The following is a 71,810-nucleotide window of genomic DNA, read 5'->3' as shown; positions in this document are numbered from 1 at the left end:
TTACAAACAAAACCTAAATCACTAAAGGTTACTATTTGCTTTTATGAATTAATTATTTAATTCAAAATTATGAAATAAATCAACTTATTCTAATTGAGCTCAAAATTTTAGTACATGTTCATTACATGTTAACTAAGTGACAAAACAAATTTCATAATTTTTGGATAAATAAATAAGCCTGGAAAAATCATGGAAATCCATTTATTAATAAATTGAGTAATTTTTATCACATTCAAAAAGTACTGAAAAACATTATTTCATATTTTTCTTAAATACTATACATCACTGAGAGGTCACACAAAAATTTTGATAATTTTTGGAGCTCTAAATAAATCTACACAAAAATAACAAAAATAGACACTATTCATTCAAACCTGAAAATAGAAAAATCCATTTTTGAACTACACAGTCACTGACATGGTGACCCCACCTGTCATCTTCTACCTCGCGCTTTGACTACTGCGACGATGGCGCTGACCGGCGATATCTCGCCGCCGGTGAGTCCAACAACGACGGCCAAGGTACCTACTCCCTCCTCGAGACTAGGCGCATCCATTTTGAGCACAAACCTGACTTACTACGGACTGGACCGAGCACTACGTCGGCCATGGCGGCCACGACGGCGCGGCTACGCTACGCCGGTGAAATGGAGCCAAAAACGGTGAAACAGAGGGCATGGGAAGGTCCAGTAGCTCACCACGAACACGTTGGAGCAAAGAACGGGACCGGACAAGCTTCGATGACACGGGTCGACGTTGACAGCGGTCACGGCGGAGCGATCTTCGACGACAGCGATGCTCCGGTAGCTGTGGTGGTCAAAATGAGAATTCAAAGGTTCACAGAGCACTACATCATTGAGGCGAAGCCGAAGCAAGACTCAGTAAGGGCAGAGGCTCACCGTAGCGCGCTAGCCATGGAGACGTGCACTCTACGGTGGTGCTGCCGGCCGTGAGGAAGAAAAGCGCCGAACGGCGTTTCCCGATGATGGCAAGCAACCAGGGCTAGTTATTTAGGTGCGCAAGGATGATACGAAGCTGGGACAAGCTTATCAGCGACGGTGAAGCACTACGGCATCAACACGGGCTCGCCGGAGTTTTGGCCGTGGCGTCGGAAAAACAGAGCAAGAGAGCGGAGGCAAACAGCGACGACCAAGGCTAAGTAGAGCGACTCAGAAGCTCAAGGAAGCCACGCAGGAGACGTCTCCGCGCCAGCGCGAAGCCGAGGATGTCCACGCGCGCGCCTGGAACGCCGAAGAAGGTCGCCGGCGGTGTAGCCTCGGCGGTGGACACTGTTCACAGTAATTACAAGTTTGCCATTTGCCAAAATTCTCAAATTACTCTCAAATTTTCATAACAACTCAAAAATCTCCAAAAATAAAAGCTGTTCAAAATCAAAAGTTCTACAACTTTGCTTTTATAACCATCTCCTAATTCGGTCTAGATTTTGAAATGGACTTTTGAATTTGATTCGGGAAATTTAACGAATTACGCCTTTTTGATTTACTCAAAAATTTTCTAAATAACTTGAAAAACTCCAAAGATAAACTTTGTATAACTTATTAAGCTCTACACTTTTTCTTTTGGGCCCAACCCCAAAATATGTTTAGATTTTGAAATGGATTTTCAGGGTAGGGTTTAAATGTCGAAAAGCGGGGTTTTCTCGAAAAATTCAAAACCCAGACAAACTTTGAACTTGAGTCAAACAATAAAATTCAACACTCATTACACAAATGTAAACTTGTTTTAATAAATGTACATCAAAGTTTTTACCAAATGCCAAATGCTTTGCAATGCATATGATGACATGTTAGATTTTAATATTTAAACACCCGAGGTGTTACAATCCTTCCTCCTAAAAGAAATCTCGCCCCGAGATTCAAAGCCATAGGGTAAGTAATGGAAAAGGAAATGTGTCCCGAGAACACATACAAACTCTGTCCATAAAACAGCTGAGGTCCCTTTATAAAACACAACTTGTACTACCGAACTCAACTAACATTACTCTATTCTATATTGACGCTAGAAATTCTGGAAACTTTTCTAACAAGTAATCTTCTGATTCCCAAGTAGCTTTCTCTTCTGAATGTTGATTCCATTGTATTTTATAAAACTTGATTGTCCGTCTTCGAGTAACACGATCTTTCTGATCTAACACTCGGATAGGATATTCGGAATAAGTTAAATTCGGTTCTAGTTTCACTCCTTCAACTTCAACATTTTGTTCAGGCACTCGGAGACACTTCTTCAATTGAGAAACATGAAATACATCATGCACAGCTGCGAGATGTTCAGGTAATTGCAAGCGATATGCCACTTTTCCATACCTCTCCAAAATTTGATATGGTCTAATATATCGAGGCGCCAACTTTCCTTTAACACCAAAACGGTTAACTCCCTTCATTAGTGATACTTTCAGATATACAAAATCTCCTTTGTTAAATACCAATGGTCTCCGTCTTCTATCCGCATTACTCTTTTGTCGGGATTGAGCTATCTTCAAATTACTCTGTATTTGCCTAACCTTGTCTTTTGTTTCTTTCACAAGGTCAACTCCAAAGAATCTTCTTTCTCCAGGTTCAGACCAACTCAATGATGTTCTGCACCTACGACCATAGAGTGCTTCAAATGGAGCCATTCTAATGCTTTCCTGATAACTATTGTTGTATGAGAACTCGACCAAAGGTAAGCATTCATCCCACTTATTGGAATAGTTAAGGACACAACACCTTAACATATCTTCAAGCACTTGATTAACTCTTTCAGTTTGTCCATCAGTCTGCGGATGATAAGTTGTACTATACAGAAGTTTAGTACCCAATGAAGAATGCAATTGTTTCCAAAAGTTGGAGACAAACTGTGTACCCCTATCTGACACAATAGTCTTGGGTATTCCATGGAGACTCATGATTCTTGCTAAATACATCTTGGCATATTGAATCGTAGGATATATTGTCTTGACTGGAAGGAAATGTGCTGACTTAGTGAGTCGATCTACAATAACCCATACTGAGTCAAATCCCTTTGATGTCTTGGGTAGACCAACAATAAAGTCCATACTTATGTCCTCCCACTTCCAAGATGGAATAGGTAATGGTTGCAATTCACCAGCAGACCTCAAATGTATAGCTTTCACCTTTTGACAAGTATCACACTTTGCTATGTATCTAGCAATCTCTATTTTCATTTTAGTCCACCAGAATCTTCGCTTCAAATCATGGTACATCTTGTTGCTTCCTGGATGGATAGATAACCTAGTAGCATGTGCCTCATCTAGAATTGACTGCCGCAACTCAGGAACTTTTGGTACCACTAGGCGATCCTTGAACCACAACACATCTTCATTGTCAATACTAAAGCATTCGACTTTTCCATTCTTGACTCTTTTCTTAATATGGGCTATACCCTTGTTTTCCTTCTGAGAAGCAATAACTTGATCTCGAATAGTGGCTTCAACAATTATGTTGGTCAAACTTCCTTGTTGAATTACTTCTACATTCAACTTTTCCATTTCTTGACATAAATTCAAATCCATTGTCCTCACTGTCAGACAATTACAATAACCTTTGTGACTGAGGGCATTTGCAACTACATTTGCTTTACCGGGGTGATAATGTACTTCCAAGTCATAATCCTTAATCAGTTCTAACCATCTTCTTTGTCGCATGTTCAACTCTGACTGAGTAAAGATATACTTTAGGCTTTTGTGGTCTGTATACATATGACATGTATTACCAAGCAGGTAATGTCGCCAAATCTTCAGAGCATAAACCACAGCTGCTAACTCCAAGTCATGGGTCAGATAGTGTTCTTCATGTTGCTTAAGTTGCCGGGATGCATAAGCAATGACTCGGCCTTCTTGCATCAACACACATCCAATACCAATACCTGAAGCATCACAAAAAACATCAAACGGTTTCTCGATGTCAGGTTGGGCTAATACTGGTGCAGTGGTTAACAGTCTCTTCAAAGTCTAGAAAGCCTCCTCACACTCTGATGATCAGACAAACTTAACTTGGTTCTTCAACAATTTAGTTATGGACTTTGATATCTTTGAGAAATCTAGAATAAACCGACGGTAATACCCTGCCAGACCCAGAAAACTCCGAACTTGATGAACTGTGGCTGGCGGTTTCCAATCAAGCACATCTTTCACTTTGCTGGGATCAACTGCAACTCCTTCGGCTGACAAGACATGTCCAAGAAATTGCACTTCCTTAAGCCAAAAATCACACTTGCTGAACTTGGCATATAGTTGATGTTCTCTCAAGCGGGTCAGAACAATTCTGAGATGTTCCGCATGTTCTTTCTTATTCTTGGAATATACTAAAATGTCATCAATAAACACCACTACAAATTTGTCTAGCTCAGGCATGAATACTGAGTTCATTAGATACATGAAATGAGCTGGAGCATTTATCAAACCAAAAGACATTACTAAGTATTCATATAATCCATATCTTGTAGTAAATGCCGTTTTGGGAATATCTTCAGGCTTTATCTTGATTTGGTGATATCCTGATCTCAAATCTATCTTGAAGAAAACTTTGGCTTCGGCCAATTGATCAAAAAGCAGATCTATCCGAGGTAATGGATACTTATTCTTGATGGTCACTTCATTCAATGGATGATAGTCGACACATAACCTCAAAGTCTTATCTTTCTTTTTCACAAAAATTGCCGGACATCCCCAAGGTGAAGAACTAGGTTGGATAAACCCTTTCTCAATCAATTCTTGTAACTGAGTTTTCAGCTCGGCCAATTTCTTAGGTGGCATCCTATAAGCTCTCCTAGAAATCGGAGCTATTCCAGGTTGTAACTCTATATTGAACTGTACATCCCTATCAGGTGGTAGACCGGGTAAATCTTTAGGAAACACATCCGAAAATTCACACACTACCGGAATATCTCTAATCTCTTTGACAGCAGTTGCACAAATTTTGCCCACTGATCTTCTTAGGGTTGGAAGTTGGATAAGAAGTTGAGAATTACTATCAGGCAAACTCACTCTTAAGGTCCTATTCAAAGCATCTATAACAGCCTTATGCTGATACATCCAATTCATTCCCAAGATTACATCTATATCCTGATCCTTAAGGATAATCATGGTAGTGGGAAAAATATGTCCACCCAGGTTTACGGGTACCTGGTATACCATTTCCTTAGTACATAGACGTCCCCCGGGCGACTGTATAAAGAAACTTTCCTTTGTTACCCCAATTGAAATTTCATGCTTCATGACAAATGTTCTATTGATGAATGAATGCGATGCGTCGGAATCAAAAAGTATAACTACAGGGTGATTGGCAACAGGAAACATACCCATCATCACTGGCTCCCCTTTCGGAATTTCTCCAGCTTGAATATAGAACACCCGTCCTATCTTCCTCTCATCTTTGCCCTTCTGAGCATTCTGACTAGGGTTCTTGTTTGGTGCCTGACCCTGTTGTTGATTGGCAGGAGCCTTCTGATAATTTTGATTAGCCTGCCTAGGATATGGACATTCCTTGGAGAAATGACCAGTCCTTCCACAATTGTAGCATGGATAGTTATGACCCTGGGATGTTGGAGCATTGCCACCAGAAGCATTGGTTGATTGTGAACTCGGATAGGTTATAGCAGGACGAACATTTGACCGTTGCCCAGCTTGGAACTGCGGCAGACGATAAGGAGGACGATTATGATGTACTGGATGATAAATCACCCTCTGCCTCTTCTGGTTTCCCCCAAAAGATCCAGACGACACACTCTTTTTCTTTTTGAGCTCCTTATGCTGCCGATACTTTGATTCTGAAGCAATTGCAATATTTACTGCCTCATGGTAAGTGACATTGGTGCAAGTGGTCATCATAGTCTGTAACTTGGTATTCAGGCCTCTCATAAACCACCTCTTCTTCTTGGCATCAGTATTGACATGTTCAGATGCATATTGGGACAGATGATTAAATCTTCCCATATACTGCATCATGCTTTGATCTCCTTGTTTCAAAGCAAGGAATTCCTCTAGCTTCATAGCCATCACTCCTTTAGGGATATAGTGGGCTCTGAAGGCTATACGGAACTCAGTCCAAGTTATTGGAATGCCAGCTGGTTGCATAGCCACTAAGTTTGCCCACCAAGCACTTGCTGCTCCTCTAAGTTGTTGGGCGGCAAATGTAGGTTTCTGATACTCCGTGCATGGGATAAGATCAAATTTCTGTTCCATGGTTCGAAGCCAGTCATCAGCCTCCAATGGTTCATCTGCCTTGGTGAACACCGGGGGTCTTGTGTCTATAAAATCAACATATGTAGCCTCCTGTCGGTTATGGTGGCGTCCATGGTTTCTGTACATCTGATTCTGATTACTCTGAGCCATCTCATGAAGTAAACGAGAATTTTCAGCCGTCACATTGACAAGTGCAGTTATAGCATCAGCTAAATTGGTTGGAACTGGTGGCGGATCTGGAATACCGTCCTCATCTTGTGAAGTTCCCGGAACAAACGAACCCCGTGTACGACGCATCTGCTCATAACAAACCAAGCTTTATTCACATGCCTTTATTGAATTGTACCAAAGCTTACTCTAGACACCTTACATAGAGTTTACTAATGTACAAACAACCCATGAGTACTAAAATAGAACTACATAACTTAAACTAGAGCTACTATTATACAACTCTACTCTTTTCCTCAATTTCTTCAAACTTCAGGTTCAGTATCCATTCCGGAATTATTACCGCCTTCATCATCACTTTCATCGATCATCACTAATTCTTCAGGATCTTCTTCTTCTTCCTCTCCCGATTCATCATCATCGGCAAGGATGACACCGGGGTCCATGGCATTAGCTTGAGGCTCATGATTTGGATTTAGTAGATTGCTAAGCCTATGAACTTTCTCATGTAGATAAGTATTATGTTCTTCTAAATCTTCCACATAGAATTCTAGCTCATGAGTTCTAGCTCTAGCTACATTTTCCCTATGCCAAGCTTCATTTCTTCCTTCCACCGTATGAACTAACATACTTTCGTAGTTCCTATGCGCGGTGGTGAGCTGCCTCAATTGACCCTGTAATTCTCCTATTTGTATAACATCCAAAGCCCTATCTCTAGTAGATTGTGCTAACTCCATAGAAACCCTCAGAATCTCTGACTGGGGATCAGGCCTAGAGCTGCTACTGCTAGCACCATCATTTCTAGGGGCAAGTTGGTGACGAGGAACTCCTTTGGGTCCGGTGGACTTACGGGGCGTCATCTTGGCATGAGCCATACTGTAGGAAGCCAATATAATCCAAGTAAGACCATTTGATCAAAATCCAAAAAGTAGCTAAGATGGATTACATTCCTCCAACCAGACTCACTACTTAATTCCAAACTAAGAGGTGAAGGAAGTAACGAGTGAATTATTCATGATGCATGCATCGTTCTTACGAACAAAAACATCAAAGTTTATAAAGCACATAAACAATATTTATTTTTATATAGGGCATAGTATGATTACTACTCCACCACACAAAAACCTTTTAATCAAATAGGAAATGGTGAGAAAGAAATAAGATAAGTCAGAAGCAATTTGGACCAAATTATCAAGTTAAATTTAGTCATCCAAATCATTTTGAAGTTTTTATAAAACAACACAACAAAAACCTTGTAACGATGGCTCTGATACCATTCTGTGGCAGAACCTCCTAAGTTATAGGGCCCACATGTATTTGTCTCTGTCCGACGACCTTCGACAACTATGCATATGTTTCCATTAACTTAAAAAGACTGTCGGGTGTCCTCGGGGAACCCCGAATCATTCACGATTTCCGAGCAGGATCACGTTACAGAGTTATTGCAGTATTACAACATTTATTCGAATATATATACATCAGAGTAAAATAGCGGAAGTCTTACGATAACTTAGTTTACAAATCAGTTGTTTCAAACCTTACAACTAAGTTCGATAATTATTACAAACCTTAGTAGTAGTGGAGTGGCATAATTAACATATACTTAACACACAAAATAAACATCCTACCCAAGGATCACACATTTACTTCTCGTCATCAGAACGAATGATAGTCATGCAGCACGATCCAAAATAGATCTGCTCATGAGGCTCACCTGCAACAAGGGGTCAACTAACCCTGAGTACAAAAGTACTCAACAAGACTTATCCGAAATAATAACTGATAAACTCAGTAATGCAGTCTCAGGGATCCAAGGTATAGCTTTAACAATGATCAAAATTCTTTTGCGTAAAAGCTCTTTTAACAACATTCTTTATATAGAAAACTTCTCAAGAATTATATACAAAGCTGACACGATCCGCACTGAGATCATGAAACTTCATACCCAACACCTTCACAAGCCTTATTCAAGTTCTGGTTATTAATTCTACGATGATGAACAGTGAGTTGAGTCTCCATAACCGAGGAGCAACGACGATTCGAACCAATTATAAACCCAGCTGGGAATTCCAGACCACACGACATATGCAGGTCCCTAACCTCCATATACCAACCTACCCTCGGATCCTCTAAAACAAGAACGGGTCCGCGCCACCCGAGAACACAGTACTCCACCATTCCAGCCTATGGCCACGTGGGTACACGCTATTCCCGCCATCTCTCCACTCCCAGTGCGCGAGTAGCTATTCTCGGAATAGAATTGCCAAGTTCAGGCTTACCGAAGTATGTGGTTAGTACTACAAATTCTTACCTCATACAATTCAACAACGGACGTGCCTTAATCGACACGGGCGGAAAGAACCCGCTCACAAGACCTCCATGTCTTATGGCTCACACTCACCGAGTCCGCCCGGTCTAGATTTATTACTCCAAATTCCCATATCACATGATAACATAAGTAACTAAAGTTCCATTTAAAACTCGCAGGTGACAGGTAATCACCCGACCTTTATTTATCTAAGCATGACTAAGCATAACTAGCCATATACGAATTAAAACGGTTAACAAGGTAGATAAGGAAAACAAGGTTGGTCATGCATCAATTAGGTTTTCACTTAACTCCTAATCACTTAATGCAGTATATGAAAGCAAAAGCGAAATCAATTGGTAAAACACAAGGTAGGGTTGTATGCATCCGGGGCTTGCCTTCGTTGACGGAAAAGTCCGGTTCCTGCGACGTTACACAAGTATTCGATCCGACTTCAACAGACGGATTAACCTCCTCAACAGCTTGATTAACTACCACGTTTACACCTTCGTTCACTACACGTAATAACAATGCCATGTTTAACGTGATGTGGAATATGAAACATGATGCTCGATGATGGATACAAAATTAACAATTTGAATACAACTTTCCTTCGCGGTACAGTTGCCAGTCAAACAACTAAATCTTTTTCATAACACATACATCAATTGTCAAGGATCATTATCAACTAATGACCCGAGGTCATCACTCAATCCAAAATTACAAACAAAACCTAAATCACTAAAGGTTACTATTTGCTTTTATGAATTAATTATTTAATTCAAAATTATGAAATAAATCAACTTATTCTAATTGAGCTCAAAATTTTAGTACATGTTCATTACATGTTAACTAAGTGACAAAACAAATTTCATAATTTTTGGATAAATAAATAAGCCTGGAAAAATCATGGAAATCCATTTATTAATAAATTGAGCAATTTTTATCACATTCAAAAAGTACTGAAAAACATTATTTCATATTTTTCTTAAATACTATACATCATTGAGAGGTCACACAAAAATTTTGATAATTTTTGGAGCTCTAAATAAATCTACACAAAAATAACAAAAATAGACACTATTCATTCAAACCTGAAAATAGAAAAATCCATTTTTGAACTACACAGTCACTGACATGGTGACCCCACCTGTCATCTTCTACCTCGCGCTTTGACTACTGCGACGATGGCGCTGACCGACGATATCTCGCCGCCGGTGAGTCCAACGACGACGGCCAAGGTACCTACTCCCTCCCCGAGACTAGGCGCATCCATTTTGAGCACAAACCTGACTTACTACGGACTGGACCGAGCACTACGTCGGCCATGGCGGCCATGACGGTGCGGCTACGCTACGCCGGCGAAATGGAGCCAAAAATGGTGAAACAGAGGGCATGGGAAGGTCCAGTAGCTCACCACGAACACGTTGGAGCAAAGAACGGGACCGGACAAGCTTCGGCGACACGGGTCGACATTGACAGCGGTCACGGCGGAGCGATCTTCGACGACGGCGATGCTCCGGTAGCTGTGGTGGTCAAAATGAGAATTCAAAGGTTCACAGAGCACTACATCATTGAGGCAAAGCCGAAGCAAGACTCAGTAAGGGCAGAGGCTCACCGTAGCGCGCTAGCCACGGAGACGCGCACTCCACGATGGTGCTGCCGGCCGTGAGGAAGAAAAGCGTCGAACGGCGTTTCCCGATGATGGCAAGCAACCAGGGCTAGTTATTTAGGTGCGCAAGGATGATACGAAGCTGGGACAAGCTTATCAGCGACGGTGAAGCACTACGGCATCAACACGGGCTCGCCGGAGTTTTGGCCGTGGCGTCGGAAAAACAGAGCAAGAGAGCGGAGGCAAATGGCGACGACCAAGGCTAAGTAGAGCGGCTCAGAAGCTCAAGGAAGCCACGCAGGAGACGTCTCCGCGCCAGCGCGAAGCCGAGGATGTCCACGCGCGCGCCTGGAACGCCGAAGAAGGTCGCCGGCGGTGTAGCCTCGGCGGTGGACACTGTTCACAGTAATTACAAGTTTGCCATTTGCCAAAATTCTCAAATTACTCTCAAATTTTCATAACAACTCAAAAATCTCCAAAAATAAAAGTTGTTCAAAATTAAAAGTTCTACAACTTTGCTTTTATAACCATCTCCTAATTCGGTGTAGATTTTGAAATGGACTTTTGAATTTGATTTGGGAAATTTAACGAATTACGCCTTTTTGATTTACTCAAAATTTTTCTAAATAACTTGAAAAACTCCAAAGATAAACTTTGTATAACTTATTAAGCTCTACACTTTTGCTTTTGGGCCCAACCCTAAAATATGTTTAGATTTTGAAATGGATTTTCAGGGTAGGGTTTAAATGTCGAAAAGCGGGGTTTTCTCGAAAAATGCAAAACCCAGACAAACTTTGAACTTGAGTCAAACAATAAAATTCAACACTCATTACACAAATGTAAACTTGTTTTAATAAATGTACATCAAAGTTTTCACCAAATGCCAAATGCTTTGCAATGCATATGATGACATGTCAGATTTTAATATTTAAACACCCGAGGTGTTACACATTTGAGTAAGTCCAAGCCTATTAACTTCCTCTACAAAAACATTTAAACATGAATACATCTCATTAGTATATTCTTTGGGAAGCATCTCAAATGAATTTAGCTTTTTAATCACAAGATGATAGTGTTCCTCACGCTCACTCTTGGTTCCCTCATAGAGCGCATAAACGTCCGACCATAGTGCATGGGCGTCTTTGTGGTTCTTTCTGCGGTTGAACACATCTTTGTAAAGGCCTCTAAAGATGGTGTTTCGAGCCTTTGTATTCCACTTTTCATAATTAACCTCATCGCCTTGTAAGTTAGTAGCATCCTGAGGTTTTGGGAAGCCTTGTGAGGCGGCTCTAAGAATACCAACGTCTAGAGCTTCTAAGTACGCCTCCATGCGGATTTTTCAATATGGAAAGTCATCTCCCTCAAAGATAGGAGGAGGTCCATCCCCGTGAGACATCTTGCTCTAAGCGATTAAGCTTACAAACGTGAGCACGAGGCTTTGATACCAATTGAAAGGATCAAGATACCCAAGGAGGATGAATTGGGCTAATTCTAAAATTTCTTGCAATAATTAAATCCTACGGTTAGTCCAATTAACCCCTTGTGCCTAGAAAAGTGTTTTTATCAATCTAACGCATAACGGACTTGCAACCTATGTACCAAACTTACTCTAGCATGGCAATTCTATGAATGTAAAGACAAGTATTGAATTGCTCAAAGTAAATGCTCAAAGTAAATAGAGAGCGAGGAACATGGTGATGTTTTGCCAAGGTATCGGAGAGTCGCCACTCCCCACTAGTCCTCGTTGGAGCACCCGCACAAGGGTGTAGCTCTCCCTTGATCCGCGCAAGGATCAAGTGCTCTCTACGGGTTGATTCTTCGACACTCCGTCGCGGTGAATCACCCAAAACCGCTCACAACTTGAGTTGGGTCACCCACAAGCTCCGCCGGGTGATCACCAAGCTCCCAATCACCACCAAGCCGTCTAGGTGATGGCGATCACCAAGAGTAACAAACACGAACTCTCACTTGACCACTCGAAGCCTAATGAGAACGGTGGATGCATACTTTGCTACTCTTGATTCACTAATAAGGCTACTCTCTTGGATTCTCAAATCTCAATCACCTCACTAGTACCTTGTTCTTCTTGGCACTCATAAATGTGTTTCTCAGCTGTTGAAATGAGCAAAAGTGACTCCACACATGAGTGGAGCTTCTATTTATAAGGCAGCCTGAAAAACGAACCGTTATGTGCCTCTGCGGGGTGACCGGACGCTCCGATCATGTTGACCGGATGCTCCGGTCAGTTCAACCCGCACACCAGTGTTTAAGTGTTGACCGGACGCTGGCAGGGTCCGATCACCACTAACCGGACGCGTCTGGTCGCATTAAACCCTCACTGGATGCTTACTGTACTCGATCGGACGCTGGATCCTCAGGGTCCGGTCAGTACTGACCGGTCCCGTCCGGTCGTAGAATTCTTTCTTTGGAACCTTACTGGAGTCGACCGGACGCTGTCTCTCAGCGTCCGGTCACTTGACCACTCCAGCGTCCGATCGCACCGAACGCAACTCTTTGATCAAATGTACTGACCGGACCCTGCGGCCAGCGTCCGATCGCACCGGAGCCAGCGTCCGGTCAGCATTTGACCCTCTATTCACTTTCAACTCTCGAACATATGTGAATGAAGTTTGCTCCATAGGATCATAGGGTTGTTGTGGAGCTACCTAGTGCTAGTTTTAATAAGTGTGCACCACACCTAACTCATTAGACTCATCTAGGTCAAGCTACCCGTTCATACCCCCTTAATAGTACGACCAAAGGAAAACAAAGTCCTAAACTACTCTAAGTGTCACTACAACTCCAATCGACACTTAGAACTAGTCATCCTTAACCTTGTCGTCCATCCTTTGAAAACCGAAACGATTTTCATCGTAGGGGCATGACCACCTTGATTGCCCAATTGATCTCCATTACCATGACCTAACTTAATTGCCTCTGCAAAACACACGTTAGTCATAGTAATCTTGTATTGTCATTAATCACCGAAACCCAATAAGACGGCTAGATGCTTTCACTAACATAAATCCAGGAAATAACCCGACCCAGCTTCATCCGATAGTGCATCGGATCAGGCTCAAACTAAAATTTTTGATCTAATAGTGTTTAAGCCTAACCCAAACCTAGCTGACCTGATTCGGCGTTTGATCAGATCTAATCAGTAAGAAGTATGCCATGATCCATATATGAGCTCAGAGCTGACAGCTTGGGCCAATGTGTCGGAGACTAGTTTACGAAAATAGTCTATATCTATATCTAATACAGGCAAAATTTCTGTCACAAATAATTTTTTGTCCAACTTAATACTAAAATGACTCGGTCTCTGTCATCAGACCCGGAAAATCGTGTCCGTTTTTTCTACGTTTACCACTGTTGTATCCGACGTTCCCATCCACGTGTCCTTCTCCTGTTTCTTTTCTTTCTTTTTTCGTTTCCTCCGTTCTATACGTGAGTTCTTTTTTTCAATTTTTCTCCCCTATTTTTCCAAGAGGAAATCGGATGGAATAAATTGAGAAAACATAGTGTAGAAGGAAACGACATAGGGGTTCCAATCCAAACGTAGAGTAGAAGGAATAAATATATAAAATCAATGGTAAACAAACATGGATTTAGCATTCCAATAAAAAAAGCAACACGGATCATGTCTTGCAAATCTTTTTCAAATCAAGTCTAACACGGACCTACCAGAGCGAGGTAAACAAGGAGACGACTACAAATAAAATCGGATGACATAAACCTGTCGTCGTCTTGGTGCTATGTTCTGACATCGCGGTCGCCAGGGCTGGGTCCGCCGCAGCATTTGCCCGAGCTGTTAGCCGGCCACATCACCCGCATGGCTGAGCCGCTACGGCCAAGCCACCGGCCTGTCGCACCGCTCGTCCACCGCGCTATGCGCCGCGGACCTCATGGTGGCCATGGTAGGTGGACGCTTGAAACAGCCTGGCACATAGCACACAAGGTCGTCGTCGCCTCAAGCCTATCGCGCCATAGTCAACACCTTGACGCCAGGACCCACCATCCTTGCACTCCGGGCGGCCGGAGATCCCTTTAACCCATAATGTCGGGACCCGCTCATGTTGAAAGGGGCTCCACCATGACCCGCTTCGCTGAGCTTGCAGACTAACGCCACGCCAAGGTGCTCCAGTAGGAACTACTCTGGAAGCTCAAAGGTTAGCGTTTTTTCAAGGGGCTTGGAAGAGCTCGCACCGAGCTCTCCTCCGTGAGCATGCTCGCCTCTCCCAAGCAGCAAGATCGGAGAAAATAGAGACAAGAAGTGGTTTCCCACGTGTGCTCGAGTGCTTATGGACACATGAAACGCTCTAGAAATTTACAGTAAGTTAACCCTTATAATTCATTGACTAATAGTAACCGTGTCATGAGATAAGATGTCTTTTATTTTGTTCCATGCAGGTATAGAAAAGACAACGGATTAAATCATAATAATCCTTGTCCATTACGTTTTTAAGACTGGTTTTTCTCCCGTTGCAACGCACGGGCATATTTGCTAGTATATATAAATTGTTCTTCTATTAAAATTTCATTTCTAATGTCTACTTATTGCTAATTGGATGAATTTAGAGGAGGCAGCAAGTATAGATAAGCAGTATCCAAGGCTGGTATTATAAAGAGACTTTTCCTTGTGTGCCATTATAAAAGATCGTAATCCTCTGTGTGTTTCTGAAAAAATTCAGCGGTCTTCAGCGCCACTACTTCAACTTTTTCGTGTCATCCATGCCACTTCCATCAGTTTGGACTCTAACGCCGTTAAACTGCAGGTGTGAAAAGACGAAAATGCCCTTAAGTTCAAATATGTTATTAATTTTTTTTGAGCATCTTAACGACTTCAAATGAAAAAACTCAAAACTAGAAAGTTGTAGATCTCGTCGAGATCTATAATTTTCATATAATTTTTTTTTCATTTAATTTCGTAAAAAAATAATATGATTTTTCTAAGATATATTAATCATATCAAATCATATATTTTTTTGTGAAATTAAATGAAAAAAAAATTATATGAAAATTATAGATCTCGACGAGATCTACAACTTTCTAGTTTTGAGTTTTTTCATTTGAAGTCGTTAAGATGCTCAAAAAAATTAATAACATATTTGAACTTAAGGACATTTTCGTCTTTTCACACCTGCAGTTTAACGGCGTCAGGGCCCAAACTAACGGAAGTGGCATGGATGACACGAAAAAATTAGAGTAGTGACATTGAAGACCGCTGAATTTTTTCAGGGACACACAAAGGATCTTTTATAATGGCAGACAGAGAAAAGTCTCTATTATAAAAGCTGGGCTCCTCCAATCCGACGCTCCTCACTGTCCTTGTCACTCTCACCGGCTCACCGCACAGTGAGCCCACCACCGTACCGTACCACGAGATGCGGAGGCCGCCCAAGCCCAAGCGAGCAGCAGCGGTGGCCACCTTCCTCCTCTCACTCTCCCTTCTCCTCCTGCCGCTCGGCTTCGTCGCCACCCACAGGGCATTCTCCAGTGGTGTCGCCGCCGCGTCCACGTCCACCGCCAAGCGTGTTCTTCTCGAGGACGACGGCCATGCCAATGCCGCCGCCGCCGCCGAGCACGCGGCTGCCGTGGAGCGGCACTGCGCGGGGACGCTGCACCGCGACGTCTGCGCGTCGACGCTGGCCACCATCCCGGACCTGGCGCAGAAGCCGGTGCGCGACGTGATCTCAGCGGTGGTGGCGCGCGCGGCGGCCGCGGTGCGCGCGTCCGCGTCCAACTGCTCCGCGTACCTCCGCCGGCCCGCGGGGGCCGGGGCGCTGCGGGTGCGCGACCGCCTGGCGCTGTCCGACTGCGTGGAGCTGCTGGGGCACACGCTGGCGCAGCTGGGCACAGCGGAGGCGGAGCTGTCGTCGGGGAACCGCAGCGCGGAGGAGTCCGTGGTCGGGGTCCAGACCGTGCTGTCGGCCGCCCTGACCAACCAGTACACCTGCCTGGATGGCTTCGCGGGCCCGTCGGCGTCGGAGGACGGCCGCGTCCGTCCCTACATCCAGGGCCGCATCTACCACGTGGCCCACCTGGTGTCCAACTCCCTCGCGATGCTGCGCCGCCTCCCGCAGCGGCGCCGTCGCGGCAGAGAGGCGCTGGAGCTGGAAGGGTACGGGCGCGTGCGGCGCGGGTTCCCGTCGTGGGTGTCGGCGGCGGACCGGAGGCGGCTGCAGCAGCAGCAGGTGGTCCTGGTCCCGGACCTGGTGGTGGCCAAGGACGGGAGCGGCAACTTCACGACGGTGGGGGAGGCGGTGGCGGCGGCACCCAACGACAGCGAGGCGCGGTTCGTGATCTACATCAAGGCGGGGGGCTACTTCGAGAACGTGGAGGTCGGGATCGAGAAGACCAACCTGATGTTTCGTCGGCGACGGCATGTGGAAGACGGTGATCAAGGCCAGCCGCAACGTCGTCGACAACTCCACCACCTTCCGCTCCGCCACGCTAGGTCAGTAAGTACTCCATCAGCCACCTATTATATGGGAAGAATTAATACTCATCAATCAGATCACTTGCCTTTGCCGGCAATGCAATGTCGTCGGAGGCATTGGCATTTGGCAAATAGGAGTATGTAGATAGATGATCATCCGCCTGTTCGGTCGGGACCGATCGCGCAATGCAGCGGTAGATCATCGTGATCCTTTCTAGTGGACCCCCGGCGGTCGTGTTCGATCGTGCCGGAGACGAAGACGAACGACGACAGGCGCTGTGTCACTCCGGCCGGCGTACTAGTTTTTTTACACCGGTGAATGGAAGATCCTGCCTTTGCCCTGCCCCTGCTGCAGCTGGACTCTCCACTGCTGGTACTATCACGGATCACTTCACCGAGTAGAATAGAAAGATTCAACGATGCAGAATCAGGTTACTGTGCCTCATAAACACAAGCAGCACAGTGCAACTCGATGATTGCATCTCTACTACAGGATTGCATTGCTGGGCGCGCGTGGCGGTAGGCCAGACTTTTTTAAACGAACTAGTGATATTTTTCTCTCGCACCAAATCAGGCAAAGATTAGCCATGGCTTACATATGCGTACATGAGCCGGCTCGTGCCCGTACACAAATGTACACGCACGAGTGTAGTACGTAGTAGTCAAATAGGAGTAGCACTAGGTACAGAGCTTTGTTGCCTCTGCTACTCGTTCTGCTGGGACTGATGGGTGCGTGACACATGCTAGGTCGCGGCTCGCTGATAGATGTAGCTTGCTATATAGGAGTACTAGGGTGCTGTTCAGTTGCACTTCATTTTGTAAAAAATTTTAAGATTTTTTGTCACATCGAATTTTTGATGTATACATAAAGCATTAAATATAAATAAAAAATAAAACTAATTACACAATTTAGACGAAATTTACGAGACGAATCTTTTAAGCCTAATTAGACTATGATTGGACACTAATTACCAAATAACAACGAAAATACTACAATATCAAAATTTCGTGAACTAAACAAGGCCAGGTTGGCGATGACAAACTACGGCCCTGTTGGTCGGCCTCCAACTCCAGCCTTTGGCGGGCATTCTCCTCCTTGCAAGAGATCAGACGAGCAAGAATCATTTTTTACTAAAAAGTCAGAGCTTAAGAAAGTGGTTCTCTCAGTTCTTTCTCATAAACCTAATAACAATACAAAATTAGTACCGAAGCTGGGTTTTGTCGAACCTATTTTTTTTCAAAACGACTTCGGCTTCGCCATAGAAGCTGCACCACGTGAAGAGCTAGAGCCAAAGTCCTGCTAAACAGGACCTACATGATACAAGCGAGCAGACAGCATAAATAAACTTAATACTTATGGGTTATATGGTAACATGTAAAAACTAATTTTATTTGTGGATTTGCAGACAAGTTTGACAACATACCTAGAGCCAAACTACCATGGGTTGACTGTTAGCAAATCGACGCCCACCCTAATCAACTCCCAACACCATTCCCCATTTGGAGCTCTCCACCAAATGGGGCATATATGAGAGTTCTATTTGAAGCAACATATAGCCCCGTTCGCTTCGCTAAAAAAATAAGTTGAAACACTGTTCCAGCTGATTTGTTATAAGAGAAAAACATTATCCCGGCTGAAAAAACAAACTGAAAAATACGAATTATAAGATAAGCGAACAGGGCCATATAGGGTCTATTTAGGACTGTTCTACAAGCTCCACCGCGGAGCAGCTTCGAAAAAAATCTAAAATTTCTGGAGCATCCTCTTAGCTGTTCTCTAATCTCCACCTCTTTTGTTAGAGCAAAATTTGCAAAACTACACACGTTTAACTAAAAAATATGGAGCGAAACAGCATCAAACGTGCCCCTAAGTGGAGACAGCGCACCATGATTATGAGGCATCACCTGATACCAACTCGGTATGCTACTTAGTTTTAATAACATGGGTGTCACATCGGTGGGGGTGTCCATGATGTGTTCATGATATATTCGGATACTAATAAAAAAATAAATTACAGAATTCATCACCGCGAGACGGATTTATTAAAACTAATTAATCCGTCATTAACATATGTGTTACTGTAGTACTATATTGTCAAATCGTGGACTAATTAGACTTAAAAGATTTATCTCGCAAAGTAGTCGTAATCTGTGTAATTAATTATTTTTTAGACTATATTTAATACCCCAAATATTCGATGGGATACGTAAACTTTTGGGTAGGACAAGGCCTTAAAAAAATACTCTACTGTGTACTACTTTATTGAACAGCCAATGCAGGAGGCTGCCCTGCACTTGAGAATTGAAGGAACACTGCACTGCACTGCACTGGCGCAGGACACGCTCTCCTTGTCCCGTGGCATGCATTTGGAGTTATGCAGCACGGAATGGTTTGGTGAGGAGCCAGAGAAAACGCCAATGCATTAACGCGGCCGCGCGCGTGGGCCTGGCTCTAAGCTGCCGGCCACTGCGAAAACGGAGATGGAAGCGCATGCAAGTGATTTCGTTCGTTCTGCGATCGGTCTGGACGGGGAGTGGCTTCAAGCTCATCAACCACTCACCACTACAAGCGAAAGGGTGTGCATGCAGGCAGCCACAACCACCTGCAGGGTACCACACCATGCCACCATGCATGGCCACCGGATCGGAGAGGATAGATGGTGGCGATTTCGTGGTGCTGATGCTGGTGTCTACTCCCTATCTAGCTGTGGTCTCCCCTCTTCTCTCCCCGTCTTTTAATTTGTCGGTCCTTGGCTCGTAGCTAGCTGCTTCCTTGCTTCTCTCCCTTGTGCCTTGTGTGGGATTGGAGTAGGTGTGTAGTGGATGCCGGCCGGCCGATTGGTCGTCGATCGGTCTCCCCTCTGGTCCCTGCAGCTGCATAGTGCCAGTGCGTGGGGTGGGGATGATAACCTCTACTCTATTCTAATAGAATTGAATCACGCTTGAACAATGAACACACGACACATGCATAGTGGGCACCGACAGTCGACAGATTGGTTCATCGCTCTCGGTCTTGGCACTTGGCCGGCGAATTGCATTGATGAATCACGCTCCAAATTAAACACACAATGATCGTAACCTGCAGCAGCTATAGGCGCCGTAGCGTCCAGGATCATTGCTCATTTCCTCTTGCATTGCATCCATCCCGAATGCATGCAGCATGCTTTCTTCAATTCCCCTCCGATTTCTACTAGTACTATGCATGGGCGCAGCTAGAACGATGCAATGCAATGCTGCAAAGATGCCACCGTAGCAAAAGAACAGCAGCAAGCCGACACTGCCCCGCCCGGCCCGGCCCTACCTACCAACCAACGGATCGAGCGAGCTGCTGAGACTTGAGAGACTAGCTAGTACCTCCCATGGCCTAACCGACAGACCGGCCGGCGGCGTGCCTCGTCTACCGCGCCGCGCACCAACCTCAGCTCCTCGATCGGTCCGTGGCCTTGTCGCGGCCGCTGGACAGAAGCGCCCGCCCGCCCGCTCGCTCGCTCGCTCTATAGGGCTGGTGTCGCTATTGCCTGGCCGAGATCGATCCATACCATGATCCATCGGTGGTGACAGGGAATGAAGCACGTACCAAACGCTTGTTTTGGCCCAGCAGCCAGCAGAGATCTCGAGGCAGCGCAGCTAGTAACGGCAGACGACGATCGATGAGAGCGAGAGGGCTGTCAGCTCTGGTTGGCACGCCACTTTCGCCTCTTGGTGCGTGTCGTGTCGGTGTGCAACGTACAGTACGCACGCAATGATGGTGCATCGCCGGTACACGTGCCCGCTCACATGCCACTTGTGGGCACTTGCGATGCATGCGTACACCCGTCGCCAGCTAGCCAGCGATACGTACGTACGATGGTACGTACACGTATGTCAGTCATGTCGGCTGACAGATCTGCATAGCTAGCAGTAGCAGCAGCAGTTTCATTCAATCGACTGTACTACACCAGGCCATCTGACGCCTGATCTGATGTCGTCCGATCCCCCAGCGGTGGTGGGCACGGGCTTCCTGGCGCGTGACCTGACGGTGGAGAACGCGGCGGGTCCAAGCAAGCACCAAGCCGTGGCGCTGCGCGTGAACGCCGACCTCGCCGCCTTCTACCGCTGCAGCTTCGCGGGGTACCAGGACACGCTGTACGCCCACTCCCTCCGCCAGTTCTACCGCGACTGCGACGTCTACGGCACCGTCGACTTCGTCTTCGGCGACGCCGCCGCCGTGCTGCAGGGCTGCAGCCTCTACGCGCGCCGCCCGGGACCCGGGCAGAAGAACGTCGTCACGGCGCAGGGGCGGGAGGACCCCAACCAGAACACGGGCATCGTCGTGCACGGCAGTAAGGTCGCCGCCGCCGCCGACCTGGTCCCCGTGCTCGGGAACGTCTCGTCCTACCTCGGCAGGCCGTGGAAGCAGTACTCGCGCACCGTGTTCGTGCAGACCAAGATGGAGGCGCTCGTCCACCCGCGCGGCTGGCTCGAGTGGAACGGCACCTTCGCGCTCGACACGCTCTACTACGCCGAGTACATGAACCGCGGGCCCGGCGCCGACACCTCCGCAAGGGTGTCCTGGCCGGGCTACCACGTGCTCACCAACGCCACCGACGCCGCCAACTTCACCGTGCTCGACTTCATTCAGGGAGACCTCTGGCTCAACTCCACCTCCTTCCCCTACACATTGGGCTTCACCTAGCTAGCTGGCTAGTAGAATTTTGAGTTGCTTCAGTTCTTCTGGAATACTGTAACGGTTCACCTAGCTCAGGTTTTCACTTCACACAGTTCCTATTTAATTACTACCTAGAGGTAATCCTGAAGCTGGACCTGCAATCACCGCATGTGCTTCGGTCATTGCTACTGCTGTATGATTCTTTGGTTAACAATCGATAACGGCCGAAGGCTAGTAATCCATGCAAGGGAAAGTGTACAACGGTTTAATGACGACTAGATAACGCCATTACTATTTATTCATTCATTCATCCTGTTCGCTGGATGGTTTCTGGGCTGACTGGTGCTGGTTTGTTGTGAGAGGAAAATAATGTACCATGATTGATAAGCCCTGGCTGAAACCAACAAGTGAACAGATTGTCTATTCATATGAAACACTGTGTGTGGCTAGTAGAATTTTTTAGTGGCTTCAGTTCTTCTGAAACACTGTAACAACGGTTCAGCTAGCTCAGGTTTCACTTCACAGTTTCTATTTGTTACCAACAGCTAATCCTGAAAGCTGGATCCGCAACCACCGCATGCGCTTCATTGCTACTACAGTATGATCCTTTGGTTAACAATCGTCAACGGCCGAAGGCTAGTCATCTATGTATGTATGGAAGGGAATGACCCCCTCATTGCTTCTGATTCGTCTGGATCTGCTGTACAAGAAAAGCACATTATGAGCTACAGGTTTACCGCCAGTTAATCACTGTACATCCATCATTCGCAGCAAACATTGGAGTCTTATTCGGTTTTGTGGGCTGATAATATCTAATGCCGGCCGTTGACATGTCTAAGTACCACCAAGAGTACAAAGTGTACAACATACATATATATTGATGAATATATAACGCCATTATTTACGCATCATCTATCTACCAGCGGTGTGTGCTGCCTGCCATCCCCTAACCCTGTGAACAGAACAGAACAGGTTGATGTTCATTTATTCATTGCCAAAACAACTCACTTCACCCTCAAGTCACAACCTAGCCCTCTGCAGCTCCAGCTTCGCGATTGTCCCGAGATGGACTTCATCGGGACCGTCTGCAATCCGCAGTGTCCTAGCCGTTGCCCACAGGTGCGACAGGACCGTGTCCGATGAGACACCAGCTGCGCCATGAACTTGCATTGCCATGTCAAGCACCTTCAGGGCCATATTTGGAGCTGCCACCTGCATGGAGGCCACCCAGCTTTGTTGAACCGTTTTGATAAAACCGTTAAAAAGAAGGTGGTGACCAAGTTTGGTTTACCTTGGCCATCGCGAGGATACCACGAGCTTTCTTGTTCCCATGTCGATCAAGTTGATCGGCCGCTTCAAGAACTAAAAGCCTAGCTTGCTCCAGTTCAATCCGACACTGCATTCCACACCCATGCATCTTAGTGGAATGCAGTGAACAAAATCACAAAGAGGGGTAAAAATGTTACAGGTTAAAACTGGAACATTCTTAATTCATTTATCAGTTCAGAACCTTAATTAGAAGCGAACCAGCATACCTTTGCAAGATCTGACAAAAAGGAACCATGCTGTGCAATCCTCTTTCCAAATGCGGTCCTACTTAAGGCCCTCTCTACCATCAGATCCATGCCACGTTCTGCTGCCCCTACTAGCCTCATGCAATGATGTAACCTTCCAGGACCAAGTCTTCCCTGCGGAGCATCTATATATCACACAAAGCACAAGTTACAGTAAAAGCATTGGTAATAACAGCAAGGCACTGCTTACTTGAGCAATCTCAAAACCCCGCCCTTCTCCAAGCAGGATATTCGTTACTGGAACACGCACATTTTCAAATGTAATCTCTGCGTGTCCATGAGGTGCATCATCAAATCCAAAGACTAACAATGGTCTCTTTATCTGCACCCCAGGAGTGTTGATATCCACTAAAATCATGGACTGTTGCTTATGCTTAGGTGCAGAGAAATCTGTCTTTCCCTGAATCAAATAAAAACATCCAACGTTCAAACAGAAATATGGAATACTGATGATAGCAATATCACGTAGCTATAAATAGATGCAAGTTACCATCAATATCAGGATTTTGCACGTAGGATCCATGGCTCCACTGGTCCACCACTTCCTTCCATTTATCACATAAAAATCTCCTTGCCTGTTGAGAAGGAAAAAGAATAACAAGAGCTCATAAGTACACCCATAATGCACAAAGTTCAAACAAAAAAAGAGACCCCATCTATTTAAATTACCAGAAGAGAACATATCATGCAAATATAAACTATACTTAGAGCTTTCATTTAACTTGTTTCTGGATAAAAGTGGGAAAATAAAAGGTTGGTTACAGTAGGATCATAATGAGGCGAGCAAGAGAGGGGAACTGTTATGACCGGCATCCCCTATGCCAGGCGCAGGCCCAATAGTGGATAGGGGGCCGGCTCTGTTAAGGGGCTTAGAGGCTCAATTTATCGCTTATTTGGTATTTTCTTAGAGATAAATATAGTTCCTTAATTATAGCATCTATAGGGAAGGATAAATACTTGTAATCTGGGACGATTGGAAGATAAGCAAGGCAAACATTATTTGCATGGCCTCAAGGGCCAAGGGCTGCATACGTGACTTCCTTAAGGGCCTAGGGGAGGGCGAGGTCTGATCTCTCGGCGACGGCGTGGTGACGTGGCGGCGAGAGGAAGAGGCGACGGTTGCTCGCTGCTGCTGCCCTAGGGCTGTGCGTGAGAGGAGGTAGGGAGGCAAGGAAGTCACGTATGCAGCCCTTGGCCCTTGAGGCCAGGCAAATAATGTTTGCCTTGCTTATCTTCCAATCATCCCAGATTACAAGTATTTATCCTTCCCTATAGATGCTATAATTATGGAACTATATTTATCTCTAAGAAAATACCAAATAAGCGATAAATTGAGCCTCTAAGCCCCTTAACAGAGCCGGCCCCCTAGCCACTATTGGGCCTGCGCCTGGCATAGGGGATGCCGGTCATAACAGGAACAGAGAAGCAACTATAGGCAATGAAACATTAACATCCAAACTGAGTACCATTGACAGGCCAGTAAACATTTTTCTCCCCCTTTTATTACCTGGATATTGAGCACTCTATATTTGTTGCATCTGAAGATGCAACTTGTGGTTCTGTCATTGCAAATCCAGAACGAATTGTCCCTTCCAATAAAGGAACTAGCCATTGCTTCTGTTGCTCCTTAGTGCCATACCTCAACAGGACCTGATTGATATATCCGTATCATGTATTGTCACAACACAAATTATTCATGCCGATTGGCAATTGCAATGAATCACTTAAACTGGAAGACAAAGATTCTTCTACAGATAAAATATTTTCTATTTACATGGCTAGAAAACAATGTCAGATATAATAGTTGCACTCTAAGATTTTTCGCAACGCTACAAAATATGCCGAGCAGAAATTTAAGAAACAATTATTTCTCCAAATGTGCATCATTAATGGGGGTAGATCTAATGGCCTCCACTGCAACTTTTAAGCCAACTATAACAACTTAAACCAGTATTCTCCATAAGAGAATGAAGAGCATTTTTCTCTTACCTCCATGTTACCTGTATCAGGTGCACCACAGTTAAATATTTGTGGAGCCCAAACTGAACGTCCCATAATCTCACACAAATATCCATATTCAAGATTTGTAAGACCCGCACCCAGCAAAAGATCATTCGAACTTCCAAGGGAAATTTGAGAATGGTCTTCAAACAGTAGCTTTCTAGCTCTAGCTGCACTGTCTAGCTGCAGATCAACGATTTTAGTTAGCACAGATGAAGCAACTACAAAACAGATGAACCCTCCATTAACAGAAGAAACATAATGTGGCAAATTTTTTGAATAATGTAAGCACAAAGGGTTTCAAAGGAGGGAAAAACATACCGGAATAAACAAGTTCCATAGGCCCTCCTTCTTTGCCAATGCTTTAAGATTTTCTTCTTCTGGATGAATTGTCCATCTTGAGGTTGATTGTGCATGTTTGTAGAACTCACCCTCCATTGGGTATATGTGATCTTCAATAAACTTTAGTAGTTTCTTTCGAAGCTGCATAACCTTTTCACTAGGAACAAATTTGCCTTGATTCTTTTCGGAAGTTAAACTTTCTTCCTCTCTGTGAAATTCTTGCCACGGTGCTCCTGAGACTTGAAAACCTAAGTTGAATGCAAATGATGGTCAAAACACAAATAGCCTACACAGTATCCACAAACAAGACTCCGCTGCATGGCAGGAGGTTGTTGAGATGAAATTACTGAACACAATTACCCTTAGAAGGCGGTTCTTGCAGGTCATTTACTCTATTTATGAAGTCCCAGGCGCAGTCAACCATAACGTTACCAACCCTGCCAGCAAATTTAGCGCGCTCACCACCTGAAGCATTACCCTGTGTGCCAGCTCAAGTAAATGAGAATAAATAAGAAGTCTTGGCTTCCGGATTTCAGGAGTTTAAGACATGTACCATAGTCCATCTGTGATATACTCCTGCATAGATTGATGCCCCACGAAACAAAGAAAAAGCAATGTAGAATTTCCAATTTGCAGCAGGCCAGGGTCTTGCCTGAGAAATATTTAGAACGAGTGAGGGAAAACAGCTAATAGAATGTGGCTTTTGCCAACCTAGAATATGTGAATTTGATGCTTACAGAGTAAGAGCAGTATACAGAAAGGTACTCTTCCAGTTGAGGAATCCCATCTGGAATGCCAGTATGTTGAAATCCTCCATAAAAAGTCCTTTCAGTGGGTGTTGCATCAATAATATATGGCTGAAAGGGGAAGTCATAAGAGTCAACCAAAACAAGTAACCTACCATTGTAGTGAAACAAAAAGCAAGAAAAATGCGACAAAAATGGATATCTATATATCGTTATTGGGCATGGGGTATGGTACAAATTCAGAGGCAGTGATAATAAGCCCCCAAATATAAAATGAGACCATTAAGATTAAGCAGCACTGTTTACTGCATTAGAGGGGCACTGCGATAGAAGAGAGATCAGATCCACTCCATTTGGCCAGGCTTTAAAGGGTTACACAAAACATCTTACACAACTATTATCTCTAGCAACAGTTTCTATTGATGGTCGCTACTATGCAGTAAAAAAAAATATGGTACAAAAATCAAATATGCACTCTTCTTTGAAACTAGCTCGAGCCTTGAGAGAAGTGAAAGTAAGTAAAATGTGTATTTAAATGAGTACACCAAACAGTATCACATTCAAATTTCAAAGAACTACCATTGTCAGAATATAGCAGGAAGAGATATGATGCAAAAGGAATGCATTACACTAAATATAGGCGATTGATGCCTAACAATGTTAAAATAAGAAAGTACTTCATACCAAGCAGCTATAAGCAACATCACACATCTGATTCCCCAAAGTAGATAGTTCCCAATCAATAACGCCAATTACTCGATCCTGTATAAAAGCAGATATAATTGTCTTACAAAACATGTAAAATTATATGCCCAACACAGACGAATGCACGAACACTTGCAATGACAGAAATCCAGACCTCTGTTGGATGAAAAACTAGATTATCAGGGCGGTAATCACCATGGACAAGACCTGTTCCTGATGCTGCTGAGGAATCTTCTTTTGGTACATGTTCTTTCAACCAACGAGCTAGATCAAGCATCCTCTGATAACGTGCAGGCTTCCCTTCACCAGTGGATGCAAGATATTGCCTCTCCCATCTTTGTACCTGAAACACGAAACAGAAACTATGTAAACAGAAACAGAAACTATCTTCAAATGCAATGGAGTATCACAGAAAAACATCACACAAATCAATACAACTAGGAATCTCTTCCTTAACCTGAGTGATCAAACTACAGTTGTCAGGCAATATCCATTCATGCAGAAAAGAATAACTGGAATCGATGCTTGTATCGCTTATAGACTAACAAGTTAAGAACAAATAAATGATTGCAGCTTAAGAGTACGTTCATTTAGACACGAATGAAGAGAGGGATATTTGTTTATAAACTTGTTATTCAGTAAAGGTTACTAAACTGAGGGATAGAGAAACGGAAGGAGGAATCAGAAGAGTGAATCAACATGCATGAAATATGAGTAATTAGAACCTACTTGTCTTTTGCAATAATTGTCTCTTCTCCCATACTTCTGCAATCCAATGGCATCAACATCAACTTTGTGTATAGCAGCCAAAGTTTTGGCAGTAGAAAAATATATAGCTCGCCTTTTAGATGGAGTCACCCCCTGTAAAAAAGGAACAAAAATAACAAAATCGAAGTTAGCACAAATAAGAACTTGATGTTTTGATAGTTTAAATTGTGTTAGATATATACTAAACATTACCGAGGAAAAATTCTCGAGACAGTTTGAAGTTCTAGTCAGTAAACAAGTACATGGCTAAATGTGATAAACGAACAAGACTGGGAACACAAAACAAGCAGCATACCGGCAACGCGCTATCAGGATATATTATTCCTTCCAGATACTCCATTATATAGAAAGGAGTTCCAATTACACTTGGATCTGTGCATAGACAATAAACCTTCGGGACAGGAACATCTGTGTGATCACCCAGAGCTTTGAGAACCTGCTTCCCGATAGGAAATGAATCACTGAGTAAGCTCATATCCTTAATCAGAAGGAAGGCAATACTTCATAAGGCCAAATCTCGCCGCAGTTAGATAACTCAAAGTGATTTTGGATAAGCGCAAAACAATAAACTATCTAGTAAACAGAAATCAAACGTTCCCAGAGTAAATTTTCAACAATATACTGAAGTAAATTTTCAACAATCTAGTAAGCCCAAAAGAGTACAATATCTAGAGCAGTGAAATATGAAATGCCGTTGCATTGTTAAACAATGAAATGCGATGGAAGGACATGAAAGAAAAGATGACAAAACAAAAAGTCGAATCAGTACTGATTCTGCCCTCTCTCTTCTTATATATACTGTTATCTGCCCTTTCACTGTTCCAATCTGAGCTTTCGACATCAGTACGACAAACCGATGGGTGAATCGCATCCACTAGCACATCGGATTCGCGTCGTTTTTGATGCGCACGGCGTACGGAACCGAGACCAAGCCGCAGACGAAGAGCGGGGCGGGGGAGATGGAGATGAAACCAGACCGGACCTGGTACTCGCGCTCGACGGCGTGCGCGGACTGGAGGATGGCCCCGGGCGGCTTCTTCCTGAGCACGTAGCGCCTAGCCGGCCCCCCGCCGGGGGCGGAGGCGGATGCGTGGATGCAGTAGGTGGGGTTGGACTGGCCATGCCCGAACTGGGTCAGCGACAGCGCCGGCGCGGGGCCCGGGAAGCCCGGGACGTTGGCGGCTAGGTAGCGCAGCAGCGCCGCCTCGTCCGGCGCCGCCGCCGGGTCGACCGGCCGCAGCAGCTCCGATGTCAACTTCGCCATCCTAGTCGGCAGCAGCAGCGGGTCGGTTGAGGAACCGAGGAGGAGACGGCGATACCGAGGGAGACGAGACAGCGTGGACGGATTTGGGTAGGCAGCTCTCGCTCGTGTTTGGGAGGGAGAGATGGGAGTCGACGCGCCCACGCTCCTTTGCCGCCGTGATGGGATAGGAATCGGTTGCGTGTCATCTCTCTCTCTCTGATCCCGCGCAACTCAACAGTCAGGCTGATCCTGAAAGTGATGCGAAAAGGTAAAGAGAGAATTCCTTATTTGACACTGGGAAAATAAGTCGTTTTTTTTTAGCCCTGAAATTTTCTTCATTTTCTATTTGACACTCACTTCAACTTTCGTTCCTAATTTGACACTGCCGTCACATCCGTTAGCAACGAGTGTTAACTGGTCGTTAAAAGGACGTTTTTGTCCCTAGGAAAAAAAACGGCCGAAGCCAATTTGAGGAGGAAAAAAAAACCTGCGGCCCGCCTCTGATTGCATGGCGCCCCAGCTAAAAAAAAGGCGCAGGTTTTTTTTTTCTCTCAAATTTGCTTCGCCGCTTTTTTTCTCTGGGGCAAAAACGTCTCTTTTAACGGCCAGTTAACACATTAGCTAACGGATTTGACGGCAGTGTCAAATTAGGAACGAAAGTTGAAGTGAGTTGTCAAATAGGGAACGAAGAAAATTTTAGGGCCAAGAAAGGAACGACTCATTTTCCCAGTGTCAAATAAGAAATTCTCTCAAAAGGTAATACGGAAACGAAAGCCGATTAGCCGTAGTACGAGATTTCCCCAACTAAAAAGAAACTGTGAGAAGATTATGCTCAAATAAAAAAAAACTTTACATTTTGCTAAAACCAAAAACTGTAAACAAAATATCGAAAATGCAATGCCATGTTTGGTTCATAAGAATCGTGAGGAATTGGAAAATAATCTGAGACGCGTTTTTTTAAATGTCAGGGATTGGAAAGTAATCTAAGAAACACTTTTTAGATATTGATTTTAATTAATGGATCCAAACATGTCATAAGGGAATTTCACGTGTGTTTATTTGTCTACATAAAGATAGCCCATACCGATAGACCGGGTCAGGCTAATATTAGGTAGGCTAAATGGTGAGTTTGGTTTGGTCGTCTTGTTCTTGTAGAGACTCAAGATCCTTTTTATTTTATTTGGCTCCATGGATGAGGCACGGATCTAAGGTAGCGTTTGGTTGGAAGTTAAAGTAGAATGAGACGGTCCTAACTCTGTTTCGTGGGACGAGACAAGTCTATTTTCTATTTGATTGAGGAGGAATGGGACCAACCTATTTTCTATTTGGTCAAGAGACAATAAAAAGTGAAATCAGCTACTGACAAGTGGGACCCATTTGTTAGTTTTTTCCTTTTTTTCCTCCGTCCTCTCCTTATCTCTCTCGTCCTGAACAGCTGCCCAAACTAGGCATATACCGCGACGACTCCATCAGCGAGCATGGCCGCACCCCGCCTCCGGCACGTGCTTCCCTGAGGAAGCGAGCTTGGTCGTCCACCTCGCCGGTGAGCCTGGCCATGCGCCACCCGGTGCCTCCTCCGTTGTGGCGGCAGGGCCAGCCCCAGAGCTTGCGCCAAGGACCTCCTCGCGGCTCGCCGAGGACGGAGGTCGTCGGGACCAGGCACGACGACGCTAGGAGCGGATCTCGTCCGGCTGGGCACAATGGCGCCAAGGGCAGAGTCCCCGTGCTCCTATGGTCGCGCGCCGCTTCTTCGACTCCGGCAACTTCGGTGAGTCCCTGCATCTTCCTTCTCCCTCAACTGCGGCAAGCTCCTGCTCCTCTCCTCGTTCTTCTCACGCGCCCGTGTGTCTCGTCCCACGAGGACGGCCCCATCCGTTGTTTTTTTTGTGGGGGGGGGGGGGGCAGGTGAGCCTGGTCTTGTGCGAATATTCGCTTGTGGGACATCCTCGCCCCCGGTTGCCTCCGAACCAAACGGCGGTTGTCTCAGGGCCATCCCATCATGTTCCTCCTCATCCTCGCATGCAAACGCGACCTAAGGTACTAGTGTTTAGACGGAGAAACAAATGGTTATACAACAATTACTCCTAAAAAAATCCTAAGGTACTAGTGTTTAGACAAAGAAACAAACGGTTATACAACAATTACTACTAAAATTTAATCAAATGCTAACAACATAGTACATCAAAGCCCAGTTAGGTCCGTTACAACCACCACACTATAATATATATGCAATACAAACAAGAACAATAGCAATGTTTTGAGAAGACACGCGACTTGTTACCTGCGGCCTAGGAAGTGGGTTAATCGTTCCTTCGCCTATAGCCGCAGCATCGTTCACATCCAGAGTCAACAGGTGGGCCGTGCTTTTGGACGCGGGTGGTGGGCCGCTGGACGAGATGGGCCTCCGAGGATGAGGTTCGAGTTGGGAAAAGTTCATTCTACCTCAGTAAATTGTTAGAGTTTGTTTGGAAGTGCGGTATTCAATCTATAAGCCCTTGTAAATTACACCTCGTGAAACATATGCAACATACAGATCAAAGCGCTTATAATATATGTCTTGAATATATGAAACATTTTGACTAAACTCTTACAATATATCTCTGAAACATTTGCAACATATGCAACATATACAACATCCCTGATCTACTTTTATAACATCTGTGTAAAATAACTGCAACTTACCTCTGAAACGTCTGAAACACTTGAAACATATATTTGCAACATAAGGGAGGGAGAGCGCCTGTGTCGATCAACGTCCGGAATTGACTGACACATAGGGGGAGCTCCCTCCCATCGCGTGCGAGCACCACAAGCATCCAGCGCCAGCGACGCGCGTGAGCACCACCGCCACTAGCACCGGGCTTAGTTCAGCTAGGGTCAGCACGTGCGACGGGCAAAGCGAGCACCACTAGCACCAACGTGTGCGACTGAGAGGGAGTGGACGACGTGCGCGACGGGGTGAGAGCGAGCGGCAGCAAATGGGGTGCACGGTAGCAGCGAGGGGGAGTGTACGTCCGCGTCCAAGACGAGCAGCCGTAAGGCGCTTTGGCAGGAGAGAAGAAAGCGAAAGGGATAGGGATGGGTGATTTTTTTTAATAAACTCGTGGACAGAGCAAGGAGCGGAATAAGGCCCCGTTTGGCAGGGCTTCTCCACCGGCTTCAGGAGCCATTTGGAGTCGTTTTCTACCAAACGGGGTAAAGTAAAATAGCTTCACTTGTGAAGCCCCTAAAAACATGCTCTCACAGTGATTTGAGGTGGGATGGAGCCAAAAAAAAAGTAGCTTCTTCCGGCTTCTCCTCTAGGCCCCTAAAAACATGCTATAACAGGGAAGCCATTTTATCAAACGGTTTACCAAAACCGCTTCAACTCCACCGGTGGAACTGTTCATGAAGGTGAAGCTAAAAAAAAACTTCACTAGTGAAATAAAGCTCTGCTAAACGAGGCCTAAAAATGCAAGCAACGAGGTGGTGGATCTGCGGAAGGTCCGACGTTTTGCTCGTGTCGGGGGTAAGACGCACAGCATATTAGCATTACCAACCGGTTAATCGTTCCTTCGCCTACACCCGCAGCATCATTCACATGATCACATCCAGAGTCAACGGGTGGGCCGTGCTTTTGGACGCGGGTGGTGGGCTGCTGGACGAGATGGGCCTCCGAGGATGAGCCTAAGTAGGGAAAAGTCTATTCTACCTCTACGAGTGCTCAAAAAAAAACTCTACAAGTTATTATTGTAATCTATTTTCTCTCTTCGAATTTCGAAACAAGACATATCTAAACCTTAATAATAAAGAGATAAAATTTTAGCTTATTTTTTTCATCCATCTATTTTTTTTGGTTCGTCCCCCCTCTAACTACCGGACAATGGAGAGTTTCTTCTGTCCGGACTTATATATAACTTGTGCTCATATGAAATAGCTCGCGTCTAAAACGATATGGAGTCCAATTCTAAGATTACGGGGTTTCGTTGTAAGACACGGGCACATCTTCTATATACCTATAATATATATAATATATAATAATAAAAAGGCAAAATTCCTGCCTTAATTTTCTTTGGTTATCAAACTTTTTCCGGCTCTGTTTGTGTCATGTTCTGTTTTGTTTTTCGGTTGGCCGTCGTCGGCTCCGTATCCATGAGACAGTATATCCCTTCTCCATCGGCGGATAAGGGAAAAGAGAGACGCGTAAGAAGGAAAAGGAGAGGGAAAATGAAGAAAAAAAAGAAAAAAGAATTAAGAAAATAGAAAGAGGAAAAGGAAAAGGAAAAGGAAAAAATCATCCATTCCTGCTTCGCTTCGGTCATTTTGTTTCCGTTTCTCTAATTCCTTTTTTTTGGTCACCTCCCGTATTCTTGCATGGAATCCCAGCTTCTATTTTTCTCTCTTTCCCTTATGGAATTCTAGTTTCTATTTTTCTCCCTTTTTCCGTGGCGTGAGTTTCTGCTTTCCGTTTTTTCTTCTTAGTTTTTTGGTTCTGTCCGTCCACTTATGTAGCCTATTCGCTTGTGTATGGGAAGTATGCGTGAGATGAAGAAGTCTGCTCCAAACTGAGATATGGGACCCAGAGAGATAAAGACCAAAAAAAAATACTACTGTGATACATAGTTTCTTTAAGTGGTCGTTGCCTAACAATGCATTAACTATCATTTATTATAATAATGCTTCAATTTAGTTAATTCTAACCTATAAAATTGTGTCATGGATCCACGATGAATCTTTATTAGGAATTATAGTCCTTTTTACATAAAATCAATTTAATAATTTATGATTGAATTTTGACTAAAGTGGTTTACATAATAATGGATTTATAAAAAAAATAAGTTTCTTCTCCCATTGCAACGCACGAGCATATTTGCTAGTTACACCATAAAATCTCAACATTGTTTAACTTACCTTCCGGACCTAGTTTGGAGTGGTTTCAAAAATGGTTTTGTTCTTTTTAAACAAAAAAAAATGATAAGTACGTGATAAGTTCTTGAAGAACAGAAAATGTCTCTAAGATTTTAAAAATTCCCAAAACAATTCTAGAGATAGATTGGGATACAAAAAATCCAAATAAAATATTTAACCTCATGAAATAATCTTTAGAATTTTTATGAAAAAATAGATTTAGCTCTAACCTCAAGGAAAATGAGGAAATATCCAAAAAATCTATATTTTTTTTGAAACATTCTAATCGATGTATAAAAATGCTTTAAAAATTTTGCACGTCAAAATATGAGATGTGACCATCATGAATATAACATACATTAATGCCAAATGTATTTATGTTATGCACTTGTGTTGGTTGCATATTATGTTTTTTGTTGTGAAAGGTTTTCAAAACACATTTACATATTAATTAGAATGTTTTGAGCATTTGCTTGATTTTTTGATACTTTTTTTTTGTTTTTAGAGGCCAATCATTTTATTGAAGCATCTATGGATACTTTCATGCATGAGCTCTAAATATTTGTATTTGAACTTGTTACATTCCAACCTATCTCTAGAATCTATTTTTAGATTTTTAAAAGCATTGAGATATTTTTGTGGTTTAAAAAAATTATCAAGTATTTACTATTTTTTGAAAAAAAAAGACAAAAGCACCGGTAATAGTTTAGGAAGGTAAAATATTTTTTTTCCTAATAAGTTTAGCGGCACTAGCACTAGGTGAATGTGAGCGAGCTTCCCCAAAGTACAGCCCAAGAAAGTATTTGTTTTTTATTTGTGAATTGTAGTACAGACATAGACACTCATACATGCATGCGTATACTACACTCTATGAATGAATGTATACGTATATATAGGGCCTGTCTGGTTCACGGCATGGCCTAGGGTGCTCGCCCAGGCAGCTTGATCCGTCCGCCAGGCCCTCAAAATCGACGGTCTGGGGAGCTGCCTGGCCAGGCAACGTTGGCCAGGGCTAGAGCCAAACGGGCCCATAAACTCTATCACTGTAAGTAGGGCTGGATATCGAGCCAGTTTGGCTCGGCTCGTTAATATTACGAGTTAGAGAGGTAGCTCGGCTCAGTTCGTTACTGAGCTCGAGCTGGCTCGTTTAGCTCGCGAGCTACTAAAAAAAAATAGGACACACATGTTTATAATGTTCACTACTACACAAACTTTACTGAAGGCGGGCGTTTTCGGTTTCCCGCGGCGGGCAAAGCCATCCGCCACGGTCTAGAGGCCACGGTAAATCATGGCTTAACCGCTCGCTGGCCGGCCACCGATTAACCGTGGCGGGCAAAAGAGGTGCCTGTCACGGAGCCCATTTTAGCCACGCTGCGCAAATTGATTTCTGTAGTAGTGGTTTATGCTATATTAATTTCAGAAGGTGACGTCCACCATTATGCAACCATACATGATTAATACATATTAGGTTCATAAAAAAATATCAACCATACAATATAGCTGGTCCATCCATGATCATGCAGTTCCAGCATACTAACTAGTTGCCTGTCACCGCAAACTTAGAAAAAGTCCAAAAATTCAATGTCAGCATCATCATCTTCTCCCTGGAAAACAATCCATAAAATCAATATTTAAGTAACACAACAATTATAAAATTAAAATTCATATGAAACAGCTGAAAATAAGGATTACATACCAATAGAATAGGTGTACACTTCTAGGTCAGCATCATCATCTTCTGGATTCATGGTCGTGGGCTGATAGGCCTTGCTCATTTTAGCTCGTGAGCAGCTCACGAGTTGGCTCAAGCTGGCTCGTTAAAATAGCAAGCTAGACTTTCAGCTTAACTCGTGAAAAAGTTAAAATAAGTCGAATCAAACCGGCCACGAGTTGAGCGAGTTAGCGAGCCACGAGTATTTTGTTCAGCACTTTTGAGAGACCGAGTAAACTGGTAGATCTCGAGTTGACGAAGTAACCATTAACACCTCGTTGCCGACAAACACGTACGTCGCCACAACACTCGTTAAATCAAGAACTTAAATTTAGATAGACAATTACGCTCACGTCACTCTAAAAGTACTTTCCTTGCATTGCATGCACATTCGGAGAATTCAGACTTTGAGAGCATCTATAGTCGCGCGTAGGTTAGGAGTACAATTCGTAGCTGACCTCTGAAGCAGCGAAGCGCGCTAGGTGACTTTTTTTTTCCTCTCTGTACGTTGATTGCGAACGGCCGTGCTAAACGACATCCGAGGAAATTGACCAGCCGATCGATCGATGAAGCTTTGTCATCCTTTCTTATTTGCTGCGTCGTTAGGAGTACTTAGGTCAATTTACTATACATATGTCTACTCCTACGAAAGTCATCTCCTATAAGTTTGTGTGTGACGATGAAGTGGATAGTCCACGTCTGACCCGCGTGCGTTTGTCGATTCCGTCGTCAAATCAAAGTGTCTCCTCGCTCGTCGCGGTCACCGGTCGACGTACGTGCGTGGTCGTACAAGTGCCACCGTCGTAGGCTTACAGCTGCTGTTCTTCCTCTGTCAACCAGACTTTTCTTTACAATCGTACACAGATACTTTGAAAAGAAATCATCTCATGAACTACCTCTAGCTATGTTCTTCACAAAATTAAACACCATGCCCTGTTGCTGAAACAGTATGCGCGCGCTTAGATTGTTTCAAGGGCATTGACTAGCACGTGCATCTTACAAAATCCTTATTACTGTATATCTCATGAAACAGTATGCGCGCGCTTAGATTCTTTTTTCAGCTCGAACCGTGCTTTTCTCTCACAGCAATTCAGCCAGAACAGTGTTTTTCAGCCAATTTCAGCCAAAATTCTACCAGTCAAACGGGGCCGCTGTGGCACCGCGGCGAGGTGTCGGAGCCGGACTTCTTCCGGGGCGTCCTCGGCGAGCTCGTCCATGACCGACCAGCTCCAACACGAATGAGGAACATGGGAACCCATCTGGAGCAGGAGATCTATCTAGGTGGAGAAGGAAAGAAACCACCGGTTTCTCCCCAATGCAGTTTGGCTTGTTTCCTCGCGCATTGGTGGACATGTTCGTTTCTTTCATAGGAGTTTCTCTATTTTTTCTTCTCTCTGCAATAAATTTACTGCCACATCAGCAATTTGCTTAGTTACCAGGGTAATTAATAGAGATAGAAACCACCATAAATACGCCATTACTTCCTCCGTTCTTAGATATCTGTCATTTTCGCTTCTCGAGAAACAACTTTCACTAAATATATAAAAATATATTAATATTTATGATACATAATTAATATCATTAGATAGATATTTGAATCTAACTTTTTAATAAATTTATTTGGAGATACAAATACTGCACGTATTTTTTTATAAATTAAATTAAACTTTTGACATGAAAACCAACGACGATAGATAATTTGGGACAGAGAAAGTATATTGGGATTGCCCTTAGTAGCAGCAGGAATAATTAAAAAACGGCGGCGCTAGCGTACAGCTGGGTATTTCATTCCAATCATCATCATTTACGTACTCTTGGTACTAAACTTTTCTTTCGGCGGGCACGCATGTGGACATGACGGAATTGCATGACATTTGCTCCCACTGAAAGCAACGTCTCTGATCAGCGCTAAATTCTGAAACTAGTTGCAGCAGCTATATATATCAACGAGACGTGTTACATTTGTTGCAACTCGCAAGATGATCGGATTCGTTGAGTTTGTAGCCGTTCTAGCTGTACATTTGTTCATGCGACGATTTATTTTTGCAATACTGACCCAAGAGAGAAAAAAAAAATGGGAAGTGATATGGAATAAGCGGATGGCAAGTGAAAAAGGTTGGCAATTCCGACTTCCCAGCAACATCCAAATCCAAAGTATAATTCCAATTTGGAGTCCCTTTTTATCCCAAAAAAACATCAAGTGAAAATAATATATACTCCAAATTTTTAAAAAAAAGGCAGACAGTAGCCAGCAAAACCACCTGACTAAGTGCATGCACGCTCCTCGCTCCTAGCTTGCAAGTTGCATAAAACCGACGGCCAGGGGCCTAAGCAAACTAGTCAGATATATATATTGGCCAACAGATTGAAGGCCGCAGCATGCATCCGGTGGGCAATGCATGCAAGAAGCATCTGGTTCATCCTATATAAATCTTTTTTTTTTCTTTCGTGAGCTGACCAGTTTGGTTAGGCGGCGGACTCCTTTTGATTCCCTTTTCCAATTTTATATAAGTACCACAAGCACCTTCCATAGCTTTTTATTTACTAGGACGACTATTCAGATTTCGCTCGTGTTTGTTTGTTTCCATGGTAGAAAAAGCAGCATGGCTAGCGTCTGAACGTCCGGAGCCCGCCCCGGTCCGCCTCACCCCGCCCGCACATGCACCCCGTCCTTGTCGCTATGCCCATGGCTCCTTCACAGCGACCCCGCTCCTCTCTCTCCGCACGGACGGGGCCGGGAGCCGGGGTGAGGACGAGCACGCCCCCATCCGCTGGACCCAGGCGCGCCACGCGCCCTGACCACCGGCATCCGGCTCGCCGTTCCCGTTCCCTCGCCGCCCGGGCCGTGCCCCATGACTCTTTGAACACACATCTAAAACATGAAATACTTGAATGCAACATACGTCTGAAGCAGATGAAACATTTGAAACATACACTTAAAACATGTGTGTGAAATATATGCAACATCCAGATAAAACATTTGTAACTTATAACATGAAAACACTTGCTACAATATAAGACTGAAACAACTGAAACCATTAGAACATACTCTTGCAACATGTGTGAAACATATACAACATTCAAATAAAAAATGCTTAAAAACATATGAAACATTTTTGAACAAACGCTTGCAACATCCTCTGAAACACTTGCAACATCCTGATCTACTTTTGCAACATCCACATGAAACACTTGCAACATACCTCAGAAACATATGAAACACTTGAAACATACGCTTCCAACATGTCAGGCGCGACACTCTAGCGGGCGGTCGCTACCATGTCAGGTGTGTCGAGGAACTCGATAACCGCCTTTATGGGCAGATCGGGGCTGGGAGGAGGTGGAGCGAAGAGCACCACAGACTTGGCCCCTGTGAGCTTCTTCTGCTACCAGGGCGCGAGGAGCCTTGAGGCGGATGTGAAGTACGGCACGGTTGCGACGTCCTCGCTGTCTCTGTCGATACGGGACCCACGGGATACACCGCAAGGAAGAGAGGAGATCTAGTTTGATTAGGATTCCTCCTATGTAATCCTAGTAGTAATACTACCCTGTAATCCTACTAGGACTCTACATTGTAAACCGACTAGGACTCTGGTCTCCTGACTATATAAAGGAGGGCAGGGCTCCTTAGAAAAGAGAACACGAGGTAACACAACACTTTACAATCAATCCAACGCAAAGGCTAATGCCGACTGGACGTAGGGCTATTACTCGATCACGGTCGAGGGCCCGAACCAGGATAAATCGACTGTCTCTTGCGTTTACCGTCAAGTTCTGCATACGCTGAAACCCGAACAAACTGCCCCGGGTACCCCCGTGGCAGGCTATCGGTGGTGAAACATCGACAGTCTCCAGCCGCCGGAGGATGTGAGGAGGAGGATGCCGGCGCCAGCGACGATGATGAGGGCGGGGACGGGCGGGAGGCGCGACTCTAGCGGCGGAGCCTAGCGTCGCGGAGGTAGGCAAGGGCCACAGGGCGGAGGAAGCGGAGCGGAGCCTACGGCGAGCGCGGGGCAGAGGAAGCAGAGCGGAGCCTACGGTGAGCGCATGAGACGGAATGGGAGATTTTTTTTATTTGGGAAGATGGCGTCCGAATAGTTTTTTTATTTGGGAAGACGGTGCCCGGACGGACGGACGTCCTCACTGAATCATTATCGTACAAAAAGGTAAAATAAAATTGCATGGTTTTATCGAACATTTTTTTTCATGCATGGTTGAAAGTTTTTTCCGTAGAGCGGAACATTACAAATTGCAGAAATCAACCGACCCTGATTGTCTACAACATTTTCTTTTGCTATATTTTCTCAAATATTTAGGGATTAATTATTTCACTACCGAGGACATTTATTTTTCTTTACAAATGTTTTTTTCCTACAGTAGAAACATGATAAATAGTGTTTATACGCGTGTGTGTGTGTGTGTGTGTGTCTCTTTCCTCTTTTGCATTATGTAGTCTAGATTACCCTATAATATAGTATAAATATAATAAATAGATTTTATAGCGGATTGAACATATCACAAGTTGAAGCTTAACATTGGCACTTGCTATTGCTCTTGTTATTAGGCCACTACTTGCTACACGTATGGTTCAAGCAACAATGGGGATGGTCCAATTGCTACAGAAACATTGAAAATGGTGATTTGAACGACGATGATCGATGATGGGACGAGAAAGAGTTTCCTCCATGCGCGATCTTTATATCTTATTTATTTAAGAATTTTTTATGAACCTTATACCATGAAGTGTAATGACTAATTAAAAACTTTTAATTTTTTAAGTGAACACCGTGGCAATATTGATAATATTTTACTATTCATTCAACAGAAAAAGATCGGAAATTAGCAACTGCTATCCACAATGCACTATTCAGACACTAATATGCTATTTTATTCACTTACAATGCAAATTGACTTTAACGTTTTAATATATTTATTGCATTTTGTCATTTGCTCTCTTGTGGCATCCTTAAAAAAATATCATTGGCCGAATTTCAGAAATAAAAAATAAATTAAAATTGTGTTTAAGATGTGTATGGCGACGTCAACCACTGCACGCCTTTATTTGAGTGCGCATGGACCGGAGACACGGACTAAATAGCTCTCTGCGCTCAGAACAAACCTACAGGACCATGGTTTTTGTTTCTCTATATAGCTCCCCTATTATATACACATAATTCACGCATCAGTTGTTGAACTCAACATTAATTAGCTGACCTGACCACGATCATCATCTCAACTGGGCGGATGATACAGACATAGCTCAAGCAGAGGGAACACTCCTTTCGTCGTTGTTTCTTTCCATCTTTCTTTCAGATTTCAGAGTCATCGTCTTCCGGCGGCCGACGACGAAGTAGATTATAGACTCGACTGCTCTACTTCGAGATATATATATAACAAAAAAGCAAAAAGACACGACTCTGGTCTCGTTGTTATCTCTGCTATATCTATATCGTTTGAGCAATGAGCTAGTGCACGTCATTTTCAGGTGAAAAAGAAACCTAGTATCTAGCAAAAAGTTGTCTCTCGGTCACGTGAAATAAGTAGGTACTACGTACCTAACGTACGTGATCTTATTAGCACCGTCATCTTCTCATCTAGTAGTATATGCGTGGTAGCAAATAAAGATGTGCATGCAGCCCGTGGGCCAAAGGCCCGGCCCAAAGCACGGTTATTGGGCCCGACCCGAGCACGGCACGGCCCGAACCCTAACCGGGCCCGTGCTGGCCCGAAGCCCGTAGCAGGCCGGGCTTGGGCTGAGGCCTCGGCCCGCCGGGCGGCACGGCACGGCCCGTTTTACAACGGCCGGCCCGGTGGAGGCCCGTTTTAATTTATTGAGCTGGTCGTACTATTTTCCTTTCTAGGGTTTTATCTCACGAGGTGTGAGTTTTACCTAGAATGGTTTTTAATGAGGCGGCATTGCATAAAAAGCTCAAATATTTTGTCATCCGGTGTTTCTGTGATCGTTAAATATGAATATGTGAACCTGTGATTGTGTTGTTAAATATGGTGTTTACTGTGTAACGGGCTATGGGCCGGCCCGATGGACCAGTGGGCCGCGGGCTCAACGGGCTGGCACGGCCCGATATTCGGCCCACGGACCGTGCCTGGGCCGTCCGACAGGCACGGTGGACTGTTCAGGCACGGCCCGGTGGCCCGGCGGGCCAAAAGGGCCCGAGCCCGATCGGGCCGTGCCTGGCCCGGGCTCGGGCCGTGCCGTGCCGTGCCGGCCCGTTGCTCATCTTTGGTAGCAAAGCAAATGACGGGCGTGTCGTTAGCACGTGCCACAGTGTTAGCAACATGGCACGCACGAGTGGCAGCAACCTAGTATATGCTTTACAGCCGTGGTGGCGGAGAAATGAAAACAGAGGCCGCCCACCGTCGTCCGCACATCGTCCTGCAGCAGCGGCAGGCAGCTTGCTTTTCCTTTCTTATATACTAGTAGATTGGCGCGCGCATCCGCGCGCCTGTGTGCCTGTAAATGGAGATTTTGTGTAACAATGGGCGTGTTAGAAATCTAAGTGAACTAAGTATAAAGTTGAAAGCAGTACAATGTTCAAGTGCGCAATACATGTATGAAACTGAACTGTTCCATGGATTTAGTATATTATGAATTGAAGACTTAGAAAAAAGTCATCTAGCCCTGAATCATTTATCCTTTACTCATCCTTGACACAACAAAGCAGTACAATGAAGAAAAGCTAGCTGATCTACATAGAAGAGTCTATACAATAGTAGACAATATCCTGATCATACACAAGGCCCTCAGAATATGTTCAACCAGTTACACAAGCATATCTCGCTTACATTTATGGTTATGGAGATCATGGTGGTCTCCTCTTCAGCCTTTTTGAGATCAGTTCATGGTAATCTTCTTTTAAGACTCCCTTGGATAAGTGCACAAAAGTATAGAAGAAGCTGAGGAGCCAAGTTATATATACGTAAAATTGAACGCAGATGTTGATCAATGGCTGGCCATTTGTTTGGGGGCTTCAATGTGTGCCCTCTTAATGAGCAGCCTGTGTCCTGCAACAATAAATAATGGATGACCACAACGTCCATAATCTGTGTAGTGTTGAGGTTGTTTAAGATCGATATGACGAACCGGACAAATTGACATCAATCTGAAAATGAAGAGCAAGCAAATTTGAGATGTTAACGCCATTGAAGTGCACCCTTAATGTGTTAGCTGTCTATGTATATTGTATGTATACCCTACAAAAGTAAATGGAAATGGCAGTAGATACCTATGTCATGAATAGAACCTAGAATTGTATATGAAACAACACTGCTAAAAAAAACAGTTTCCGATGTGGGCAATCTGATTTGCCTTTCTATCTGCAAGGATAGCTTGGGAAAAACTTGTCTTCTTAACCGCCTTAGAGTCTTAAGCAACATGTCAGAGTTCCTATGAATTCCATTCGAATCCAAGAGGTTTTCATTACAGAAATTCTTAGTATGTTCCTCTAATTAGTTACATCATCAGTTAACTGAGCTATATTATCTTATGATACGTGTACTATATATAACATATCAGGCACGGATCAACTTAACTACTGGTGCATCCAGAATATGGAGAAGGAAAAATAAGGCAAAGATGAGGTCAGTAAAGCAGCAAAACAGCACTAACCAAAGCTTTTTTTTCCTGGACACTGCATTGAACCTTAGTGGAACTTACTTCGATATAGACAAGGTTCCTCCTTTGTAGCTTCATTACTAATCTTTTCTAAATGTAATTTAGAGGCAGACATGGCAGCACATTCTTTAACCAGTTGGACATTTTAAGTGAGAGTGTTCAGTGTAGTTGAATGGTGCTCATAACCAACTATATTTAAGATTAACTGGAAGCTGCAGGTTGGGCCTAACTATTTTGCAGGAGTCACGCTGTTGCAATTAGACCTCTTTTTGCATAGTAGTGCTGTGAGTTCGTCGCTGTGAGTTCGTCAACACGAGTTCATAAGGAAATAAATGGGAAAATAAACTATTTATTACTTTTTCCCCAACCGTGACCAACAACAGCATCACTGAAACTATAAAGATTTTGTATTGTTTGCAACAGTCACCAACAACAGTTTTCTAGCAGCAGTTCCATCTATGACTATTATCTAAACCGAACTATAAACTGCTGAGTCCACTATCATCATCATTAGTTGAATTATAAACTAATAACTTCTATCAATATCTGTAATTACTACAGGCAAAGCTATATATGCAGGATGATCTGCTTAATTTTCTATTAGCACCAAACCCATGATTGATGGCTGAAACTTAACAGAGTTTATCAAACTTGGTGGCCCTTTCAGTCCACTTAGCTAACTAAGGTTCCTGAGGTAGTTTTCTATTTACATGCACACATATTCTATACAACATGTTGTAGGAGTGTCAAACATTCGTAAATAAACTAATCCATGAGCTCTAGGATCTATCAAAGTCAAAGGCAATGGATTCTGATGTCCCAATTATTTAATAACCAAACAACTCAACTGAAATACATGGAGTACGTAAATTTAGAGCAACAACTAATGTTGCTGATGAATCGATCATCAGCTGACTTCCCCTTATCTAGCATATTTTCTTAGAAACTATGCCCACAAAACATGTGCAGCTCGGCTGTAGTTTGCAAACATCATGTGAAGCAAAACGAAACACAGAGATAAGTTAGAAAATAAGTTCAGCTAGGGAACTCATACTCATTTATGTTGTACATCATTTTGGGATAGGGAGCAGAAATAGGAAGTTGAAATCATGACGTATGGAAGCAAACAAAAGACCTCCTATTTGGAGAACCAAAGACACATGTACTGAAGTAAATTAAAAACAATAAAGAAAATTAACCTTTAGGCAGCAGGGTAGCAGCTGACATCTGTGATCAGCTAAACAAACCTTGAGCGGTATATTGGAGGAAGCTAGAAAATAAAATCAGGAGCTCATTAGACCTGTATTTATGAAAACTCTAAACATTTCAACTATACTACTGAATTCGAAGCATATGTGCTGTAGTAGCCGACGAATTTTTGGAAATGTTGTCGCTCACAACAGAACATTGATTCAATTATCATGTAATAAAAACGCTATGCATGGCAACTGAAAAAACAAGTAGATGTTGGTTCTGTCCTGCATGGAATGGCTAGCCTGTGTGATGTAATAAACTGGAATGATTGTAAGGTAATATAATGCATGATAAAAGAAAAAGGCCTTATAGCTGTTTGACTTTATCGGACAAATAGAACAACGATGCATAGTGGGTCCCTTAATGGCAGCATGGTTCGTTCTAGATGGTCAAAATCCTATAGCTCACATTGACGCAAATTGCAGGAAAGCAATGAGCTATAAATAAACAATAGTGGTACTGTTGTACAACTATTTATACAGCGTATATGTTGAGATAAGTCATAAGTGGGTCGGCAGCGGCAAGGAGCATGTACTGCACGATAGTTAGATAAGCATATTTGGACCAGCTCAAACTTGATACCATCTTCAATTAGAGGAACTGGAAACTACGAAATCCAATAAGATATCCAAAACAATTTGGAATTTGATTCTGAATATCTTCATGCCATCTGAACACATATTACACCTTATTTGAACACAGAAAACAAAGGAAAGGACATATATATGAGTACATAAGTAGGCAGCATTTCGATCTATTATTATGAAATAATCTAAACTAACATCTAAGGAAGGCAGAGAAAGTGGATAACATACCAAAACGATGAACTGAACCCTAGGTGTCCTCCCGAGGATTGAGTAGGTGTTCCCCCTGGATGATTAAGGGAGCCCAACCTACAAAATAAAGCCATATTAGAATTGGCGTCGAAAAATATGATGACGCAACAAATCTCTTTTGATTTCATTTTGTGCATTTTTTGAGGTACACGATAGAGCGAAGGACTAACTGGATAATTAGTCAATTTCGTTGCATCATCTTAGACAGCAAGCAGTTGCATAGAACTTAGAATTTACGAATGTATCGGGAAATAGGTAGAACTGATAAAGGAGATGGTGCGAAAATACCAATAATCAAGAAACATGATCAATCTTCCTCTGAAATCATCAAATTCTCCAATAAAAACCGGCATCAACAAATCTTGTCATGGAGAGACCTGCGTTGGCAGCTGCCACCTGAGAAAAGGTAACCACATATTACCTGAGAACCTGAAGACAAAAGGAAGGTGAACTAAGACCATTAGGAATTGATAAGCTAAACTTTGGGTGGCAAGCATGTAGCTTATCAAGCTCTCCAGAGTATTAGCACATATATTTAAAGTTAACTTCTGAGGCAAATATGTGGACTGCTATATCTGGAATGACCATAGGCATGAATAGTGTAGCATGGCATATACAAAACTCAGGATGTTAGTAACAGTAACAACATGCTATTAGTATGATTCCCGTATACAAAAACCAAATTTGATAGCGCAAGATTATTGACATCTCAGTGTTATAATATGTCTGCTTCAAAAAACAAAAACACATACACTGGCACTGATATATGCAGAAAAGAGATTGAGACTGAATTTTCTAGACTCAGTATCTGCTCCATGCACCGAAAAGAAACATTCCTTATTATAAATGAGGCATCTGGCAAGTTGCCAACCTGTGAAGCAACCGTGTTATGGTTTATCCTAACACAGTTCTGTTTTTAATCTGCACTATTTTCATCCAGCATCATAGTTTAAAGGGAGGAGGGTAAGGCACCTGGTGGCGGAGATCGATAGCATCTTTTTCACCTTGGCTGCTCCATTTGCATCCATAGAAAAAAGAAGATGGAGTATGGATCTACAGAGAGGAGAAGATAGAGCACCATAGAAATGCCCCTGTTCTTGCCCAATCCAGAACCCTAGAAATCAAAATCCCCAAATATCAGTGCATCCCCTAACCATAACGCAAAGAGATAAGGCCATTTACTTACCTAAGACGCCGACGGACCAGTGGATCATGTGATTCCAAATATCCTGTGGGGGAACTAACGGATCCGGCCATGGAGGCACTGGATCCAGTCATGGAGGCCCCCGATGAACCCCAGCAAAGGTGGACGACAAGCACGCAGATCTCCGGTTGACCCCAGCGCCGGAGTGTGAAGGAGAAGAGGAGCAAGGGAGGGAGGCCGCCTTTACCTGGGGTCTGCTCGCGCCGGGTGGTCGCCGAGCCGCCCGCGCCGGCGGACGCTCGGCGGCCTCCACACCGGCGCCCTCGCCAGCCACGCCGCGCCAGGGCTGTGCTCCGCCCGCACCCCGCGACCAGCGGCGTGGCCGTAGCCGGTGCATCGCCGTGGGAGAGAAGGAGAGGAAGGGGAGGCGCGAGCGGCGGCGGCGGCATCCGTGCGAGCCACGGGAGGAGTGGGGGAGAACGGGGAAGTGATGAGGCCGACTCTTTTTTTTTCCTATAGAAGGATCTGGACCCAAAATCGGAAGCCGCAGTATATATTTGATGGATTGGGTCCAGAGCAGAAGCCGGATTATGCTGAGAGAATTACACGGGAAGCTAGTGGATGCCAATAAAGAGTGGTCGAAGCTGAGAAGCTGTTGCAGAAGCTGTTGCTTCGAGCGATCTGGGCCACCAAACGCGTGATCGGACGGCCGAGGCTATTTTGGGCGACGTGGAGGGTGGCGCAGGCGGAGGAGCTGGCCATCTTTTTGGCTTTTAAATAAGCACTATAGACTTTGTTTGGCACGGCTCTCTATTTCACCAGTGAAATCTTTTTTTTTTTGTTCAGCACCATCTTCTGGTGCAACTGGAATTGTTTTGGTACCCTGTCGGCAAAATAGCTCTAAAAGACAAAAAAAAAAGAGACGAAAAGACTATATTATCCTTTTCTTTTCTTTTTTTTTCTCTCTCTCATGTTTCTCTTCTTCTTTGTCCGCTCGTTCCTTCGTCTTCAGGGTCTTCTTCCCCTGTGGTTCGCGCGAGCGCTCTATCCCTGTAGACCTGTAATCGTGCCCTCCCCGGCCCCATGTCTGGCGGGCTGCACACAGTCGGCGGCCACGAACTCCCCACGCCCGTGCTTGGCCGTCCGCATGACCCCGACGACCGTGCCCTCCCCGCCCCTGCACCCGGCGGCCGTGCACATGCCTTGGCGGCGTGCCCTCACGCCCGATGGTCACAGCCTGCTCGGCAGCTCCCGCGAGTGTCTCTTCTTCTCTAAGCGGGGGTGACCGAGCACCAGATTATTGTTAACTTTCTTTGGATCGACTAGAGTAGATCTAGGCGGATGAACTCATAGATCCATGAAATACATGCACATTTAGACCTAGAACACTACACCGAGAGGGAGATAGGGGAGAGAGGGCTGGTGATGAACCTGAGCCTCCAGATGATGTCACGGTTGTGCTAGCCATCGTGGGTTCGGTGATGGAGACAGCACACGGGCAGCGACGGGTGGAGTAGAGGTTGCACGGACGTCGATGCAGTGCGGTCGGGCGTAGCAGTGACGACGGCGAGGATCAGCGGAGCTTCCCGTCGCTGGCTGCGCGCCCTCTCGAGATCGGTCTAGGGTTTGTCGGTGGGGTTTGCGGCTCACGGCGAACCTCGTACTTTGAGCCGCCGACCCCCACCTCTTTATATAGCGCAGTGCGACGGGGGCCCACCAACCATGTAGGGTTGGGTGCCCCCGATCAGGGCGCGAGACCAAGGCCCAATAGGCCGTTGGGCTTATTGGTCAGGAGATCAATCTAACATTCTCCTCCTTGATCTCACTATTACTTTTATCTTTAAACTTTAAAACTTCAATCCTTTTATCCTTACTCATTTCTTCACAGATGATGCATAGAGCATGTCTCATCGTCACGGTCAATCGCCGATAGATTTAACAGCTACAATGCACGTCTCTGATCTGAAATAGTTACTTTAACTTTTGGGCCCTTTATAGTCCAGGAATCATAGGCTTTCCCTTAAACCCATGCCGGCTACATGTTCTCTGAACACGTTGGGTGGTAAGCCTTTTGTAAGCGGATCCGCGAGCATCTTTTCGGTACTTATATGCTCAAGACTTATCATTTGATCCAGGACTTTATCCTTCACAACATAATGCTTTATGTCAATGTGTTTGGCGGCACCACTTGACCTATTGTTGTGAGCATACTGTACTGCTGGATTATTATCGCAGTATAATTTCAGTGGTCTATTGATGTCGTCAACCACCTTCAAACCGGGTATGAACTTCTTTAGCCAGTTCACCTGCCCCGTTGCCTCATAACACGCTACAAACTCGGCATACATTGTGGACGATGTAGTGACGGTTTGTTTTGAGCTTTTCCATGAAATAGCTCCCCCTGCGAGAGTAAACACATATCCAGACGTGGATTTTCTATTATCTCCCGCATAATCAGAATCTGAATATCCCACTATATTGAGTGAATCAGATCTTCTATACGTCATCATGAGGCCTTTCGTTCCTTGCAAATAACGCAAGACTTTCTTTACCAATTTCCAGTGTTCTATTCCAGGATTGCTCTGGAATCTGCCAAGTAACCCGGTAACAAATGCCAAGTCAGGGCGCGTACATACTTGAGCATATTGCAAGCTTCCGACAGCTGAAGCATATGGAACCACTTTCATTTGATCGATCTCATATTGGTTCCTGGGGCATTGAAAATCCCCATATCTGTCGCCCTTGACTATAGGAGCAGGTGAGGGACTACATTTGTGCATACTGAATTTCTTTAAGACTTTTTCTATGTATGCCTTTTGTGACAGTCCTAATACCCCTTTACTTCTATCTCGGTGAATCTCGATCCCTAGAACGAACGAAGCTTCACCAAGATCTTTCATATCAAATTTTGAGGACAAAAACTTCTTTGTTTCTAGTAGTAGACTGACATCACTACTAGCAAGTAAGATATCATCCACATACAGGACAAGGAAGATAAACTTCCCATTCTTAAACTTTGCGTAGACATAATTGTCCTCAATATTATCTTTAAACCCAAAATTCTTTATTGTCTGATCAAACTTCAAGTACCACTGTCTTGAAGCTTGTTTTAATCCATAAATAGATTTCTTTAGGCGGCATCCCAAACGTTCTTTTCCTTCCATGACAAAACCTTTCGGTTGTGCCATGTAAACATTTTCCTCTAAGTCTCCGTTGAGAAATGCCGTCTTTACATCCATCTGATGTAATTCCAAATCATAATGTGCCACTAATGCCATTATGATTCTGAAGGAATCCTTACATGAGACTGGAGAAAAGGTCTCATTGTAATCAATCCCTTCTCTTTGTGTAAAGCCTTTTGCCACAAGTCGGGCTTTATATCTCTCTATATTCCCTTGAGAGTTAAGTTTTGTTTTGTAGACCCATTTATAGCCTACTGTTTTGGCTCCTTTAGGAATTATCTCCAAATCCCAAACTTTATTTGCATTCATTGATCTCATCTCATCTTCCATGGCCTCAAGCCACTTTGATGAATAGTCACTTTTTATGGCTTCTTCAAATGAGGTGGGATCATCCTCCATTTAAAATTCTTCAGTGTTGTACACTTCATAATCAGCAGGAATAGCTGATTTTCTAACTCTTTGAGATCTTCTAGGGGCCTCCTCAATTGGCACATTTTCTGTTTGAGGCTGTTGTTGCTCCCCCTCATGTGTGGCAATAGGTTCTATAGGATCCTGAGCCACAGGTTCCTCATCATCATTCATTGTTGCCACAGGCGGGATAACAACAGGTGCTGACACCACAGTGTCTTGTACTGTTGGTGCAGCAACAACAGGTAGTGAGAAAAATGGCTCATGAATGATCGGAGTGGGTGCATACACCCGCTTCTCTTCAAGGTCAATTTCTCGAGCTACCATGCTCCCCCTAATCATTTCATCCTCTAGGAAGACAGCGTGTCTTGTTTCCACAAACTTTGTATGTCTGTTAGGACAGTAGAAATGAAAACCTTTTGACTTTTCTGGGTAGCCAATGAAATGGCAACTCACTGTTTTGGGATCTAGCTTCCCAATATTTGGGTTAAAAACTTTAGCCTCAGCAGGGCTCCCCCACACACGCAAGTGGTTAAGTGAGGGTACTCTTCCTGTCCACAACTCATACGGTGTTTTGGGCACCGACTTACTTGGTACTCTATTGAGAATATGAATGGCGGTTTTTAACGCCTCCATCCACAGACTCGTGGGTAAAGTGGAGTAACTTATCATACTACGCACCATATCCATCAAGGTACGGTTACGCCTTTCAGCTACTCCATTCTGCTGAGGTTCGCCCGGTGTTGAATACTGGGCGACTATACCATTCTCCTGTAAGAACCTTGCAAAAGGTCCAGGAACTTGTCCATATGGGGTATGCCGACCGTAGTACTCTCCTCCACGGTTAGACCTGACTATCTTAATCTTTAAATCATGCTGATTTTCAACTTCTGCTTTAAATATTTTAAATTTATCCAACGCTTCTGTTCTTTCTTTAATTGGATAAATGTAGCTAAACCGAGAGTAATCGTCTGTGAATGTTATGAATGAATCATAACCATCCACACTTTTCATAGGAAAAGGACCACATATGTCTGTGTGAATAATCTGTAGAATTCCTGCGCTTCGTTTGGCATCTTTCTTATTTTTCTTTACATACTTTCCTTTTATGCAATCTCTACATTGTTCTAACTCTGAGAGCTCTAATGGAGGAAGAATATCATTCTTAACTAGTCTTTCTATTCTCCCCCTCGAAATATGGCCTAAATGACAGTGCCATAATTTCGACAACGCATCTTGAGCTCTCTTTCGTTTTCTGTTTCCATTGTTCGATGAGGATACATTTTCATTCACATCACATACGGAATTAACATTTTCACGAAGTTATAACAAATAAAGCTCGTCTTGTCGGAAGGCAAGACCAATATATTTATTATTAAACAATATCTGACATTTGCCATTTCCAAAATGGCAATCATAACCATCATGATCCAACTTTGATACACTAATCAAATTTCTTTGCAAAGAAGGTACATAAAGAACATCTCTAAGAATAATTATGAAGCCATCAGCAAGCTCTAGCGGAAGATCACCAATGGCCTCAACATCTGCTTGTTCTCCATTTGCGACTTTAATGAAACTTTCGCTTCTTTGCAAAGTTCTCATCGAACGGAATCCCTGTAATGAATTAGCAACATGAATAGTTGCACCTGAATCAATCCACCAAGTAGATTTTGAAAACTTTACATACAAGGATTCATTTACGAACGTAATAATGTTCTCACCTTTATTCTTCATTATCATCTTTAAGAAATCAGGACAATTCTTTTTATAATGTCCCGTCTTCTTGCAGTGGAGACACTGGTCTTTAGCCACTGGGAATTGCTGGTTCTGAGACTGTTGCATGGGACCTTTTCTAGATGATTTGGAGGAAGAACTGTTATTATAGTTCTTTTTTTATCTTTTAGGTAGTTGACAGAACCACCTTGTGAAACTTTTATTCTTTCCTCCTCCTGCACACACATGGCAATGAGCTTTTCTAAATCCCATTTTCAGGCTGTATGTTGTAATTAACAACAAAGGTGTCAAATTCTTTGGGTAAAGAAGCAAAAATCAAATGAATAAGAAACTCATCCTTGAGTGCCAAATCCATTGGTTTGAGCTTAGATGCCAGATTGCTCATTCTCAGTATGTGCTCTCTAATGCCATTGCCGCCACCAGAGTACCTTTCTGTAACCAGCTGCTTAATCAGCTGTGTTGCATATGTCTTTGAAGAGCCAGTGAACTGACTCTTTATTCTGTCTAGGTACTCTGTGACCGTGTCACAGTCTGGAATTGAGCCCACAATAGCAGGCTCAATTGTGTTCTTTATCACTGCCAGACACTTCTTGTTGGCAGTGATCCATTTCCTATGCTCAAGGTCATAGGACATCTTTACGGGAGCAAAATCCCGCTCTCTGTTCTGCCATGCAGCATCAGTCTTATCTGTCTCCCTCACCGGTGGCACAGGTTCTTTAGGGCACGGTGTGGTGACAACCCAGTCCACCTCAGCGAGGATAAAGGCCAGGTCTATCTTTTTCTTCCACTCAATATAGTTATCACCTTTTAGAGTGGGGATTTCTTTGATACAACTCATCAAGTTGTATCCTCCTGAAAACATAATTCAAATAGGGTGAGAACAGAAATAACAACAATAATTGCATGCCTTAGTTTAACGTTGGTCAAAATTAAAACATACAATTATTTTCTACACTAATTCTACATCACCGTTGGGCAGAAATAGAATTAATGTATAACAAAACATTATAATATTGCCATTAATCAACGTTGGTCAGAATAACAACAATATTATAATCAATTTAAAACATATCCATTTTTCAAAATTAAATTCTCTCGTTGGTTCGAATTTAATAATGAAAATCACATCTTTAAATACGCAGCGGAAACTTTAACATTTAATAATCTTTTTCCTATTTTCCAGAAGCAAATTTACTATTTACTGAACAAAAAATATCGTTGGATAAATTTTGTACAGAAAATTATCATAAAAAATCAATTCAAATTGATCAAACTGTTTTCTGGAAAATAAGAAAAACAAAACTGTGACAATATCTGTTCATTTGACCATTTCGGCCCAGCCAGCACACGCGTGGCCCACGGCCTGCCCACGCGCGCGCGCGCCAGCGAAACCGGCCCAGCAGCCGCGGCCCATCCGCGCGCTCAGCGCACCCCCCGCGCCCAGCCGCGCGCGCTCTCTCCCCCGCGCCCAGGCCGCAACCTGGGCCTGGGCCGGGATTTCGGCCTTGTGCCCTATCCCGCCTGGGCTGCGGCGCTGGCCCAGTCGCCCGTGGCCGTCCATCTCCATCCGACGGCTGCCCGCGCGCGTCGCGAGATCAAAACCCCAGCGACCGGCACGGCGCCCTTGACCTAGCATCATTCGGCTTCGCTCTCTCTCTCTCTCTTCGCCCCTCTCTCCTCTCCACTCAGTCCCGCCGCAGTAGAAACCGAGCGAGGAGCTTCGACGGCGAGAGAGCTCAGCAAGCCCCGGCGCCGTCTCCGGCCCCCTCGCCGGCGTGCGCGCTCCCCAGCAGGTGAACGCGCCGCCGTCGAGCGGCCTGGTCGCGGCGCCCTAGTGGCCGTTCCGGCGAGCAGATCACCCCCGGCCGGCCCTTTCTTTTCCCCGCGCGGCGGCGTGCACGACGGTGAGGTGAGCCGAGCCGAGCCACCCTCTTCCTTTTCTTTCCCCTTTCTATTTCTTTGATTCGGATTTGGCCCGATTTTCCGATTAGGGTTAGGGTTTGCTTTATCGATTTGAAATCGGTTCTTTTCCCCTTCTCAGTCAATCACCGAGCGGGTTAGGGTATGGGTTGGATACGGCACTGTTTTCTTTTCCCCGAATCACCTTCGGGTTTTAGGGTTCGTTCTTTGCATGAAAACCGAGCCCTTCTTCTTTTCTCAGATCCGACGGATCAAGTTAGGGTTCAACCGAACGTCGGGTGACCCCTTTTCTGCTTAGATCCACACTGGATCTAATCAACTTTTCCTTTTCTAATCGGTACCCGTTCTAGATCTACGTGCTAGTAGGCTCTGCTACCATTGTTAACTTTCTTTGGATCGACTAGAGTAGATCTAGGCGGATGAACTCATAGATCCATGAAACACATGCACATTTAGACCTAGAACACTACACCGAGAGGGAGATAGGGGAGAGAGGGCTGGTGATGAACCTGAGCCTCCAGATGATGTCGCGGTTGTGCTAGCCATCGCGGGTTCGGTGATGGAGGCAGCACACGGGCAGCGACGGGTGGAGTAGAGGTTGCACGGACGTCGATGCAGTGCGGTCGGGCGTAGCAGTGACGACGGCGAGGATTAGCGGAGCTTCCCGTCGCTGGCTGCGCGCCCTCTCGAGATCGGTCTAGGGTTTGTCGGTGGGGTTTGCGGCTCACGGCGAACCTCGTACTTTGAGCCGCCGGCCCCCACCTCTTTATATAGCGCAGTGCGGCGGGGGCCCACCAACCATGTAGGGTTGGGCGCCCCCGATCAGGGCGCGAGACCAAGGCCCAATAGGCCGTTGGGCTTATTGGTCAGGAGATCAATCTAACAATTATATGCTAAAGAGAAGAAACATGCACTTGGACTCTTATAATTCTGTGTTATGCGATCTTCTAGAGGAAGAATCGGTTCATCGTCTTTTTGTTGATTGCCCATTTGCAAGGATGTGCTGGGATTTAATAAATGTTGACATCCCCTTGAGTTGCAGTTCTCCAGAGTTGACTTCCCAGGTTAAGATCCAGTTGAACACTCAGTTTTTCATGGAAGCTATCAGTCTTTTCGCTGGTTGGTTTCTGGACTGATAAGCCCGGCTGATATTGGTTTGTTGTGAGAGAAAAATATCGTTGACTGACTGATAAACCCTGGCTGAAACCAACAAGCAAACCTACTGTATAATTCTATTGTGCTGGACCATTTGGACAACAAGAAATGATTTGTGTCCTGTTCGTTTGGCTGATAAGCCATGGCTGAAAATACTGTCGGCTGATTTGTTATGAGAAAAAAATATTGTTCGTTAGCTGAAAAAATACGGCTTATAAGCCAAACGAACGGAGCGCTCATTTTCAAAAGAATCAGAATGAACTTGATGGACTATCGGAGGGCCTTTTTCAAAGAACTAAGGCTTCTTCAGCACAGAGTAAAGGCTAGACAAGAAGATCAGTTTTCATCATGGATACAAAGTCTGGAATAAGCAGTAGTCTGAAGCTAATTTTATTTGTTTTTTTTTTGTTTATGAAGCTACCTGTTCTTTCCCTTCTCTTTCCTTTTTTTTTTAACTACTACTTTTGTTTAAGTTTAATCAATTACTCTAGGGGCTCCGGTCCCTCCAGACTAAAAAAAAAGAAGAAGAAGATGGGTCTCTGTCCTCACTAGGGCCCACCAAGGCAAGATAAAGTCATTCAGTCTGTTCGTTCGTTGCTTTTAGTCGGGACTTATCAATTATAATACAGTGTTTTTCTCTCACAACAAATCAGCATTAGCTGGGCTTATCAGTTCATAAATCAACCGGCGAACAAACTGATTGTTTTTAGCTCTGGCCTTCCAAATTCTTTGTATCAGCAGATTTTAAGAGACTCCCTGGACGAAACATACCTCGTTTAGTAAAAAAAATGACTTTAAACGGCTCTGGAAGCCCCGATGAAAAAACCATACAAACAAGGTTAAGAAAAAGTTGCAGGGCCACCTTTACTGCCGGAGCCGACGTAGTGCGATTACGGTGGTCCTGTACTGTTGAAAAACCGCCGATGTCGAGTGGAAATGCGTGCTTTTCCGCTACCTCCTCTCTCTAGCTTGTACACCCCTCCAGGAAAGAATGCACCTCTAGCCAAGAATATAATTCTAGCACATATCATAATCTTATATCTTAAGTTAGATCAATTATAGACGAAAAGTATTAATATTTATAATATTAAATAAATATTATTAGATTAATTATAAAATATATTTTTATAATAAATTATTTTAGAGCCATAAATGTGAATAATATTTACAAAAAAATTGATTAAACGTGAACTACTTTCGCCGTTACCCAGCAAGTAATTGCATTCTTTCGTAGGCTAGGGATTACTCTGTACGCACGGAGCGGGTCAGGGCGGCGGCAGCAGCAGTAGAGCAGCGAACCTGTACGGACCGTGTGGTGTGGTGCTTGCGATTGGTTCACCGAGACCGAGAGAAAGCAGCGGCGGAGGGGCGCGTGGAGACGAAAGCGACGGCTCCGGATTCCGGATTTGGGACGACGGGAGGAATCCACGGATTCTCGTCAGTCCGAGGAGAGGCGAAGCTGCCGTTGCCTTTGCCGCGTCACCGCCCCGTTCCCACCACTCTCCTGATTGGCTGACTCCACCGCGGCGCACTCGACACAGACACACACCACCTGTCCGCGCCCCGCCGCACCCGCCTCTATATAAGCACGCCCGGCACACGGCTCCGTCCCCCACAGCAACCTCCACACCTCCTTCCTTGGCATCCTCTCCCGTTTCCGAAGCACCGCAGTTGTAGCGACGCGGCAGAAGCTTCCACACCACACGCAGACGCAGCAGACTAGAACTTGAAACATGTGTGGCGGCGCGATCATCTCCGAGTTCATCCCGCAGCGCGACGCCGCCCGCGGCGGCGGCAAGCGGAGCCTCTGCGGCGAGGACTTCTGGCCGCACGAGGCCACGGCGGCCGCCGACTTCGACGACTTCGCCGCGGCCTCCTTCCATCCCGACCAAGGTAATACTCATGTTCGTTTGCACACTTGCTACCTGTGACGGCCAGCAGGGCACACGCACAGACACGCTACAGCTAGGATAGGACACACACTCGACCGCCTGACCCTGACACCCGTGCATGGTGCAGAGCCGCCGGCCAGGAAGCGGGAGCGCAAGACCATGTACCGCGGCATCCGGCGCCGCCCCTGGGGCAAGTGGGCGGCGGAGATCCGTGACCCGGCCAAGGGCGCGCGCGTCTGGCTCGGCACCTTCGCCACCGCCGAGGCCGCCGCGCGCGCCTACGACCGCGCCGCGCGACGCATCCGCGGGGCCAAGGCCAAGGTCAACTTCCCCAACGAGGACCCGCCGCCCGACTACGACGACGACGACATCCACGCCGGCGCCGCGCAGGGGATGCTCGCCATGTCCTACGGCGGCGGCAGCAGGGACCACCTCGTCGACTACGACGTCGACGTCATGGGCATGGGGACGACGTTCTTCCAGCACCACCCGCAGCCGTCGTACGTGCCCGACGCCGTCGCCGTGGCGCAGGACCAGGCGCCCACGGTGGCGTACGTGCACCACCAGCTGCCGCCGCAGGTCGACGCCGCCGGGATGGAGATGTGGACGTTCGACGCCATCAACACGGCCGCACCCATGTGATAGACAAGACAACGGATATGCTACCTGCTGCGTCCTGCTTTGTGCTTTCCCTTACTACTTGCTAGTAGCTTATAAACACGTGTTGTTGCTTTCGAATATTAATTTATATTTATATTTCGTTACAAGCTTTTGTTTACATACACTTTAGTATATAGGAGTAATTCATCTGCCCATGTAACTAGGGGTGGAGTCTAGCATCTCACAAACACTGCTTGTTCCCTTCTTCACTTAGCAGTCCTTGTGCAAAGATGAATTCTCCAGGAATAAATTCCCATTTCCATCTCACAAACAGTTCCTGTGCAAAGATGACTTCTTCAGGAACAAATTGCCGTTGATTCACTCACCATTTTTTGTTATCAATAGTATCGTTGATTTTGTAGGTAGATAGATACTACTCCCTCTGTCCCAAATTAACTGTTGCTTTTGGTTTCCGTGCCACAAGTTTGACTCAATTTGTAGAAAATACGTCCAACATTTGTATTTCCAAATAAATTTATTAAATAACTAGATTCAAAGATCTTTCCAATGATACCAATTATATACCATAAATATTAATATTTTTTAATATATATTTTGTCAAAGTTGTCAGGTTAAGAAGATTAAGAAGCTTAGGGGTAGTCATCCGTGATTAAGAAGATTAGGTTTAGGATTAGCAATTACATGTCACAAAAGGGACTTGTCTTTTGGCAATAACTGTGTAATGAACAGTTGTCTATTCATTCATGAAGAGACACAATTTTCTTTCATGTATATATCTCCAAGAGATCAATGAAAATAACAGTTCTTCCATTCGTTTGTTCTTTTACATTTCATTTTCACCACAAACATGTTACCAACGGGCAATGAGTCCTTTCGGTTTTGCTTTACACAAGTAGCTCATTTCACAGGACATGTTCCCACGGTGGTAACCAAAATGGACTGTAGGATCAGTATACTTCGTTTCAAGAAGGCGGTGCCACTGTTAAATCGTGAAAGCGCAGAATTTAAATGAACAAATTTCGAGAATACAGTTGCCAAGCGAACATAGATGAGCAATGCAAAAAGGGCAGGTATACTTTCACACAGTTAGCACCCATAAAGATATGGGAGTATCTTCGTGACGGACTGCCAACAAGTCCCACGGCGCAAATAATAGGAGCAAAATTTGATTGGTCCAATATCAGGTAATAACACGAGATTCTGACATCTAAACACACCAAAACAGTAATGTTTAGCTGATACGAGCAAAATGGCATGGATTCGCAAGGCTGCGGCCACTTAGACCTTGAAGCCCCTGCTGTTCCTCCTTCCTCTTGCCTTCTCAAACTTCCTCCCCTTTGAGCGAACGTATGGTTTGGTGTGGCTGTGTGGCACTCCTGGTGCAGGGCCGAAGTGCTTGACAGCTTCCCTGGCGTTCTTAGGTCCCCTCAGGAGAACCTATCAAGAAACCATAAATTTCTAGGACAGTTAGAAAACACAATGAACTTTTCTAATCAAGATAAATAATTTCAGCGGGTGACATTATCAACTGTAGCACAAAGGCATACAGCTAACAATAATAAATAACAAATATAATATACAGAGGCACAGTGGGAGTTCCAAAACTTGGAAATGAAATCAAGGGATCATATCTTGTCATCTCAGAGGATAAAATGGGTGTCGTAACAATACAAAATTTTCTCTTCATCTTTACAACCATAAAAGATGGGAAATACTAATGACCATGTCAGTCAATAAACATGGAGTCATAGCATTAGCTGGCACGCCTTGTGTTGAATACATATATGGCGTCAGTACACGGAATACTGCCATTTCAATGTGAGAAGGATGATATCTAAGTTCAAAGACCTCTTCTGAAAACATATTGTAGTTGGTAGCCTACACTATAGTGATATAGCCATAGCAAACATGATATGTGAAATGACCCATAACAGTTCAGATAATAAATTAGTACTTCTATTCGACTGCTAGGATAAATGGATAATGCACAGCCATAAGAAAACACATTTTGGTCCAAACATTTGAAACCAGGGCAACCTAGGATCGCATGTCAACCTTGACATATGCACCTTAAATAAGTGTATCATGTGAAAATTTAGAAATATCTTCAGAAAAGAGAAGAACTTTCCTGCTCAGATTCCATTGAGCTTCAAAAGTCTAATGTAGTGGGCACTGGGCAGCACTTTCAAAGCAACGACAAATGAGGCAGTAATATTTGAAATAAAAACTTCCTAATCAAACAAGCATGCATGCGTTCATATTAAATCACTAGGACAATTTTAGTCAGCAAACTAATATTGGTTGGACCATTTGACACCAGGGCAACAATGAAAATGCAATGGGCTGGTAAGCCAACCATGTAGGGCTATGCACCAGTTTTATCTCCTTGGCATGGAAAGAAGCCCAAAGAAAAGGGTAACAGATGCAATCTCTGGTCATAACATAACTATTTCATAAACAAATGATGACAAGAACAAAGCCTATCGGAACTAAATCAGAGTACAGTACTTGCTCAGCCAAAACCCTTTGAGCAGCATTAGTACCATCCACCTAGAGGGGGGCCTCACAGTTACTACATCTTTTTTTTAGAATTCCAGGGAACTTGCCGCTGTCCATTGCATTGAACCAGGACAGAACACTCAGTGTTTACAACCCATTAAACAGCATCTACAAGTTCAGAATAATACACCAGACGTATTGGAGACACATTGGAGTACAGCAAACACAACCAGACCTAATATAATTACAGGTCTGACTAACTAGAATTATCTTCTGCATCTACAAGACCTCCACTGATTCATACAAGAAATGAAATGTACTGTATCAAGCATCACCATCAGCAATCACCAGGTTAATTTCCAACATGAATAGCCATACCGTGTTTTGCCCAAGCGGGGCACGGAGCGCGAGCTGGTCGAAGGTGAGGCACTCTCCACCGGCATTGATGATCCTGGCCCTCGCTGTCTCAGTGAACCTGAGCGCGCACACCTTCATCGCCGGCACCTCGTTGATCCTCTTGTCGTCGGTCACGGTGCCCACAGTCACGGCGATCTGATCACCCTGCAGCCCCACAAGGCACATGGATCTAAATTAGCCCCCACATTTAAAACTCACATCAAGGATGCTGACCAAGACCAAAATGGCATCCCAAGGTACTAGATATCAACCTTCCCCTCCATGAACTTAACGAGGCGGCGCATGGAGAGCGGCGCGCGGTTGGTCTTGCTCATGAACAGCCGCTTCAGGATCACGGCGTTGAAGTTGCTCTTTGTCCGGCGCACAAGGAAGCGGTAGAGCTGTGTGCGAGGAGCGAATCGCGTCAAATCTGAACCCCCGAACACCAATTGAACGTCAAGAGCGTTAGAGAACTGGGTCGGGAGGGGGGCTGACCTTGACGAGGAGCTTGAGGTAGACATCGTCGGACTTGGGCGCCGTGCGCTTGGTCTTCTTGTTGCGGCCGCCGGCGACGAGGTCGATACCCTGCGGAGGAGGTCATCGTGTAAGTTAGTAGCGGATTCTGAGGACGATGACGAGGAAGAGGAGCAAGACGAGAATACCATGGTTGTGTGACCGCGGGGTGGCTGCTGCAGCGGCGGGGACGGCGGCGGCGGGACGGGCGCTAGGGTTCTAGTGCGTGATGGGAGCGTATATAGAACTTAAATACGGGGCCAATGACATGCAAGGTAGATGGGCTGGGCCATTTTCTTGCGAAGCATTGGGCCAAAATTACTATTAACTAGGCTGGGCCAAAACCAACATGAAATATTTCGTTCATTAGCTAGCAAGGCCTCTGCTAAAAAAAAAAGACAGCAAGGCCTGGACGTTCAATGGTTTAATTGTGCGTCAATCTGCAGGCCTGCTAATCAATGAACATTCACTAGAAAATAAGGTCTTCGATGGCCAGGTCTAAACTAGCATTAGCTGCCACAATTAAGAAGGTAGAGAGGTCAAAAACTTTAAACAGTGTGAGGATAAGAATTAGGCTTTTTTTCATCTAATCTTATCTTATCTTATACTCTTATAAAGTAAAACCCTACTAAGATTTCTCTGCTCTCACGTGATGCCACATCATGAGCACACAGTTGCCATTTAATTCTCACAATCTTCTTTAATCTGTTGCCCACTATCTCTTAAAGCTGCGCTCCTAGCAGCCACATCATCAGAAACTGACGCCGCCAATTTTTCTCCAACCATGTTGATGATGCACTGAACCATCAGCTGCAGTAAGAAAAACCAACGTTAAAACCCACTAACTCTTCCTCTACCCACGTCAATAAATATATCACGAGGAAGATACCACCAAATCTTATTCCTCCACTTTACCCTATATAATTGGACGAGTCCATGCCCCATGGATGTGAGGAGATCGAAGCTGGTGTTGCTGCCCATGGCAGGGGGCATCCGAACGGGAGGCCACCGCTCGAGTTCCTCACTTCCTTCACATAGCTGGATAGGGCTGCTTCCTACCGGTGAAAATGCCAGTTTTGATAGATGCTGCTCTGCAGCTTTGGAGCGGAGAACGTAAAATTGAATGTACTAAACTTATGTGTTCAGGGATCAGTCACACACACAAGCTAACAAATTATAAAAGAGTACCATCACAGTGTATCTTACATCACGATAATAACATAACTTAGTCTTACACATTACAGCGGAAAATAAAAGATAACTCTCTCTTGTGGAACACCATCACAGGAAATGTTAACTGGTTGACCACAAGCCTAATAGTCCTCCGGAAACTCCTCGTACACGTTGTCATATGTTACCTATCCAGGATTTTTATCCAAATATAAAAAGTACACAAGCGTAAGTACGTTCCGTACTCAACAAGATAACATAGGGTTATGAAGCTAAAAAAGGTTGACACTGGTTTACTACAGTTAGCACTTTTAGTAAGTCAAGATTTTATTATCAAGTATTATCAAGTTATGCTTAAGCTCTCTTTTCAACCCACATAATCATATATCAGAACCAATTGAGTCATGAAACATCATCATAGTCATCATATATAAACAACATTATAAGTAGCCATTTATTCTGTGAGTTTTCTGGGCCGCTCGTGACCGTGAGCACGGCTGTTATAACAGTTTATAACCCTCTGCAGAGGTGGTGCACATTCACCGCGAGTCGTGATTCCCATATGTCTGGGTTAATTACTCCCATGTCATTGCCAAGGTGAGCGGGCAGGATACACTATGAAGCCATTTCATAGGTTTCTCTAACAAGTTAGGGCCGCTAGGTTTCCTCGGCAGACAGATGTAGAAACCCCCTTTCCTATGGCACATATCCATCGCGGCTATACACATAGGAACAGAGGTAGTCCTATATCCAACGTGGCAAGCCCCTCTTGCGCCATAAAGGTAACCTCTAACAAGCTAGAAAATATTCTATTACTGAGCTAAAGTCAGAGCCATATGACTCTCACGGTTGCACTGTCAGTCCCAGCTTTTGCCGACAGATAAGTCCTTATGAAGGGCCGGGAACAACATGATCAAAAGTCATTTGCACCTTCGCCCTATGGATCCATTGTTATAAATCATGTTATACTTTTAGTTCCATAGAACCATTAACCTTTGTATAGATCATGTTCAGTTAGAGCACTAGCAATCTACCCATATGCAATTAACCCATAGGAGTCAAGGGAACATGTCATCAAATGACTAGAATGTCCTTATGGTTATCAAAGTTAGACACATGCACATGAGTAAATGATTAAAGTGAATAGGACATCAAGGTAAGCCCATGCTATACTTGCCTTCACAAACTCCTGCTGGTCCTGCTGGTCGTCGAAGAACTCTTGATCTCCAACATTCTCCTCACCGTCTGAACACGACCAACATGGCAACACACAACATTTCAGGAACATTCATGCAAAGCAAATAATCCTACAGTTAGAACAGTACACCAACAGTATAGAAAACAAGATAAAATGTTTATGAAAAGAATCTACATCTCGCTACGATCACGTCAACGCGAAGTTCACGAAAACGGAGCTAAAACGCGAAAGTTATGAATTAAACGGGATTTCCTATTGCAATTTATTTAATTAAACCTAACCATAAAATTTAAAAGTTGCAAACATGATTAACAGTGGTACTAACACGTAGATTATACAATTACGAAACTAACGCAATTTGAACGGATCGATTCGGAGCTAAAACGACGATTCTATGAGCAAAACAGTGCAATGGTATTTCTGTAAATACTGAAAACGTATTTTGGACTAAAACAACATATTTTACGTTTTCAAAAGGAGAAAGCGTACTCAAGAAATGTGCTTTGGATTGCGGGTTTTATTTATCAAAACCTGGAGGTCTCTTTAGAAAAAATAACCCGCGAATGGGTATCGGCCTCTCTGGGCCGTTGGATTTGAAATGAACGGCTCGGATTAGATCTGTGAGGGGGAGAGAAGGTGATGGCGGCCGGAACAGTAGCTTTCGCGGCGGGGCACCATGGCCGGTGACGAGGAACACGCCGGCGAGCTCGGTTCAGAGGCTACGATCCACGGTTCGATGAACCGAGAGCACCTGGGAGTAGCGGGGGTTCTCGCGAACTCGTCCAGGCCGAGAAGGTGGCCGGAGGGGGGGCCGAGGCGGAGGTCGTCGGAGCACCCAAAACGGCCATACAAGGCACCATTTGCCAAAGGAAACGGTCGGGGAAGGAGAGGAGGGCACGGCTAATCTCACCGCGGGAAAAAACGAAGGCGGGGAAGACTCGGGGACGGCGGACCACGCGGAGGGGTGGACGGCGGACCATGACAATCTTCGGCGCGGCGGTTTTCGGCTTCCACGGCTCGAGCGAGTGCGAAATGGGAGCGGGGAAGCAGCAGGGGGAGCGGGGAAGGGCCCGGCTCGCTTTTGTAGAGGCCGGGCGCGGGGAGACGCTCCCACGACGCGGACATGGGCGCGGAGCGGCGGTTGCGGGCTCGCGGTTAGACTGGCGCGGGGCGAGCGGGAGGATGGGGAAAACGCTGACAGGCGGGCCTGGGTTGGCAGCGGCTGAGGCGCGGGGGGGGGGGGGGGGGCAGCGGTTGGCGCAGTGAGCAAGGGAGAAGGCCGGGCTGGGCTGGCGTGGAGGAGCTAGGCCAGCAGCCGGTTGGGCCAGCGGGAGGGAGAAGCCGAGTGGGCCAAAAGCAAGGGAAGAAAAGAAAAAGGAAATTTATTTCTTTTCAATTTTTCCAAAGCAGTTCAAAATACAATTTCAACTCAATTCGAAATCCGACTTCAAATCAAGCAATACAAAATATTATGCAACAGCATGAATGCACACTCATTGTTGTTAACCTTATATTTGGTTTTATTTTTAATAAAATTATTATTTCCTAAATTCAAATACCCACAAAATGCAGAATTAATCACTTTCTCCTATTTCCAAAAATATGCAAAATTTAGGGTGTTACACTTAATGGGGTACAAAGGATTGCCTCATTAAAAAACCACACACCCTTTCACAAGGGCTTCCCCTGTAAGGAAAAAGAGTGCGAATCCCCTGAATTTGCCAAAACCTAAACTTTGACTATAGGAGCGGTTGCCTATCACTGTCGGGTCTAATCATGGCTTGGTGACTATTTATAGCTAGCCTAGTTGAGCAGACTGTGAGAGACGAGTGTACTACATGTAGCACAACTATGGAAAGAATTTTATGATAAATACGTCCGGGCTAATTTCATGAAGGCTAGGGTACAGTACCATAACGAAGAGATAGTACAACTATTTCACTACAAATGATGATCTTTCAACGTCTCTGGGAGGTACTTTAACGGTATTTTCAAGATATAGGAGCCACAAAGTGCAGTACGTTCATGGAAAAAGAAGGATAAACAAACTACGAAAAAAACACGTGACGAAACTAGCTAGGTACACCAGCATGCATGTTCAATAGACGTGCACATGGAGCTAGGACTTGGGCCTCTACGTGAAGATTCGGAATAGTACGCTTGGGCATTTTTCTTCTTCTTCTTGACCAACTTCTTATTCATTCGTTCCATCTTCTTTCTTGCCCTTCTTCTTGTATGACTTGCCATTTTCCTTTTCTGGCAATATGACTTGGTTCACTACAATAATAACACGTTCTTTTATCAAATGGGTTAGTTCTTCTTTGATGATTGACCCCTTCTTGAATATCTCTTCTTCCCCATGAATTTCTTGATTCTTCTCACAAATAGTGTCATTTCTTCATTAGACTCGTTGTCGTTATCCTCCTCCTCCTCCTCCTCCTCTTCTTCTTCTTCTTCTTCTTCTTCTTCTTCTTCAATCTTTGATGCCTGTGCTTTGAATGTCACACTCTTCTTCTTGTTCTTCTTATCAACATGCTCACCATGAGCTTCTTCTTGTGATCTCTTGAAAATATCATGAATGAGTACTTCACCCACGATTTCAGTTGATGTTGTGGTCTTTGAATCCAATCTCACAAGCAACGTCACTATGGTGTCATACTAAACTTGCAAGTGATCTAAGAAACTTGTGAAAGAAATCCACATCTGGCACATTGATGGATGATCAGAGAGGCTAGCACTAGTACAGAAATAGGTTGTACTCCCGGTTGGGAAACCCCCTTCAGTCCCGGTTTCTCAACCGGGAGCAAGAATGCGGGACTAAAGGGCCCCTCCTTTAGTCCCGGTTTCGCGCCTGGGACTAAAGGTCCACCTTTAGTCCCGGTTGGTAATACCAACCGGGGCTAAAGAGGCCTCTCGGCCTGGCCACGTGGGCCGACCCTTTAGTCCCGGTTAGTATTACCAACCGGGACTAAAGATTTTCTTTTTTTTCTTTTTTTTTTGGTTTCTATTTTCAATTGATGATTCGTTTTGGTTTTCGAATAGATTTTCGAATACGCATTCTACGCTGCTAATAATATACGTATTCTACATGCTTATAATGTTCGAACATTTTGTATAAACTAAAGTATGAAACTAACATATATATTACATGCATATACATATATTGTATGCTATTTTATGTACATATAATATGTATATATATTATAAATAAAGCTTGTATTGTATATTCTATCATATCCTTGGGATAACAAATTCACTCCATCTGGTTTGGCTTCCATGTTTCGTACACGTCATTGTAGAACTCGCCGGCGGGGTTTAAGACCTGGTCATTAAGAAATCCTGCTATGGTCTCTTGAATTGCTTTCAGTTGGTCACGTCGTATGACTTTTTCCTTCAACCATAGAGTCTTCAATAAAAGTTAAAGGAAAAATATTAATATATATATATATGTGTGTGTTGGTCACGTGATTACTTATATATATGAGTAATAAAAGAAATTGTGAATATATGAATATATTTATATAACGAACTTTGAGGGTCTCTTCAGGAGTTCTTTTTGCGTACGCCATGATGAACTCGCAAACATAGTATCCGCAGTAGTTGTTCCCCTGTTCTTGCCTCAGAACCCACTTTTACGAGAAAAAAGATCCGGTGAATTGAAAGCATGCATGGTGTTAATTGAATTATATATATATACATATATATATACATATATATATACATATATATATATATATATAAATGTAGCTAGTACTTACTTTGTGTGCGATTACATCCAGTGGCGCTTTGCAATGTTTCATGTGGTGTTCCTCAATGAAACTTTTTCAAACACTACGCACAATAAAATAAAAAATTAATTTGGCCTTTAATAATTGTTGCAGTTAATAGATCGGGGTATATATAGTTGCTAGAGAGACCAAATTACCCTTGGATAATATCTATCATGTTTTGATACTCTGTTTGCTCTTTTCTTAATGAGTCTAAGATGCTCAACCGACTATAATTCAGCTTTCCATTGAGGCGGGGGATTAGGGTGTTTGAATACGACATTTGGATCAACGAAACCAACATCATTATCCTTTCTCTTTCTGAGTTCTGTCATCTCATATCTACATATATAAAAATATAGTGTGGGGATATATAATTTATATATATACATGTAGCTTTATATATATACACTTTAATAGTAGAAAATAATCACACTTACAGACAATAGCAGCTAATGAGACTTTTGTCGAGAGAGTCCAGGTGGCATAGTTGGTTTCTAACTCTGACAGAAACAAAGTTCTCTCCTCGTTCACATGCCACCATATACCACTTGTTTAGTAGGTACATTTGCGTACCCAATTCACCTAAGGCCTCAGGGTTGTATAGACTCTTTCCATGTTCAAATTTCTTCCAAGGATCCACTTTCGGAGCAGATGGTCCTTCAGCGAGCACTTGGGCAAGGTCCAAACCGGTATCCTTGTAAAACCGAGCTAGGTCCTCAAAATCGACGTCCAGTAAGTCTAAGTTTAAACCATATTCATTACGAACGACAAGAGGGGGGACTGATTGTTGCGATTGTTGTCCGAGTTGTGCAACATCTTTCCCTGCTCTAGTCTTTTTCTACGCCGCCTCAAATGACTTGGTGAGAGAGCGGTCATAGTCCGATTTTGGCAGGGTCTTTTGAGATTCCTGCCTTTTCTGGTCCACCTTCTTTCTTAGAAGATCTGGAGGTAGGTAGAAGTACGATTTCTCTAGGTTCTCCCTCGCTCCTCGTCGCTTTCTTACTTTTTCGAAGAAACTGCTCACATCTTTTTGTACTGCAGCATTTAATTCCTTTTCACTTTTCTCGTAAGACAATTTTTGGGGAATAACTGGATTAGAGGAGGCTTTCTTCTTTGCCGGCTGGTGGGCCAACGGCTTCGTTTGTGGGGTGGACCTCTTAGGAGCTGGCTGCTTCTTGGTCATTTAGGAGGCGGGGCAGCCGTTGGAGACCTCCTTGGAGGCGTTGGAGACCTCCTTGGAGGTGGCGGCGGTGGCGGCGGCGTTGCATAATCATTGCCCGGAGCACTATGATGATATGGAGATTGAATAATTAGACTTAGGTTGGCGGAGGCCCTGCTGTGTGAGTACAAAAAAGAATAATTAGGCATAAGAAATTATTATTATTAATCATGCATGTCAATAGAAAATTAGTGAAAAAATTATTTCATTCACTTTTATTCGTACCTATTGTCTGGCAGTTGAGGAGGCGGCGGTGGACTAGAGACTCCGGGAATAATGATGTAGCGCTTGCGCCATAGTATGAATGTCTTCTCTACTTCTCCTAGAGTCTTCTCCCCATCATCTCCTGGAATGTCAAGAGCCAGATCACTAAAACCTTTGTTAACTCTATCTACTGAGATGCTAACATATCCAGGTGGTATTATTGCCCCATGGATTCTTGGTATCTTGGTAGGATCTGGAGGAGAAAAAACACCGAGAGCCACCATGATTTGGGCATTTCCTTTTGGAATATGTAGCTCACATGATGTAAACGGTGTAGTGATGTCATCCACGGGGAAACATAGCATTGCGTTATCTTGATTTAGCAACTCTGTGGAAGCGCAGCTGCTTTTCAACTGATCATAGGGGCTAATATTAATGTTGATTTCTAGATCTGGTGCCCGCCTTTGGACACTCATTGCTATTTGCACTTGCTTTATGATTTCGTCCTGCATTCTAGCTTACATGTCTTTTTCGCGCTTCTGTGCTTGAAACAACGCCTCCCGTGACTCATGAACATATTCCTCCAACCTGCTGATCCACGCTGCTTCTTTATCCTTTCTTCTCTACCGGCTTCTATAGGTATCTCTATCGTTAGGAAAACCATGCTCCCAAGAAATGTTCTGTCCTAAACCTCTCGTTCGGCCACTGTGTTTAGCAGTCCCGATGGCATATGTTAGTTCATCATTCTCTCTATTGGGCCTAAACGCACCAATAGCTTTAGCTTGTAGAGCATAAGAAAATCTTTGTGTTGCTCTTTCGAGTTTTGGGTCATGAACCAGCTTCCCAGTCTCTAGGTCCAGTTTTCCCCCATAAGCAAAAAACCAATTCTTCGCACGTTTGGGCCAATTAAGTGATTCTGATGTGATACCCTTGGCAAGAATGTCCGCTTCCATTTTTTTCCACTTGGGAATGACAGTCGCCTAGCCACCTGATCCCATGCCATGGTGGTATACCTTCTATTGGGCATTCTCTTGGTTCCTTCTCACCCATTCCTCATCCTCTTCCGATGTCTTGTACTGTACAAAATCATTCTAGTAGGACCTCAACTTCGCGAGCGGGCCACTAGCATTAAAATTGGGTGTTAGGTTCTTCTTGACGTATTTTGTGTATCGGGATTTCTTCCAAGTCTAGAATTGTGTGGCCATCTTCTTCATAACCCGGGAGTAAAAGTGGACTGCAGTTTGGCTTCCCGCTAATTTCAAGCTCCATTTGTTTTTTTATATATTTCTTTCTATAAAATGTTAAAGTCTTGTTAATTGCACAGTAAATTAAATACAAGGCATAAAATTATTTTAAAAGAATATGAATTTAGTTTTGCTTTATTGCACACAGGAAAATTGTGTGACCTAAAGTTTTTTGTTTTTTCTTATAAGTATTGAAACATAATGTCATTAATATTTACTATTTCATTAATGCAAAAATATAGTATTTAATTTAAATCAATAAAACTTTTGTTTTCGATTGGAAATTTGTTTTCACATCATTTTAACGTAAATCTTTTCATTTTTTCATCACTCATTGTCAAAAAGCGACATGGAAATCCCACCATCAAACACAAATTTAATCTGAACATAGAAAAAAAGAAAACACCTAATAAACATCTCTGAATTCACAATTATTACATAATACCTCTAATACACACTATTAAACATCACTATATATATATCAAGCGGGCACGGTAGTGAACTTCTTCTTAACGTATATCCCTTGGTTATGATCGCGCCGTAACCATAGAGTGTCCTCATCATTTAGCTGGATGCTTGGGTCTTTGTTCACTGTGAAGGGTGAAATTCGGTCATCCTTTTCATAATCTTCTGATATGTCTGACTTGTCTTCAATTCTAACAATATTTCTTTTTCCTGAAAGAACTATGTGACACTTTGGCTCATTGATTGGGTCGTTGTTGTTTTTCCCTCTCTTTGGTTTTGTAGACATATCCTTGACATAAAACACCTGATTCACATCCTTGGCAAGGATGAACAGTTCATCTTTGTATCCAATATTGTTGAGGTCCACGGTTGTCATTCCATACTGGTTGTCGACTGCTACCCCGCCTCCAGTCGCCTTTATCCATTGGCACTTGAATAAAGGTACCTCAAAAGTAGGTGCATAGTTTAGTTCCCATATCTTCTCTATGTGACCATAATATGTTTGCTTATTTCCATTAGGGTCGGTGGCATCTATGCGGACACCACTATTTTGGTTGGTGCTCCTTTTATCCTAGGCTACTGTGTAAAATATATTCCCATTTATCTCGTACCCTTTATATGTGAGGATATGCCACGATAACTGCCTAGCCAATAAATATAGTTGCTCATCAATACTCTCATCACCTTGACATTCTTTTTGCAACCAGTCGCTGAAAGTTTCCATGTGTTGACGCGTAATCCAAGCTTTAGACTTCCCTGGAAACTCGGATCGGAGCAACTCTTTATGTGTCTCGATATACGAATCCCCCAAGGAGGAGTTTTGTAGAACTGTGTAGTGTGCTTTATTAAAATAATTGTCCTACATATCAATATATGTTTTCTTTCCTAGTGTCTCCTTTCCACTTAGTCTCCCCTCGTGTCGCAATTCAAGAACACCAATCGGGTCAAGGTCGGGAATAAAGTCAACACAAAACTCAATGACCTCCTCTATTCCATAGCCTTGGCGATGCTTCCTTCTGGCCGAGCACGGTTGTAAACATATTTCTTTAGGACTCCCATGAACCTCTCAAAGGGGAACATGTTGTGCAGGACCACGGGACCAAGAATGCTAATCTCCTTGACCAGGTGAACTAGGAGGTGTGTCATGATATTAAAGAAGGAAGGAGGGAACACTAACTCAAAGATGACAAGACATTGAACCACATCATTCTGTAGTTTAGCTAGATCCATTGAATCGATTGCCTTCTAAGAAATTGCATTGAGGAATGCACATAGCTTCACGGTGGCTAGATGTACATTTGAAGGTAGAATTCCTCTTAATGCAACTAGAAGCAATTGCGTCATGAGCACGTGGCAGTCATGGGACTTTAAGTTTAGGAATTTTTTCTCTAGCACATTTATTATACTCTTTATATTCGAGGAGAATCCAGATGGTACCTTGATGCTTGCTAGGCATTCAAACATGCTTTCCTTCTCTTCTTTGCTATGAGTATAGCTGACAGGACTTAAGTAATGGCATCCATCATCTGTCTTCTCTGGATGCAGGTTGTCTCATTCTTTCAAACACCGTAGGTCCTATCGTGCTTCAAGTGTGTCCTTAGGCTTCCCATACACACCCATGAAGCCTAGCAGATTCACATAAAGATTCTTCATCAGGTGCATCACGTCGATCGCGCTACATACCTCTAGGACTTGCCAATAGGGTAGCTCCCAAAATATGGACTTCTTCCACATGGGTGCGTGACCATCAGTGTCGTTTGGAACAGGTTTGCTGCCATGTGCCTTTCCAAATACTACTTTCACATCCTTGACCATATTGAGTACATCCTCACCAGTTTGGTTGCCCGGCTTGGTCTGGTGGTCTGCCTTACCTTTAAAATGCTTGCCTTTCTTTCTTAGGGGGTGATTCGCAAGAAGAAATCGATGATGGCCAAGGTACACGATCTTTCGACATTTTTTCAAGAATATACCTTTAATGTCATCGAAACAGTGCGTGC

At 44.1% G+C, this 71,810-nt stretch overlaps 3 protein-coding genes, 1 long non-coding RNA gene and 1 pseudogene across 13 annotated transcripts; 2 read left to right on the top strand and 3 right to left on the bottom strand.

Moving 5' to 3' along the window:
- Positions 1 to 15,589: 15,589 nt before the first annotated feature.
- On the top strand, positions 15,590 to 21,645 carry LOC136550578 (pectinesterase-like; annotated as a pseudogene).
- A 570-nt stretch (positions 21,646 to 22,215) lies between these two features.
- LOC136550577 (probable acyl-CoA dehydrogenase IBR3) lies at positions 22,216 to 28,981 on the bottom strand. 4 transcript variants are annotated; one of them, XM_066542188.1, is made up of 16 exons: positions 28,495 to 28,979; positions 27,808 to 27,948; positions 27,474 to 27,605; positions 26,899 to 27,087; positions 26,724 to 26,801; positions 26,031 to 26,150; positions 25,847 to 25,945; positions 25,654 to 25,771; positions 25,273 to 25,541; positions 24,940 to 25,134; positions 24,458 to 24,600; positions 23,441 to 23,525; positions 23,141 to 23,350; positions 22,912 to 23,064; positions 22,668 to 22,793; positions 22,216 to 22,588 (listed from the first exon to the last, which is right to left on the bottom strand). In XM_066542188.1, exons 1-16 carry the CDS (start codon positions 28,774 to 28,776, stop codon positions 22,397 to 22,399), a joined length of 2,532 nt encoding a protein of 843 aa, XP_066398285.1. In that variant the 5' UTR covers positions 28,777 to 28,979; the 3' UTR covers positions 22,216 to 22,396. The 4 variants fall into 4 exon arrangements, 2 of the variants coding, with proteins under 2 accessions (XP_066398285.1, XP_066398286.1); XM_066542189.1 differs by having other exon boundaries at positions 22,668 to 22,772; positions 28,495 to 28,977; XR_010782350.1 differs by lacking the exon at positions 22,216 to 22,588 and having other exon boundaries at positions 22,912 to 23,075; positions 23,201 to 23,350; positions 28,495 to 28,981.
- Positions 28,982 to 41,922: 12,941 nt separating this feature from the next.
- LOC136550576 (uncharacterized) lies at positions 41,923 to 46,773 on the bottom strand. 7 transcript variants are annotated; one of them, XR_010782344.1, is made up of 5 exons: positions 46,263 to 46,773; positions 46,049 to 46,190; positions 45,365 to 45,505; positions 42,456 to 45,133; positions 41,923 to 42,376 (listed from the first exon to the last, which is right to left on the bottom strand). It is a non-coding gene; the product is annotated as an uncharacterized lncRNA (long non-coding RNA). The 7 variants fall into 7 exon arrangements; XR_010782347.1 differs by having other exon boundaries at positions 41,923 to 42,565; positions 44,186 to 45,133; positions 46,263 to 46,768; XR_010782348.1 differs by having other exon boundaries at positions 41,923 to 42,474; positions 44,186 to 45,133; positions 46,263 to 46,768.
- A 9,479-nt stretch (positions 46,774 to 56,252) lies between these two features.
- LOC136552911 (ethylene-responsive transcription factor ERF071-like) lies at positions 56,253 to 57,446 on the top strand. The gene is made up of 2 exons (XM_066544485.1): positions 56,253 to 56,515; positions 56,642 to 57,446. The coding sequence occupies exons 1-2, from the start codon at positions 56,356 to 56,358 to the stop codon at positions 57,154 to 57,156; spliced, it is 675 nt and encodes a 224-aa protein (XP_066400582.1). The 5' UTR covers positions 56,253 to 56,355; the 3' UTR covers positions 57,157 to 57,446.
- Positions 57,447 to 58,182: 736 nt separating this feature from the next.
- LOC136552910 (large ribosomal subunit protein eL18x) lies at positions 58,183 to 60,778 on the bottom strand. The gene is made up of 5 exons (XM_066544484.1): positions 60,693 to 60,778; positions 60,526 to 60,615; positions 60,303 to 60,431; positions 60,013 to 60,195; positions 58,183 to 58,572 (listed from the first exon to the last, which is right to left on the bottom strand). Exons 1-5 carry the CDS (start codon positions 60,693 to 60,695, stop codon positions 58,414 to 58,416), a joined length of 564 nt encoding a protein of 187 aa, XP_066400581.1. The 5' UTR covers positions 60,696 to 60,778; the 3' UTR covers positions 58,183 to 58,413.
- Positions 60,779 to 71,810: the final 11,032 nt, after the last annotated feature.

Source organism: Miscanthus floridulus, chromosome 4 (genome assembly GCF_019320115.1).
Source record: "Miscanthus floridulus cultivar M001 chromosome 4, ASM1932011v1, whole genome shotgun sequence".
NCBI classification, from domain to species: Eukaryota; Viridiplantae; Streptophyta; class Magnoliopsida; order Poales; family Poaceae; genus Miscanthus; species Miscanthus floridulus.
This window is presented reverse-complemented; position numbering and strand designations above follow the sequence as displayed.

Bases quoted from the DNA above. Each gene is read 5' to 3' on its own strand.
- LOC136550577 (XM_066542188.1), bottom strand. From the start codon at position 28,776: ATGGCGAAGTTGACATCGGAGCTGCTGCGGCCGGTCGACCCGGCGGCG. The intron at 25,542-25,653 runs GTAATTGTGTTC...CATTCAACTTAG, and splicing joins GCAAGAACCGCCTTCTAAGG to GTTTTCAAGTCTCAGGAGCA. The intron at 22,589-22,667 runs GTAAACCAAACT...GCCTCCATGCAG, and splicing joins GTATCCTCGCGATGGCCAAG to GTGGCAGCTCCAAATATGGC.
- LOC136552911 (XM_066544485.1), top strand. From the start codon at position 56,356: ATGTGTGGCGGCGCGATCATCTCCGAGTTCATCCCGCAGCGCGACGCC. The intron at 56,516-56,641 runs GTAATACTCATG...TGCATGGTGCAG, and splicing joins CTCCTTCCATCCCGACCAAG to AGCCGCCGGCCAGGAAGCGG.
- LOC136552910 (XM_066544484.1), bottom strand. The intron at 60,196-60,302 runs GTTGATATCTAG...GTGGGGCTGCAG, and splicing joins TTAAGTTCATGGAGGGGAAG to GGTGATCAGATCGCCGTGAC. The intron at 58,573-60,012 runs GTATGGCTATTC...GTTTCTTGATAG, and splicing joins CCCCGCTTGGGCAAAACACG to GTTCTCCTGAGGGGACCTAA.